Source organism: Phyllobates terribilis, unplaced genomic scaffold (genome assembly GCF_046119375.1).
Source record: "Phyllobates terribilis strain yellow unplaced genomic scaffold, ASM4611937v1 Scaffold_2__4_contigs__length_985480577, whole genome shotgun sequence".
Lineage (NCBI taxonomy): Eukaryota > Metazoa > Chordata > Amphibia > Anura > Dendrobatidae > Phyllobates > Phyllobates terribilis.
This window is the reverse complement of record NW_027362762.1, coordinates 366,196,539-366,268,627: the sequence shown is the minus strand read 5'-3', so window position 1 is coordinate 366,268,627 and position 72,089 is coordinate 366,196,539.

Genomic DNA, 72,089 nt, shown 5'->3' with positions numbered 1-72,089 from the left:
CACAGATATAGGCATGTCATGCCCTTCTAAAATCCAAAAAGTGAGAAGCCGACACGACCAGTCCGCTCCTGCCCGTGCCACCTCCGTGTCGCCGGGTTTGTGCCAGAGCCGCGGTGAACCCTGATGGCCAGCCCCCCTCTCCCAATACTGGTGCCTGTCCGCTGGTGGGTCGAGCGAGCCCCCCTGTGGTGGAGGCAGCTCTAAGCTTTTTAATTTAATTTGTCTCTCTAATTTGAATGAATACACTTTAAATCCATTTACAAGGATCTATTGGAGGGCAAGTCTCATGCCAGCAGCCGCGTAATTCCAGCTCCAGTAGCGTCCACTAAAGCTGCTGCAGTTAAAAAGCTTTTATAAGGATCGAGCTCGGCTGTCCACCGCAAGGCATCCTACTGCCAGTCCCAGCCCCTATGCCTTGGGGTGCCTCCTGATGCTCTTCACTGAGTTTCCCATGGTCCCGAAGCATTTCCTTTGAAAAAATTAAGTGTCTAAACTACAGGTGGTGTAGCTTGCTTAACAGCCGGAATAATCCGCTGACTAGCAGACACTGCTACTAGGCACAAAGTATTTCCTGGGCTAGATGCAGTTAAAAATTTGTAATTAGATACTCTCGTTGGATGCTGAGAAAGCATTCCATAGAGTCTCCTGGCACGCCATATATGATTCTCTTAAAAAGCTTGGGGTAGGGGTCTAGGGGACCCTTTTATAGCCAAAATCACGGCCCTGTATCGCAATACGTCACCTAGGCTGAAGATAAATGGAACTGTAGCACCCTGAGGGCTCGGTTGCTACAGACGTATTGCACCTCACCCAGAGGTGTGATATCTCACTCTCAGGTAAGGATGGAGTGTGGATCAGGACCCGACACCTGCATGCATTACACCACATTGCCGTGGGGCAGGGCGACCAATATGCCCCTGAGATGGGCACGACAGTCCCTGTCCCTGGCTGGAGTGGGGGGAGGGAACACTGAGGAAGGGGAACCCTGTAGTGCAGGAGCAGGGAGGAAGTAGTTCCTGGGTGCATTGAGAAGGGAGTTTAAAAGGTGGGCACCATCTTAGTTCAGTGCAGAGAAGTCTGAGCAGAAGTGGCAGGGAGCAGGGGCTCTGCATGAGCTCTGCTCCGGAGGCGGGCCTAGTAACAGAGGCCCAGGCCTGGAAGAGGGAGAAGGAAGGAAGAGGAGCGGAGAAGGCTCCAGGAACGAGGAATGAAGGGATCCCAGGGGTGCGGACGGGCGAGTCGCCACCGCACGCCCGAATCCACCTGCGTGGAGGGGTCAGGCCAAAGAGGGAGACCGGTCCCCGAACTAGTGGAGGCAGGAAACGACCCTCAGCTAGAAACCGGAGGCTCTGACATTTTGTGTGGCGCAGCCCCTCGCTACACCCGCTAGGAAGGCACCACATAGGGTCAGGGAAACTGGCGCCAAGTTTACCAAGAGGAGGCCCGAGGCAGCCGGACAGAAGTGTTGGTAAGAAAGGCCAGACAAAGGACACACAAAGGGGGTCCTGTGAAGTGCTCCAAAGTTATCTGGGAGTTGTCTGAGCCCCTCACCTGGTGAGCACAGTACGACGTGGGCAGCCGTTACCTGCAGACGTGGTCTAGATAATAAGAACTGTGAGTAAAGGCCCTGGACTGCATCACTGACTCCGTGTCGTTACTGCTGCTGCCCTGCACCATCACCCCCATCCTCCGCATACACTGCCCTGAGGCTATACTCCTCCCGTGGGGAGTTATGCTATGCTCTGCTGCACCCACAACACCAGCCTCAGCGGTCTGCCCTGTAGCGGCGGTTCACTCTGACCGCAATCCACGGGTGGCGTAGTCGGACATTTAAACATCAAAACCACATAAATAGTTCCGCCACTGGTTTGACCGCCCTGAGCCACGGAACCGGGTCGCCGCCACGAAGACTACAACCACCAGCATCCACCAAAAAGGGTCCGGCTCCGGGTGTCCAAAGGCCCAGGGGGTGCGTCAGAACATTTTCATCACCTTTCACAATCACCAATGGGACAAGGCAGGGATGTCCTCTGTCCCCTCTCTTATATATCCTAGTGACGGAGCACCTGCTCTCATCAATTCGCCATAACCCCAATATTAGGTGGATTGAGGTGGGAGGCACCGAGTACAAGTGCTCTCTATTTGCTGATGATGTCCTAGTATATATCACTCAATCACATATATCCATCCATGCTGTTATGGCTGAAATAGATCACTTTGTTACATGGTAAAATTTTAAAATCAATGCAGCGAAGTCTGAGGCCCTCGATGTCTCCCTCCCCAATTCCATATAGGATTCCATCCAGTCCAACTTTCCCTTTGCCTGGCCCTCACAGGGTATCAAATACTTAGGAATTCCTATTCATAGAGACCTCTCCCATCTATGTTATCTTAATTTTGGGCCCTTTATTGAACAATTCCATACAGACCACGGTTGGCAAGTTAGAACTGTAAGATTCACTACGTGAACCGCTGGTGTTTTGTGGAAAAGCACATGTACACCGCGTTCCAAATTATTATGCAAAAAGTGTTTAGGAGTGATAAGGGAAGAATTTGTTTGTTTGTCAGTTAAACTCATTGATGGTGATGTGTGTCAGGGCTCTTTATATCACTGTAAGCAATTGCAGACACCTGTGCTAATTAGTTTGGCAGGTGTGTCCAATGAAAGGCAAGACTACTTAAGAAGGCTCTCTCACATTATTAAGCAGCCTACATTTTCTGCCAAAATGGGAAAGAAAAAGGATGTGTCGGCTGCTGAGAAGCAACAAATTGTGGAGTGTTTAGGTCAAGGCATGACTACAATCAACATTGTGCGATGATCAGGATGAAGTGTCTTGGCAATCAAGAAGTATGTAGCTGATTCACAGTACACACGTGTGCGTGCTGATAAGGGCAAATTGAGGACTCTTTCCTACAGGCAATTACGTCAGGTTGAAAGAGCAGCGGCAAAAAAGCCTTGTCATAGCAGCAGACAAGTTTTTGAAGCTGCTTGTGCCTCCAACGTCCCCCGAACAACAAGATGCAGGGTCCTTCAGAGGTTTGCAGCTGTGCATACGCCATCCTGTCGACCTCCTCTATCCACTTCACACAAGCAGAAACGGCTCCAGTGGGCCAAACATTACATGAAGACTGATTTCAAAACTGTTTTGTTCACGGATGAGTGCCGTGCAGCGCTCGATGGTCCAGATGGATGGAGTGGAGGATGGCTGGTTGATGGACACCCCACGCAAACACGGCTACAGCGCCAACAAGGAGGAGGTGGAGTAATGTTTTGGGCTGGAATCATGGGGAGAGAGATTGTCGGCCCCTTTAGGATCCCTGAAGGCGCTAAAGATGAACTCCATAATATATGTGGATTTTCTCAAACAGCACTTCCTGCCATGGTTCAAGAAGAAGAACCGTGTATTTCACAGCAAGATCATTTTTCTGCATGATAATGCACCATCTCATGCTGCACATAAAACATCTGCATCTCTGGCTGATATGGGCATAAAAGGGGACAAACTTATGGTGTGACCCCCATGCTCCCCTGACCTCTACCCCATTCAGAACCTTTGGAGCATCATTAAAAGGAGTGTCTATGATGGCAGGAGGCAGTTCACATCTAAGCAACAGCTCTGGGAGGGTATTCTGTCCTCATGCAAAACAATTGAAGCAGAAACCATCCAAAACCTGACAAATTCAATGGACGAGAGAGTTCAGAAGCTCCTTTCGAACAAGGGGTCCTATGTGAAAATGTAACATCACCTAGAATAAAGTTTTGAGTTGAAAACTGTTTGATTTCAGTTTCTAACAACCTGCTAATGCTTATAATTTCAAAAATGACCATTTTTTTGGTCTTTATTAAAATGAAAAGGTTGATCGAAAAGTTTGGGGGATCTAAGAGTGTGGCAACCCAGTAGTCATGATTACTTCGAATTCTGACAATATGAGGGTCATGCTGCAGGTAGTGCAGCAAGAAGGCACTTATGTGTCTTGCGCATCTCGGAGCCCCAAAATTATTTTCCGGGCTAGATGCAGCTAAAAATTATTTTTAATTTTAAATCTGGTGGAGCTTATTATAGATGGCCTAATAGGATCAGTGCTGCACACTGCTACAAAGCCCAAATTATTTTCCAGTCAAGATACAGATAAACATGATTAGTAATTTGAAAACTTAAAACGTTTGGTAGGGTGATTTTAACCAATCATCAAGCTTTTACTCTCCCCAGGATGACACAGGGGTAGAAAAGTCGTTTCGGATCCATGATTTGTTCATCTTTATGAACGTGAGTCTGTCTACATTATCAGTGGAGAGCCACGTGCGCTTATCTGTCAGCACACCACCAGCAGCGCTGAACACACGTTCAGACAGAACGCTGGCTGCGGGGCATGACAAGATCTCCAAGGCGTAAGTGGCTAGCTCCGGCCATTTATCCAGATTGGAAGCCCAAAAAGAGCAAGGGTCCAGTGACACAGTCGTGGCTTCAATGTTTACTTGGAGATACTCCTGTACCATCGTCTCTAGGCGTTGACTATGTGTCAGACTTCTTGTCTCCAGTGGCCTTGCAAAGGATGGGCTAACAAAGTGGTGAAATGATTCCGCAAAATTGATGTTACCAGCAGATACTGTGGTTCTGTTACGGTTTGAGTGCTGAACACTTGACGGTCCCACGGTTGGCAAGTTGGAACTGTGAGATTCACTACGTGCACCACTGGTATTTTGTGGAAAAGCACATGTAAGATTCTGCAACAGTCTCTGCTGATACTCCTGCATGCGTGCATCCCTTTCTATGGCAGGAATAATTTCTGAAAATTTACTTTTGTACCGGGGATCTAACAGTGTGGCAACCCAGTAGTCAGGATTATTTCTAATTCTCACAATTCGAGGGTCATGTTGCAGGTAGTGCAGCAAGAAGGCACTCATGTGTGTTGCGCATCCAGGAGCACCAAGTCCCTGTTGTGTTGGTGGCGAGGTAACAATCATGCTTCCTTCCTCTGTCCTCTCCCCCCAACCTCGCACAACAGAAATGTGATCAAGGTCTCCCTCATCTGATGAGTCTTCCATCAGTTCGTTCTCCACTTCTTCCTGGGCTCCTGCACCTTCCTCACTAGTTTGGCTGCTACCATGCGCCCTGATAAAACCATCTCCCCCACCCTCACATGCCTGCCGCCTTGGTGCTGCCGACCTTCTGGACCTTGCAGATGTTAGCCCTTCCGCATACAACTCCTCCTCCTCTACTTCCTCCACCTCCTCTTGTGCCACCACCTGACTCCGAATTCTGTTTAACATGTGCTCCAGCATGTAAATCACCGGAATAGTCATGCTGATAATGGCATCGTCAGCACTAAACATCTTCGTCGCCATTTCAAAACTGTGCAGAAGGGTGCATAGGTCCCTGATCTGAGACCACTCCTCCAGCGTGATTTGCCCCACCTCTGAATCTCGTTGGCCCAGGCTATACGTCAGAACGTATTGCACCAGGGCTTGTCGGTGCTGCCACAGTCGCTGCAACATGTGCAGAGTTGAATTCCACCGGGTAGGCACATCGCATTTTAGCCGGTGAAGTGGCAGACCCAACGACTTCTGTAGAGATGTAAGTCGCTGAGCTGCGGGATGCGAACGGCGGATGTGAGCACACAGCGACCGTGCCCTCTGCAGAAGGCCATCTAGTCTGGGATAGTGGGCTAAAAATTGCTGGACAACCAGGTTCAACACGTGAGCCATACAAGGCACGTGTGTGACATTGCCCAGGCGAAGGGCCGCACCCAGGTTTGCAGCATTGTCGCACACGGCCTTCCCTGGTTTCAGGTCCAGTGGAGACAACCATTCATGAAATTGGTTCTCCAGAGCTGACCACAACTCCTCAGCTGTGTGACTCACATTTCCCAGACATTTCAATGTAAAAACCGCCTGATGACGTTGAGCCCCACTGCCAGCATAGTAAGGAGGTGTGCAGGATCCCTTCTGCGCAGTTAGAAAGTTTGTGGCATGACCAGACAGGCTTTGGGTGCAGGTGGAAGACCGAGAGGAGGTTGAGGAGGCAGAAGCAGTGGAGGAACTTTGACATAAAGAGGATTGACGCACAACTCGTGGGGACGGCAAGACTTGGACATCAGCCCCTTGTCCTACTGTCACCATAGTTACCCAGTGCCCAGTCAGCGACATGTAACGCCCCTGTCCATGCCTACTCGTCCAAGTGTCTGTGGTGAAATGCACCCTGTCACACACAGAGTTTCTCAAAGAAGCGGTGATGTTGTGTGCGACATGCTGGTGGAGCGCAGGCACACCTTTCTTTGAGAAGTAGTGCCGACTGGGCATCTGGTACTGGGGCACTGCGACGGACATAAGGTCTCGAAAATCCTCTGTGTCCACCAGGCGGAAAGGCAGCATTTCTGTAGCCAAGAGCTTGCAGATGGTGAAATTCAACCTCTTAGCTTTCTCATGGCTAGGAGGAAATGGTCTCTTACTTGTCCACATCTGAGGGACCGAGGGCTGGCTATTGTGCTTAGACGGGGTTGATAAGGGTGTCCCCGGCAAACTGCCGGTCTGTGAGGAAGATGCAGGCAGACATGTTAGGTTGCCTTGATCCAAAGGTGGTGCTATCGATGTCGGACAGCGCTCAACACCAGCTGGTGTTACCACCTCCAAAGAAAATGACGACCTGCCAATCACGCTGGCTGTTGCGGGTAAAGAGGTGGCAGGTCTGCGCCCCAAAACAGGTGTGACTGCTGTCCCCCCAATCACAGAGGATGAAGAGGCCGCGGATGCACAAGATATGGCAGACGGTGGTTGGCCCGGCCGGCTAGGCCGCATTGTAGCACACTGAGCTTCCCACTGCAACTTATGCTTCATGTCCATGTGCCGGTTCATGCATGAAGTACTCAAACTATGTATTTTTTGGCCTCTACTTAGCTTTTGCTGACAAATGTTACAGATAACACAAGTTGGGTCATCTTTATCGATCTGAAAAAATGCCCAGGCTATGCAAGGCTTAGCACCCATGCGACCTGAAGAGCCACCACGACTTGTGGTGAGAGGCAGAGTTGTGTTTGAGGATGCAGTTGTTGACGTGCTTCCAGTACTACGTCTCTGTCCAGGAAGGCGCAACCTGACCTCGTCGTCACTAGCATCTTCCTCCACCTCCTCTGCTGACCTCATCTCTTGGCTGACTGTGGGTTGACAGTAAGTGGGATCTCCGACCTCATCATCATCACCCTGTGCGTTATCACACCCGTCGTCCTCAGAGCCAACCTGTTCCTGCCCTGACAAAAAACTAAAGTTGTCGCTCCAATCAGGTATTTGAGTCTTATCATCGTCTTCCTCATTGTCTCCACCAACAGGAGTTACAGTTTGGGAATGAGGGTCTACATTATGGTCAGAACCTTCTGCGTCTGGTCCTGGATCCGACTCATAAAGATTCTGGGCATCAGTGCAGATCATTTCCTCGTCTGGATTCACAGAAGCGCTGGAGTCGACCTCTGATTCCCAGGCTATAGTATGAGTAAACAGCTCTGCAGACTCAACCATCTGTTCTACCTCATACTCAGACGGGCAGCTGGAGATTTGGGAGCTGTGAGGAAGCAAGTGCGATTTGGGTGACACCTTTGAGGACTGGAGTATTTGTGATGTTGAAGTTGATGTGGAGGAGAGCCCACTTAAAGGAGCACTTGATATCCGTTGAAGCACCTGCTGTTTTTGTGCCTCATCTGGAATTTGTAGCGATTGGCGTGGCCTTAAGAAAGGGATCTTATCACATTGTCCGCTAAAAGAAGTAGACATTTTAGTTTGGCTGGAAGATGGTCTTTCTTCTGCAGATGTTACTGTTGCTTTAACACCTACCCCACGGACACAACCTTTTTTCCCCTTCCCAACACGCCTATTCCCCTTTCCACCAGCAGCAGGCCTTTTTCCACTCATTTTGGTGGTTAACTAATTCACAACTCTGGAGTTGTTTGCACAAAAAAACAATGGATGGTAACCGAGCAGAGCTGAGTGGCCAAACTGTGGTATTAGGCCAAAACTATTGGCTGGGTTAGATGCAGAAAAAAATTATTTTGAATTTGCAACCTGATGGAGGTCAGTATAGATGGACTAATAGAGAAAGTCCGACACACTACTAGAAGGCCAAATATTTTTTCAGAGGTAGATGCAGAAAAAAATATATTCAGTTTGCAACCTGATGGGGGTCAGTATAGATGGATTAATAGAACAAGACCCACACACAGCTAGAAGCCCAATATTTTTTCAGAGGTAGATGCAGAAAAAAATATATTCAGTTTGCAACCTGATGGAGGTCAGTATAGATGGACTAATAGAACAAGTCCCACACACTGCTAGAAGCCCAAATATTTTTTCAGAGGTACTGTAGATGCAGATAAAAATTAGTTTTAATTTGCAACCTGATGGAGGTCAGTATAGATGGACTAATAGAACAAGTCCCACACACTGCTAGAAGCCCAAATATTTTTTCAGAGGTACTGTAGATGCAGATAAAAATTAGTTTTAATTTGCAACCTGATGGAGGTCAGTATAGATGGACTAATAGAGAAAGTCCGACACACTACTAGAAGGCCAAATATTTTTTCAGAGGTAGATGCAGAAAAAAATATATTCAGTTTGCAACCTGATGGAGGTCAGTATAGATGGACTAATACAACAAGTCCCGCACACAGCTAGAAGCCCAAATATTTTTTCAGAGGTACTGTAGATGCAGATAAAAATTATTTTTAATTTGCAACCTGATGGAGGTCAGTATAGATGGACTAATAGAGAAAGTCCGACACACTACTAGAAGGCCAAATATTTTTTCAGAGGTAGATGCAGAAAAAAATATATTCAGTTTGCAACCTGATGGAGGTCAGTATAGATGGACTAATACAACAAGTCCCACACACAGCTAGAAGCCCAAATATTTTTTCAGAGGTACTGTAGATGCAGATAAAAATTAGTTTTAATTTGCAACCTGATGGAGGTCAGTATAGATGGACTAATAGAGAAAGTCCGACACACTACTAGAAGGCCAAATATTTTTTCAGAGCTAGATGCAGAAAAAAATTATATTCAGTTTGCAACCTGATGGAGGTCAGTATAGATGGATTAATAGAACAAGACCCACACACAGCTAGAAGCCCAATATTTTTTCAGAGGTAGATGCAGAAAAAAATATATTCAGTTTGCAACCTGATGGAGGTCAGTATAGATGGACTAATAGAACAAGTCCCACACACTGCTAGAAGCCCAAATATTTTTTCAGAGGTACTGTAGATGCAGATAAAAATTGGTTTTAATTTGCAACCTGATGGAGGTCAGTATAGATGGACTAATAGAATGATGCTATGCCCAAAAGATTTTACTTCACTAGGTGCAGTAAAAAAATTGGTATTCTATACACAGGTGGTATATCTTGCAACACAGATAGGCTACTCCACTGACTAACACACTCTGCAATAGGCCAAAAAGGATTAGCTTTGCTAGATTCAGCCAAATGCTGTGAAAAAAACTTGCACAGCACTGGCACAGACCTGCCTGGCAAAAACTGATAGGAACTCATGTTAACTAGTCCTGAAAAGGACTGCAATTACAATTAGTCTTTACTCCCACAACCGATCTATTTAAGAGCACAGACCTCCCTGATAAAAGTCGTAGGAAATGCTGTAACCTAGTCCTTAAAAGGACTGCAGTCACAACTATTCCCTATTCCCAAGCTATCTGTATATTTGTGCGAAAATTGGCTTGAAATTAACAAGGTATAGCGCACACAGCAACAGCGGTGCCGTCTAACACGCAGCTGCAGCAGTGAGAAAATGGTGGCGACGGGGAAAATGGCTTGGTCTTATAGGGCAAGGACATGTGACATACACTGCCAATGACACATGCCCTTGCTTGTGTGAAAAAAAGCACTTCGCTCCGTGTGTGCGCTGCTGATAGGCTGACAGATTGCACCTCCCCACTGTAAATGCGGGAAAGAGAAAAAAAAATGGAGATCTTCATTGTTCCTGCAGAGATCCATCCCCTGCCCCTCCCCCCACCCCGCTGTACACTCAAACTGCGTATTAACATTAATTTTCATCATTACTGAGAAAAAATCCAGTTATGATTTTGGTACACGAACAGTTATCGAACATAACCTCGAACAGCCGAATTTTTCTCAAATTGTTCGTGTTCGCCGAACGGCTCGAACACCACCCAAAACAGCTCGAATTTGAGATTGGCGAACAGTTCGAGTAGAACAACGCTCATCTCTAGTCTTAAATATTCAGAAAAGGCTGGCAAAAGAGATCTTTAATCCACACATGTGAAGCTCATTATTCTTGGTGCCTGAACTACTTCTTAATACTTTAGGTGGACCAAACAGAATTCTTGTGGTTTGAGGGGTTGAATAATAAATGACACTCTGAATTAACTTTTAACGTTTTAAAAAAAAAAAAAAAATTTGCTGCAGTGCATTTCCCACTTCCAGGCTGATCTACAGTACAAATGTCACAATGCCAAGTTAATTCCGCATGTGTCAACCAGCTAAATCTGCAGGGGGTTGAATACTACTTGTAGGCACTGTATATTGCCTGCTTGCAGAGTTAGCCATGCATCTTTAAAACATTTGCACATTTTTTAAGGCAGAAAAGAATTCTTCAGGGACAAAAAAACTGAGGTACCAGCATTGTGCTCACACTGTATATTCACAATATGTACAAATATGTAAGCCTGGAATAAATATTTTAAATATATAACTAGCTGCTTTTATCTGTAACTTATAGCTATATTCTAATTTTTTGTTACATGTTATAAGAATATATTATAGGTTTACATTTTATTGATATAGGCAGAGAGGCAGATATTTGTAATCCTTATCCTTTTAATCCTGGAGAAAAATATTTTCTAAATTTGATAAAGGTTTCTGTGGAATATTTTCTTACAGTGGTAATAGTCTGCTGCACACAATCTTCAAGCCAATCCAGGAAATTATCCAGAACCACAGATGAGACATTTTCCTTTTTCAACGTTTATGAGCACAAAGAAGAAATTCTCTTTGGTCTTCGGGCTATTTTTCTTCACAAGCAGCAAATAAGGCATTTGCAGACTTTTTCTCTTCTCTTTTAAGAACAAAACATTCTGTGATATATTTACAAAACATAATATGCTACAGATTTAGCTGTGACAAAGGCATAGCCCACTTTTGCCTTATGCATAGACCAACACTCGCACAAAGCGAATGGAAACAAATATCAAATATAAAAATTGAGCTTTTTAACTTTTCCATTGTTTAGAAAACTTTGCCAATGTTGATACCTTTATTTATAACCTTTTTCATGAAACCTCTTATTTTAAACCATTTTTACAAATAAAAGGTATAACAATAGAGAATTAATTCTCTAATCAGCTTAAACCTGGAGAAGTATTTTGGTGGATTTTACACACTGCAGCCAGCTAAAAGCATTGTAATCTTTAAATGAATAGTAAAGTACAAATGTTCTAAAAACTAGAAGAAAAGCCTGCATGGTTCTTATTTCTACTTGCTTAATAAAATGTCATTAATCTGCATGTATTGGTCATTATTTTTTCCTTTTTTTTGACTGTTCTCTTAATGCTTTTGAGGTAATTTCAGTGAGAAACCATGGTAAGAACTGGATTACAGGTGCATTGATTTCTGAAGCAGAATGCTGATATAAATGTGGGAAATGACAAAGACATTGAGTCACAATTTATATTTTTATTTTATGTCATAATGTCTGTGGATCATCATTTATATGCCGTTGTAAGATAAGACCAGGTTTCTAGGGCCAATGAATTGTATGAGATAAGAAAAAATAATTTATTTATAAACAGTGCCATGCTTGTCCATGGGACTCCCTTTAACAATTGAGAATCTTCTATTGAAAAACATAGGGGGACATTTACTTGGTGACTGATGTTTTATCACTGCTGCTAATCAAAGGCACACTGAAGTAAAATACAACAAGGTTTTGAGGCATATTTAATCTTCCAGTGCACCAGAAAAGTAATATACATCACCTATGAGCTGGTATAAATTTTCACCATAATTTAAACCAATTTCTTTAGTAATATTATAGTAAATATGTTGATCTGCTGCCAGAAGCCAAGTGCCTCAACTCTAAACCCCTGTCCATTTTCTAATAAAATGTCTAGAGTACTGTAAAAAGTTACATATTTTGCAGTGAAATAGATGTGTGGCATTTTTTTTTACTTTTTATTATGTCTGGTATGCCGACATTATTATTGCTTGTAATGAATTTCAGAGTTAGATGCAGTAACTTACATTTATCAACTTTACATCATTTCAGAATCAAGATGAGCTTTACGTTACCCTCTGAGCAACTGTCATGTAATGTTTAAAGGGCTCCCTCTGATGAGCCATCTTTTTAGAACTGATGTGAAATACTCTCATGACTCCCAATGCCAAAGTCATTAATAACAGATACCAATAAAGTACATCTCCAACTGTTGACCAAGCCAAATTTTACAATTCTAATCACTGTCACTTTTTAAGTTAATTACTCTGGAACGGTTCAACGGATCCCACTGATTCCGAGACTGTTTTTTTCGTGACATATTGTACTTTATGATAGTGGTAAAATTTCTTTGAAATGACTTGCGTTTATTTGTGAAAAAATGGAAATTTGACAAAAATAGTTAATAAATAACATTTCCCACAGGTCTACTTTGCATCAGCACAATTTTGGAACCAAAATTTTTTTTGTTTGGAAGTTATAAGGGTTAAAAGTAGAGATGAGCGGTGTTCGACTAGAACTGTTCGCCAATCTCAAATTCGAGCTGTTTTGGGCGGTGTTTGAGTTGTTCGACGAACCCGAACGATTTGCAAAAAATTCGGCTGTTCGAGGTTATGTTCGATAACTGTTCGTGCACCAAAAGCGTGTCCTGCATGCCTGGCGCTATTTAGAGCACCAATCATGCAGGGATTGTCTGCCACTCACTGTAATGCCACAGCCATGGTGGTTGTGGCATTACAGTGATTGCCCAAATCGATGGAAACATTGCTCACAGTGAAACATGAAAAGCCGGCAATTCAGCAGCGGCATACACCGGTACCCGACAATTTAGAACAGAAAGAATAGAGCTTCACACATAGATTAGATAGAAACATGTCAGTCACATATATATGAAGTACAGTGACAGTGTTGCTTACTGTACTTGTCATTTAGTGTAAAGGATTTATTAAAAAAAATATTAGTGTTTTCATGCACCGTCTCATTAAAAAAGCCGGCCGGCAATTCAGCAGCGGTACCCGACAATTTAGAATAGAAGGAATAGAGAATCACACATAGATTTGATAGATAGAAACATGTCAGTCACATATATATGAAGTACAGTGACAGTGTTGATTACTGTACTTGTCATTTAGTGTTAAAATAAAGGATTTAGTTAAAAAAAAATTGGTGTGGAGTTCCCCGTAATTTTTGTCTCTAGCGGAGGTTAAGCAGACGGCTGGGGCAGATGTTTGAAGCCTGGGAAGGGGGTAATACCCACGGAGCTTCCCAGGCTACTGATATCATCCCCCAGCTAAATACCTAGCCTTTACTAGCTATTAAAATGGGGGACCCCCCAAAAAATGACGTGTGGTCCCCCTATTTTAATAGCTAGCAAAGGCTAGGCAGACAGCTGGGGGCTGATATTAATAGCCCAGGAAGGGTGCCATGAATATTGGCCCCCTCCCAGGCTAAAAACACCTGCCGTCAGACGCCCCAGAAATGGCGCATCCATAGGATGCGCCAATTCTGGCACTTAGCCTCGCTCTTCCCACTGCCCTGTAGCGGTGGCAGTGGGGTAATAGGGCTGGGGTTGATGTCAGCTTATAATGCCAGCTGACATCAAGCCCAGGTTAGTAATGGAGAGGCGTCTATAAGACACCCCAATTACTAACCCCACAGTCAAAGTTAAAAAGAAACACAAACACCAAGAATAAAGTCCTTTAATTGAAATAAAGACAGACATCCAGCCTGTCTCAGTGTCTGCGGGATGACAGGCTGGATGGCAGCGTTCTGCTGCAGTCCAGCCTGTCATCTCGATGTAGCAGAGCTGGAGCTGTCCTGGGAACCATCGAAAGGTAAGGATGATGTTGCTTTATTATTTTTCTTTTATTGCAGGAGATCGTTGGCTTTAGCTGGAATGGGCGTGATGGTAAGTATGGTTTAATTTAGAACAATAAAGAATTGTGTGTTTATTTCAATTAAATGACTTTATTCTGGGTGTTTGTGTTTTTTTTAACTTTGACTATGGGGTTAGCAATGGGGGTGTCTTATAGACGCCTCTCCATTACTAACCTGGGCTTGATGTCAGCTGGCATTATAAGCTGACATCAACCCCAACCCTATTACCCCACTGCCACTGCTACAGGGCAGTGGGAAGAGCGAGGCTAAGTGCCAGAATTATCGCATCCTATGGATGCGCCATTTCAGGAACGGCTGACGGCTGGTGTTTCTAGCCTGGGAGGGGGCCAATATTCATGGCACCCTTCCTGGGCTATTAATATCAGCCCCCAGCTGTCTGCCTAGCCTTTGCTAGCTATTAAAATAGGGGGGACCCCACGTCATTTTTTTGGGGGGTCCCCCATTTTAATAGCTAGTAAAGGCTAGGTATTCAGCTGGGGCTGATATTAGTAGCCTGGGAAGCTCCATGGGTATTACCCCCTTCCCAGGCTTCAAACATCTGCCCCAGCCGTCTGCTTAACCTCCGCTAGAGCCTAAAATTATGGGGAACCCCACGCCAATTTTTTTTTTAACAAATCCTTTATTTTAACCCTAAATGACAAGTACAGTAAGCAACACTGTCATTGTACTTATTATATATGTGACTGACATGTTTCTATCTATCTAATCTATGTGTGAAGCTCTATTCTTTCTGTTCTAAATTGTTGGGTACCGCTGCTGAATTGCCGGCCGGCTTTTTTAAAGAGACGGTGCATGAAAACACTAATATTTTTTTTAATAAATCCTTTACACTAAATGACAAGTACAGTAACCAACACTGTCACTGTACTTCTTATATATGTGACTGACATGTTTCTATCTATCTAATCTATGTGTGATGCTCTATTCCTTCTTGTCTAAATTGTCGGGTACCGGTGTATGCCGCTGCTGAATTGCCGGCCTGCTTTTTTAAAGAGAGCGTCTTCTGAGCAGTTTGTCAGCTTTTGGACACCTTTGAAGGTGTTATCTATGTGTTTCTATTTGTTTTTGTTTGCCTGCCATTGGTTTTAACGGTGTTCGATGGTGTTCTAAGGTGTTCGACGAACAGTTCGACGAACAGTTCCTCGAACATCCCGGTGTTCGAGGAACCGAACCGAACCCGAACACTACGGGGGTGGCTCAACACTAGTTAAAAGTTGATCAGAGATTTCTAATTTTTTCAACAAAATTTACCCTGCATTCCTCAAGGTGCTCAAAACCACATTCAATAAGTTTATTAACCCTTCACGTGCTTCACAGGTACTGAAGAAATGTGGAAGGAAAAAGTGAATATTTAACTTTTTTTCACACAAATTTTACTTCAGGCAGGGCCGGCATCAGCACCCGGCGCACCCGGGCAAATGCCGGGGCCCTGAGCAGGCAGAGGGGCCCACTGGCGGTCACGCACCCCGCTGGGCTATGGGCGGAGGAGATTGGTGTCAGCGCCCGCCCTTCTCCGCTGCTTGCTCAGGGCCCCGGCAGCTGAATACTTACCTCTCCCCATGCCTCCGCAGATCAGCTGTCTTCCTGCTCTGCGCTCCCTGTGACGTCTCAGGGAGCACTGAGCGGGAAGACGCCAACAACGCTGGAGTTCGGACCCGAGCAATCGGGCAGCGGGCAGCAGGTAGCAGGTGAGGAGAAGGGAGGTGAGTATTTGATTTTTTTTTTAATGTATGGAGGCATGGGGCTTATAAAGAGAAGGGGGGGTGGCATCCTCCATGGAGCATTATAAAGAGAGGGGGTGACATCCTGCATGGGGCATTATAAAGAGAGGGGAGGACATCCTGCATGGGGCATTATAAAGAGAGGGGGGGACATCCTGCATGGGGCATTATAAAGAGGGGGGGTGACATCCTGCATGGGGCACTATAAGGTGGGGAACAGCCTGCATGGGGCATTATAAAGGGGGGGCAGCCTGCATAGTGCATTATGTGGGGGGGGACAGCCTGCATGGAGCATTATAAGGGGGGGACAGCCTATATGGGGCATTATGTGGGGGGTAACAGCCTGCATGCAGCATTATATGGGGGCCAGTATCCTGTATGAAGCGTTATAAGGGGACCGGTATCCTGTATGGAGCATTATATGGGGGCCAGTATCCTGTATGGAGTTTTATAAGGGGACCAGTATCCTGTATGGAGCGTTATATGGGGGCCAATATCCTGTATGGAGCTTTATAAGGGGACCAGTATCCAGTATGGAGCATTATATGGGGGCCAGTATTCTGTATTGAGCCTTATATGGGGGCCAGTATTCCGTATGGAGCCTTATATGGAGGCCAGTATTCCGTATGGGGCCTTATATTGGGGCCAGTATTCCGTATGGGGCCTTATATGGGGGCCAGTATTCCGTATGGAGCCTTTTATGGGGGCCAGTATTCCGTATGGAGCCTTATATGGGGCCAGAATTCCGTATGGAGCCTTATATGGGGGCCAGTATTCCTTATGGAGCCTTATATGGGGGCCAGTATTCCGTATGGAGCCTTATATGGGGGCCAGTATTCCGTATGGAGCCTTATATGGGGGCCAGTATTCCGTATGGGGCCTTATATGGGGGCCAGTATTCCGTATGGGGCCTTATATGGGGGCCAGTATTCCGTATGGGGCCTTATATGGGGGCCAGTATTCCGTATGGGGCCTTATATGGGGGCCAGTATTCCATATGGAGCCTTATATGGGGGCCAGTATTCCGTATGGAGCCATATATGGGGGCCAGTATTCCGCATGGAGCCTTATATGGGGGTCAGTGTTCCGCATGGAGCCTTATATGGGGGCCAGTATTCCGTATGGGGCCTTATATGGGGGCCAGTATTCCGTATGAAGCGTTATATGGGGGCCAGTATTCCGTATGGAGCAATTCACCGGTTTCTGAGCTATTGTGGAATTTACAATAGATATCACTCATGTAATGTAAGAAGTGAAATCTTTGCATTGTACTATATATACTGTATATATATATATATATATATATATATATATATATATATTTTCTCCGCCGTATCTCTGCATCATGAATCGTGGTATGTGTTAAAGGGGCCCACTGAGACTCTTTCGCCCGGGGCCCAGAAAAACCTGGAGCCGGCCCTGACTTCTGGCCCCAAATCTTTAATTTTCTGAAGGGTAACAAGACAAAAGGGGCCACAAAATTTGATGTGCAATTTCTCCTGAGTAAGCTGATACCCCATATGTGCGGGAAAACCACTGTATGGGCGCGCGGCAGGGTTCGGAAGGGAAGGAGTGCCATTTGACTTTTTAAATGTGAAATCTGCTTGAATTATTAGAAGATGCCATGTTACATAGTTTGAAAAGCCGAATAAAGACTTGCGTCCATCAAGTTCGACCTGTAAGTTCTGTAGTTGCTAAAGTTGATCCAGAGGAGGGCAAAAACCCCAAATGATTTAGCCAATCTTCACCTGAGGAAAAATTCCCTCCCGACTCTGAAACCAGCAGTCAGAATAAATCCCTGTATCAACCTACTATTTTATTCTATTTTTAAGTATATGCAGAAATCTGCCTGGTATCTAGAAAAGCATCCAGTCCCCGCTTGAACTGGTGTAGTGAATCCGACATTACCGTCTCCTCACTCAGTGAATTCCATATTCTCACTGCTCTTACCGTAAAGAACCCCTTCCTATGCTGGTGCTGAAACCTTTTCTCTTCCAGTCTTAGTGAGTGCCCTCTTGTTACCGTAATATCCCTCCTTTTGAACAAATCCCGGGCAAGGTCTCTATACTGTCCCCTAACATATTTGTACACATTTATTATGTCCCCCCTCAACCTTCTCTTTTCCAGGCTGAATAGTCCTAGTTTTGCCAACCTCTCTGGGTATTGCAGTCCCTCCATTCCCTTTATTAATTTTGTTGCCCTCCTTTGTACCTTTTCAAGCTCATTTATATCCTTTCTATATATTGGGGCCCATAACTGAGCACAGTATTCCAAGTGTGGTCTGACCAGTGCTTTGTACAGTGGAAGAACAATGTTCTCATCCTTTGCAGCTATACCTCTTCTGATACATCCCATTACCCTGTTTGCCCTTACAGCAGCGGCCTGACTTTGGGCACTCCAATTTAGTTTGCTATCAATCAAGATGCCCAAGTCCTTCTCCATCTCTGAATTCCCCAATGATTTCCCATTCAGTGAGTACTGGTGACTTCCATTTTTCCTTCCCATATGTATGACCTTACATTTCTCCTCGTTAAACCTCATTTGCCATTTAATGCTCCACCTACCCAGCTTATCCAAATCCCTCTGAAGGTCTTCACTATCCTCTTTTGTATTAATTGTTTTACATAACTTTGTGTCATCTGCAAATATTGATATTTTACTATTTATCCCGTTGACTATGTCGTTAATAAAGATATTAAATAACATTGGGCCTAGTACAGACCCCTGTGGTACCCCACTAGTGACGCTTACCCAATCTGAGTATATTCCATTTATAACCACCCTCTGCCTTCTATCCTTTAGCCAGTTAGCTACCCACTTGCAGACATTTTCCCCCAGCCCCATCATTCTCATTTTGTATACCAACCTATTATGTGGCACGCTATCGAACGCTTTTGAGAAGTCGAGATACACGACATCCACTGGTTCCCCCTGATCTACTCGAGAGCTAACCTCCTCGTAGAAGTCAATCAGGTTTGTTTGGCAGGAGCGATTCCTCATGAATCCATGTTGGTTCGGGGTTAATAGATTATTAGCGTCAAGATGCTCCATGATTGCCTCATTAATAAAGCCTTCAAAAATTTTGCCCACAACGGACGTCAGACTCACCGGCCGATAGTTTCCGGCGTCACTTTTTGCTCCCTTTTTGAATATTGGCACTACATTCGCCTGTCGCCAATCAAGTGATACAGACCCAGTCTCAACAGAGTCCTTAAATATAAGATATAACGGTCTGTCTATCACATTACTTAGTTCCCTTAGTACCCGTGGGTGTATGCCATCAGGTCCTGGTGATTTGTTTATTTTAATGTTACTGAGGCGTTTCTGTACCCCAGCTTGGGTTAGATTTGTCATACTTAGTGGAGGATTAAGCTTGTCACTTCTCATTTCGCCTGTTAGTTCTTTTTCCTTTGTGAAAGTTGACGAAAAAAATTTATTTAATAGATTAGCTTTATCCTCATCTTTCTCTATGATTTTGCCATCACTTTTTATCGGTCCAATATTATTCGATTTAATCCTTTTACTATTTATATACGTAAAGAACAGTTTGGGATTTGATCTACTTTCCCTAGCAATACGTCTCTCTGTTTCCTCCTTTGCTATTTTTATTTGTTTTTTGCAGGTTCTCGTTTTTTCCTTGTAACACATTAGTGCCTCCTTGCTGTTTTCCTGTTTTAATCTCTTGAATGCCTCTTTTTTGCTATTTAACGCCCCTTTTACGTTCTTATTCAACCATATTGGTTTCCTCTTATTTCTGGCCCTTTTATTCCCATACGGTATATACCTCTCGCACTGAGTATTCAGAATTCTTTTGAAGGTTTCCCATTTACTATTCGTATTTCCTTGATTAAGAACTTTGTCCCAGTCTATAAGTTGAAGGTTTTCTTTCAGCTGATCAAACTTCGCCCTCCTAAAGTTTAATGTTTTAGTTGTTCCCTTATTGATAACCCTACTGAAGGGCATTTTGAAATTGATAATATTATGATCGCTATTACCTAGGTGCCCCCCTATCTGTACCTCAGTTATTCTATCAGGCCTATTAGTCAATATTAAGTCCAACACTGCCTTCCCTCTCGTTGGTTCCTGCACTAGTTGGGAGAGATAATTATCCTTGATATTTGTCGAGAACCTTTTTCCTTTCTGCGATCTACAGGTTTCTGTTTCCCAGTCAATATCCGGGTAGTTGAAGTCCCCCATTACAATCACCTCATTATGTTTTGCTACTTTGTCTATTTGTCCTAATAGCAGTTTCTCATTCTCCTCTGTTATATTGGGTGGCTTATAGCAGACCCCCAGTAATATTTTATTATTATTTTTTGCCCCCTCTATCTCTACCCACATGGACTCGACCCCCTCTTCTCCCTCTCCTATATCTTCCCTTAGTCTGGGCTTTAGACGTGACTTTACATATAAGCAGACTCCTCCGCCCTTCCCCTGTTTCCGGTCCCTTCTAAATAAACTATAATCTGTTAAATTTACCGCCCAGTCGTAGCTATCGTCTAGCCAAGTCTCTGTTATACCTACGATGTCATACCTCTCCTCCGATATAAGCGCCCGCAGCTCATCCGCCTTATTGGTCAGGCTTCTTGCGTTGGTCAGCATGCAAGATAAAACTTTGGGGTTATTTAGCATCCTATTCTTCTCTAACGATCTAACTGTACTATCCCCACCCCCCTCTCCACCCTCATTATATTCACTTCTCCCCTTCCCCCTTGCTTGCCTCACATCCCACCTATTTCCTTGGTTTCCCCCCCGTCTCTAGTTTAAAAACTCCTCCAACCTATTAGCCATCTTCTTCCCCAGCACCGCTGCACCCTCCCCATTGAGGTGCAGCCCGTCCCTACGGTAGAGCCTGTAGCCGACAGCGAAGTCGGCCCAGTTCTCCATGAACCCAAACCCTTCTGCCTTGCACCAACTCTTTAGCCACTTATTCACCTCCCTAACCTCCCGTTGGCGCTCCTGTGTGGCTCGCGGGATTGGTAGTATTTCTGAGAAAACTACCTTGGAGGTCCTTGCCCTAAGCTTCCTACCTAGATCCCTGAAATCATTTTTAAGGACCCTCCATCTACCACTCACTTTGTCATTGGTGCCAATGTGGACCATGACCGCTGGGTCTTCGCCAGCCCCACCCAGTAACCTGTCAACCCGATCCGCGATGTGCCGGACTCGAGCGCCAGGGAGGCAGCACACCGTTCGGCGATCCCGGTCTTTGTGACAGATTGCCCTGTCTGTCCCCCTAATAATAGAGTCACCCACTACCAGGACCTGTCTAGCCTGCCCTACACTTCCCCCCTCCCCCTCATTACTGGAGCATACACTCCCCCGGCGGTCAGAGGATCTGTCGTGCTCCAATAATGCCGGTTCTGAACCAGCCTTCCTATACTTCTTCCCTCTATCCCTTCTAACCGTTACCCAGCTCCCTGCCTGTTCAGCCTGCGCTTCCCCACTAAGCTCCACCCCCAGTGTTGACCCATTGAGTGTCTGCTCGGTGAGCAGCAAACTCCGTTCCATGTTGTCGATGCTCCTCAGTACCGCTATCTGAGCACTTAGATCCAGGATTTGGGCTTCCAAGTGCACGATATGCTCACATCTCTCGCAGCAGTATGGATCCCTGAGCGGTAGCTCAGGGAATGCATACATTGCGCAAGATGTACACTGCACGGCTCCGGCCAACATGGACGTCATTCTAAATATGGGGATACAGTCAGTATATATGTACAAGTACAAAACACAATTATTTATATATAGGTGTATGGACGGGGATCAATTAGGGATGTGCAAGTGTATCGATTAGATATCGGCGCGGGATCAGTTAAGTATGGACGGGGGATCAATTAAGTATCAATTAAGTATGGACGGGGGATCAGCTGAGTGGGTCAGGTGGATTAATTAAGTGTGGACGGTGTGTCAATTAACTATGGACTGGGATCAATAAGTATGGACTGGGGAAATAATTAATTGTGGACTAGGGATTCAATCAATTAATTATGGACAGGGGGTTTAATTAAATAGGATGGGGGGTAAAGCAAAAAAATAGGTATGGACGGTGGGTCAATTAACTAAGGACTGGGGATCAATAAGTATCAATAATATCAATAAATATGGACTGGGGAAATAATTAATTGTGGTCTGGGGAATCAATCAATTAATTATGGACAGGGGTTAATTAAATATGGTGGGGGATAAGGCAAATAGATAGGGACTGGGGATGAGTAAAAGTGGACAAGGGGAATCTATTAAATAGGACAATGGGGATCAATCAATTATGGGCTGGGGGGGTCAATCATTTAAATGTGGTCAGGGGGATCACTTTAATATGGACGGGGGGTGGTTGGGGATCAATTAAATGAGGACGGGGGGGTCAATTTAATGTGGTCAGAGGGATCAGTTAAATATGGACGGGGGTGTTCAGGGGAATCAATTTAAATATGGACGGGGGGGTAATCAATTAAATATGGACTAGGGAATACAATACAATTACAATACAGATACAAATACAATACAGTACAGTACACACTTGGGTTCAGTAGGGCCGCTTATCGCGGCCTCCTGCCCCTCACTCACCTCCTCTAGGGACGCTGCACGCTATCACAGCGCGCTTGTCCCTCCGGTCGCCTCTTACCGGACCTCCTGATCACCTCCTGGTAACCACCACCTGGCACCCTCCGCTGGCCGGCACTGCACGCTGCCACAGCGCTCTCTTGCGCTCGTCCCTCCGGTCGCCTCCTACTGGTCCTCCCGGTCCGCTCGGTCACCTCCGCCTGGCTCTCCTCCCTTCCAATGTTGCGTTTGGGGAGCACCTGATGTGCCTAAACAGTGGAACCCCCCCCACAAGTGACACCATTTTGGAAACTAGACCCCTCAGGGAACTTATCTAGATGTGTGGGGAGCACCATGAACCCCAAGGTGCCTCACAGAACTTTATAACATTGAGCCGCAAAAATAAAATTTTCACAATTTTCCCACAAAAATGTTTTTCAGCCCCTAATTTAGCATTTTCATAAGGGTAACAGGAGAGATTGCACAATAAAATTTGTTGTGACATTTCTCCTGAGTAAGCCGATACACCATATGTGGGTGAAAACCACTGTTTGGGCGCATGGCAGTGTTCAAAAGGGAAGGGGCACCATTTCACTTTTTTAATGTAAAATTTGCTTGAATAATTAACGGATGCCATGTCACGTTTTGAGAGACCCTGATGCGCCTAAACAGTGGAAACCCCCCACAAGTGACCCCATTTTGGAAACTACACCGCTCAAGGATTTTATCACGGGGTATAGTGAACATTTTAAACCCAGCGGTACGACACAGAATTTGATAATATTAGGTAATCATATTGAATAAGTTGTCACTAGTCTTGAGCGCAGGTGCTCGCTACTTGAGTTTGCATCGGGTGCTCGGGTATGCACCCAGTATCGCAGGTGCTCGAGTGACATGCTCGAGTCCCCGCCCCACATGTTTCTCAGATATTTGACACCCCAAAAAAATATGGGGATCGCTCGTGTATGGCAGGCAATCCCTGCATCTTTTTTTTGGCTGTATAACAACCGCGAAACATGCGGGGCAAGGACGCGAGCATCTCATTCGAGCACCTGCAATACTGGGTGCATACCTGAGCACCCGATACAAACTCATGTAGCGAGCACTTGCGCTCAACACTAGTCACCATATTGTCATCATATTTTTTTCTTTACTTTTGAAAAAATCCCACCCCTAGCACAACCCTAGCCCTAATCCTAACCGTAACCTTAACCCTAACCCTAACCCTGGGTTAACCCTAACACTAACCCTGGACTAACCCTAACCTTGGGCTAACCCTAACACTAACCCTAACCCTGAGCTAACCCTAACCCTAACCTTGTGCTAACCCTAACCCTAACCCTGGGCTAACCCTAACCCTAACCCTAATCCTTGGCTAACCCTGACCCTGGGCTAACCCTAACCCTAACCCTAACCCAGGGCTAATCCTAATCCTAACCAAAAATATCTATTTTTTATTTTATATTTTTTGTTTATTTTAGGGGGGGGTACAACAGGGGGTTTGATTTTTTTTTTTATTTTGATCACTGTGATATGGTTTATCACAGTGATCAAAATTAACCAATAGGGAAAATTCCCTGTTATTGCTGGGCAGATCTCGGCGGGCGCACTGCCCTTGCGCCCGGAGTTTTTTTTTTTAAAGGAAGATGCCGGGGAGCCGGGGAACCATCAGCGGGACATCTGGGGAATGTACAGGTACCGGGGGCTTAATTTCTCCCTCCTCTGACATGTATATGTCACGGCGCTGAGGAATAAGTACCTTTAACTGCAGCCGTGAAAATACTTTACGGCGGTCGTTAAGGGGTTAAAGTGAACCAGACACCTGATACATGCTGACAAACTCATTGGCAGCATGTATGATACACTAGCTGTTTGATCTCAGCCAGGTGTGTTTGACTCTGAAGTGCTGCATGTGTAGGTAGAAACCTGTCACTCCAGGTGAGCAGACGGGGAGAATTAACCGGGGACACGCCTGTCTGACTTGCCTCCTATGCGGCTCAGTCCTCGATGGCTTTTAAAAGTATGTTTTCAATGTTCAACAGATCTTTTATGACTACTAACCAATATGTACAATATATATATATATATATATATATATATATTTGTATATATATATATATATATATATATATATATATATATATATATAATATATATGCTGTATATATATATAATTAAACACAGACTGAAGAGGGCCCCTGTGCAAAAGCAATTTACGGTATGAACCCTTTCCCATCCAATAGCTCATCATAATACACAATTCCACCTGCTTTGGAGGTGGAGTTGCCCCCCTTACCTCTTGGTGCATCAATGCTATATCCATTCCTCATATTTAGTATATGCAGTATGTGTATATGCAGTACATGTATATCAACATACTTCTAAAAATGTTTAAAGAGTTACTGCACTTTCAAGTAACTTTTCAGAATAAGTTATGCATGAGGAGTGGGCGTGATGACGTCTGTACATGGCGCCTGCTGTGCTGAGATATGCGGGCGCTTCAGAACACTCGCTTCAGATACCAGAACAGAGGGGGAATGAGGAAGAGAGGTGAGTATTGTAATTTTTTTTTAATCAATTATTAAATTGTGGTTACCATACTACTGTAAAGAGGACCATGGGGAGTGCATTATACTGCATGGACTATGGAGGACTATGAGTAGTGATGGGCGAATTTGCTAGACGAATGTTCTAAAGTTTCAAATTCGACACGAATATGGCACATTCGGATTCGTAATCGGAAAGGCGAGCAAAATTTCTTAAAATTGAAAATTGTTCGACAAATAAGCACGGGAACGCGAATACGGGGCAGCCACAGCATTATGAACAGTTTTGGTAGTAAAGTACAAGTTTATGTTGAGTGGGGAGACATAGTAGCTGAGTGTGGTTGCTGTGGAAAGCTCAGAACAGGTCAGATCAGCGGCACGCTTTTTTTTTTTTCCGGTAGGCTGTAACTTCAAGTCAGGAAAGCGCGGCCAGCCAATGAGAAGGCAGGAAGCATCCACACTGTCCAGACAAAAGGGCTTGTGCAATTGGATGCTGAAATCACATGTCCTCTCCATATAAAAACTGGCCATGTTCCCTCAGCGTCGTGCTATCCATGTAACTGTTGGGGAGACAGACGCAGCTCAGTGTACTCCTGTGTAATGATAGATATTTGCTAGCTAGATGGGCGCTGGTGTGGAAGTCAGATAGTGTAGATAATTCCTGGCCTGTGTACCTGTGCAATCGATGGTGCCGCACATTTTTTGTTTTCTTGCGCAAGTACTGAGATTCATACAGAAATAGAGGGCCCATGCCATACAACAGTGTTGTGCACCACTTGTATTGAGCTCCAACCATGAGCATACCGTCAATACATTCTTGCAATTGCTAATGTGATCAAGCAAGCGCAGCCCACCTTTTCATTTTGTGGAGTTAAAATTCTCTATGCAGAGTCTGCAGAGCTTCTGATCACAGAGCACAAAAAACGTTTTTTTTTCTGTTGCTGTGATAGTGCAAGCTGTGTTAGCCCTGTTTTTCACTTTTTGGCTGGGTGAAATGCAGCTGTTCGCACAGTAAAACAAATCTATTTTTTTTGGTTGGCAGGCAGAGTCCACAAAAGTTTTTTTAGTGTCGCAAACGTGATCCAGTCTGCTAAAAGCCAGATGCTATTTTAGTGGCGTTGAACTTCACCTGGTTTCAGAGTAAAAAAATGCATTTTTTCTCTTGCTAGGCACAGTCCAAAAAATATTTTTTCGTGTGACAAACATGATAGACTGTGCTATAAGCCAGTTACTACGTCAGTGGTGGTCAAATTCAGCTGTACGTTCAGTCAAGCAAATACTGTATATATTTTTTGCTGGCAGGCAGAGTCCACAAAAGTTTTTTTTAGTGTGGCAAAGGTGATCCAGTCTGCTTAAAGCCCAATACTATTTTAGTGGCGTTGGACTTCACCTGGTTTCAGAGTAAAAAAATATTTTTTTTCTCTTGCTAGGCACAGTTCAAAGAATAGTTTTTTGTGTGACAAACGTGATACACTGTGCTATAAGCCAGCTGCTACGTCAGTGGCGGTCAAATTCAGCGGTACGCAGAGCTTATGCAAAGTAACAAAAAAATATATTTTTTCCTCTGAGTAACGTGATACAGCAGGCTAGATCTGAGTTTAAAATATTTTGGAGCATATATTCTATGTCATACTGGGCTCATCCACAGTAAAAAAAAATTCTTCTGTTCCTAATGTGATACAGCAGGGGACATCTCAGTATGAAATAGTTTGGATAATATTTCCTATTTTATACAGGCCTCATCCACACTAAAAAATACTTTCTTCTGTTCCTAACGTTATATAGCAGTGGATATCTCAGTTTGAAATTGTTCATATCATATCTTTTATGATGTACAGGCCTCATCCACAGTAAAAATATACTTTCCTCTGTTACTAACGTGATAGAACAGAGGAAATCTCAGTTTGAAATTGTTTGGAGAATATCTCATATGTTTTAAAGGCCTCATCCACACTAAAAAATGTCTTTAGTCTGTTAGTAACATTATATGGCAGGCCATATCTTACCTTGTCATTTAGTGTCGCTGAAATTCAGGTGTGTGCAGAGCTGTTGCAGAGGAAAAAAACACATTTCTGTTAATTTAACAACATGCTCCTACCACAGTATCTGAGCAACATGAGTGGGAAAAAGAGAGGTCATGGTGGAAGGGGGAATAGGTTTGGTGTTCAAGGTATACAGTGGTGGCCAAAAGTATTGGCACCCCTGCAATTCTGTCAGATAATACTCAGTTTCTTCCTGAAAATGATTGCAATCACAAATTCTTTGGTATTATTATCTTCATTTAATTTGCTTGCAAGGAAAAAACACAAAAGAGAATGAAGCAAAAATCAAATCATTGATCATTTCACACAAAACTCCAAAAATGGGCCAGACAAAAGTATTGGCACCCTCAGCCTAATACTTGGTTGCACAACCTTTAGCCGAAATAACTGCGAACAACCGCTTCCGGTAACCATTAATGAGTTTCTTACAATGCTCTGCTGGAATTGTAGACCATTCTTCTTTGGCAAACTGCTCCAGGTCCCTGATATTTGAAGGGTGCTTTCTCCAAACTGCCATTTTGAGATCACTCCACGGGTGTTCTATGGGATTCAGGTCTGGACTCATTACTGGCCACCTTAAAAGTCTCCAGTGCTTTCTCTCAAACCATTTTATAGTGCTTTTGGAAGTGTGTCTTGGGTCATTGTCCTGCTGGAAGACCCATGACCTCTGAGGGAGACCCAGCTTTCTCACACTGGGCCCTACATTATGCTGCAAAATTTGTTGGTAGTCTTCAGACTTCATAATGCCATGCACACGGTCAAGCAGGCCAGTGCCAGAGGCAGCAAAGCCACCCCAAAACATCAGGGAACCTCCACCATGTTTGACTGTAGGGACCGTGTTCTTTTCTTTGAATGCATCTTTTTTTTTCCTGTACACTCTATGTTGATGCTTTTTGCCAAAAAGCTCTACTTTTGTCTCATCTGACCAGAGAACATTCTTCCAAAATGTTTTAGGCTTTTTCAGGTAAGTTTTGGCAAACTCCAGCCTGGCTTTTTTACGTCTTGGGGTAAGAAGTAGGGTCTTCCTGGGTATCCTACCATACAGTCCCTTTTCATTCAGACGCCGACGGATAGTACGGGTTGACACTGTTGTACCCTCGGACTGCAGGGCAGCTTGAACTTGTTTAGATGTTAGTCGAGGTTCATTATCCACCATCCGCACAATCTTGCGTTGAAATCTCTCGCCAATTTTTCTTTTCCGTCCACATCTAGGGAGGTTAGCCACAGTGCCATGGGCTTTAAACTTCTTGATGACACTGCGCACGGAAGACACAGGAACATTCAGGTCTTTGGAGATGGACTTGTAGCCTTGAGATTGCTCATGCTTCCTCACAATTTGGTTTCTCAAGTCCTCAGACAGTTCTTTGGTCTTCTTTCTTTTCTCCATGCTCAATGTGGTACACACAAGGACACAGGACAGAGGTTGAGTCAACTTTAATCCATGTTAGCTGGCTGCAAGTGTGATTTAGTTATTGCCAACACCTGTTAGGTGCCACAGGTAAGTTACAGGTGCTGTTAATTACACGAATTAGAGAAGCATCACATGATTTTTCAAACAGTTCCAATGCATTTGTCCACCCCCTTTTTTAGGTTTGGTGTGGAATTATATCCAATTTGGCTTTAGGACAATTCTTTTTTTGTCTTTTCATTGAAGACAAATTAAATGAAGATAATAATACCAAAGAATTTGTGATTGCAATCATTTTCAGGAAGAAACTGAGTATTATCTGACAGAATTGCAGCGGTGCAAATACTTTTGGCCACCACTGTATGTGTGGTACGTGGTAATGTTAGAGAAAGCAATAGTGAACCAACACAAACAGGTCATATCCAAAGACAAATGACAACTTCTGTTACTGGATGGCCTACTCCACTCCCTTTCTTTTTCAGACGCACAGCGATATGCCTTGTTGAAAAGGGCAAGGCCTCTCCTTTTCTTCCTCCACCTCAACATCACATGCAGTATAGTCCACAGAGGTGGCACCCCAAAGCTTCCCTCCTCATCATAACAGTCCAACTGCCCAACTGACTGTAGCAAACCACAGATGGGCGCGTCTGTAGAACTGTTTACCCATTCTATACCATGGGCATCAGAAGTGTACTCCAAACAGTCACAGAGTCAAGAGGAGGGAAACATCTGCACCGATGCCCAAATTTTTTGTTAGTTTGGATTCGGGGTAGGACGAAATAGGGTCCAAGCAGGTTCCTGACCCTCATCACCAGACATTAACTACCAGGGAGGGAGGTGATCCCGATGAGACTCAGATACCTGAGGCTGATGCGGACTGTACTGTGCTGTCAGGGCAATAAGAGGAGAAGGGTCACTGTGAGGGTGAGGAATGGGATAACACATAGGATGATGACGAGGTTGAAGATCCTACTTGGTGTGAACCCAGAGTCACGCAGCCGAGTAGCTCATCTGATGAGGTGGAGGAGGAAGATGAGGAGGTTACATTTCGCCGTACGGCACAGACATGGAGTGATGCAAAGACGAGGAGCACTGCATCCTTAGCCACAACTGTGGCTGTGGCTAGCAGCGGTCACGGGTCTGCAGCTCGCAGGGGCAGCAAGGGTTTCCTAGCATGTGCCTTTTTTGTCAGCGAAGAGTATGAGCCAACTCATGTTATCTGCAAACTTTGAGATAAAAAACTCAGTAGACGCAAAAACTGCAATAATTTGACTCCTACATGCATGAACGTTCACATGCTCAAACAACATGCGTTATGCTGGGAATCTCACTGCACTGAAATGCGGACCAACGCACCTCAACAACCATCAGCTGCCCCATCAAACGCATCCGCTGCTTCTTCCTCCTCCTCTGTTACTGTGCCAAGTATTGTCACGCAGGTCTCCCATCGCAGAAACTCCAGTTCTTTACCCGCTCTAGTCAGGCTGAGTGACAGCCCATCAGCTGTAATGGAAGAGGACACGCCTGCTGTGTTTGTTTCACCGAGCATACCGCATGTTTCTCAATCCACCGTAACATCTGCACCTCACTCACGCTCCACCAGTTTTTCCGGTTCACCATACTTCACCCTCTCTCAGCACCACAGCCAACCCTCAGTCTCGCAGTTGTGGTCACGTAAATGATTGGTTCATCCTACACATGACAAAGCTAAGAGGTTAACCCCTTAAGCCCCGCGGGTGGTTTGCACGTTAATGACCGGGCCAATTTTTACAATTCTGACCACTGTCACTTTATGAGGTAATTACTCTGGAACGCTTCAACGGATCCCCCTGATTCTGAGAATGTTTTTTCGTGACATATTGTACTTCATGATTGTGGAAAAATTTCTTCGATATCACTTGCGTTTATTTGTGAAAAAAATGGAAATTTGGCGAAAATTTTGAAAATTTTGCAATTTTCAGAATTTGAATTTTTAAGCCCTGAAATCAGAGCGATATATCACACAAAAGAGTTAATAAATAACATTTCCCACATGTCTACTTTACATCAGCACAATTTTGGAACCAAAATTTTTTTTTGTTAGGGAGCTATAAGGGTTAAAAGTTGACCAGCGATTTCTCATTTTTCCAACAAAATTTACAAAACCATTTTTTTAGGGACCACATCACATTTGAAGTCACTTTGAGAGGTCTGTATGACAGAAAATACCCAAAAGTGACACCATTCTAAAAACTGCACCCCTCAAGGTGCTCAAAACCACATTCAAGAACTTTATTAACCCTTCAGGTGCTTCACAGTAATTTTTTGAATGTGGAAGAAAAAAATGAACATTTAACTTTTTTCACAAAAATGTTACTTTAGACCCAATTTTTTTTTTTTCACAGGGGTAACAAGAAAAAATGGACCCCAAAATTTGTTGTGCAATTTCCCATGGGCACGCAGATACCCAATATTTGGGGAAAAAACACTGTTTAGGCGCACGGCAGGGCTCGGAAGGGAAGGAGCGCCATTTGACTTTTTGATTGTAAAATTTGCTTGAATAATTAGCGGACGCCATGTTGTGTTTGGAGAGCCCATGTGTGCCCAAACTTTGGAGCTCCCCGACAAGTGACCCCATTTTGGAAACTAGACCCCCCAAGGCACCTTTCTAGATGCATAGTGAGCACTTGGAACCCCCAGGTGCTTCACAAATTGATTCGTAACAATGAAAAAGTGAAAAAAAAAAACACTTTTTCATTTTTATGAATCAATTTGTGAAGCACCTGAGGGTTCCAAGTGCTCACAATGCATCTAGATAGGTGCCTTGGGGGGTCTAGTTTCCAAAATGGGGTCACTTGTGTGGGAGCTCCAATGTTTGGGCACACAACGGCTCTCCAAACGCAACATGGTGTCGCTAACAATTTGAGCCAATTTTGCGTTAAATTTGTTAGCGGACACCATGTTGCATTTAGAGAGCCGCTGTGTGCCCAAATATTGGAGCTACCCCACAAGTGACCCCATTTTGGAAACTAAACCACCCAAGGCACCTATCTAGATTCATAGTGAGCACTTGGATCCCCAGGTGCTTCACAAATTGATTCATAAAAATGAAAAAGTGTTTTTTTTTTCACTTTTTCATTTTTACGAATCAATTTGTGAAGCACCTGGGGGTTCCAAGTGCTCACTATGCATCTAGATAGGTGCCTTTGGTGGTCTAGTTTCCAAAATGGGGTCACTTGTGGGGGAGCTCTAATATTTGGGCACACAGCGGCTCTCTAAATGCAACATGGTGTCCGCTAACAAATTTAACGCAAAAATTGGCTCAAATTGTTAGCGACACCATGTTGCGTTTGGAGAGCCGCTGTGTGCCCAAACATTGGAGCTCCCCCACAAGTGACCCCATTTTGGAAACTAGACCCCCCAAGGCACCTATCTAGATGCATCGTGAGCACTTGGAACCCCCAGGTGCTTCACAAATTGATTCGTAACAATGAAAAAGTGAAAAAAAAAACACTTTTTCATTTTTATGAATCAATTTGTGAAGCACCTGGGGGTTCCAACTGCTCACTATGCATCTAGATAGGTGCCTTGGGGGGTCTAGTTTCCAAAATGGGGTCACTTGTGGGGGAGCTCCAATGTTTGGGCACACAGGGACTCTCTAAATGCAACATGGTATCCGCTAACAAATTGAATGGAAAATCGGCTCAAATTATTAGCGGACACCACATTGCGTTTGGAGAGCCCCTCTGTGCCCAAACTTTGGAGCTCCCCCACAAGTGACCCCATTTTGGAAACTAGACCCCGAAATCTAGACCGCGAAGCATATGGGGCAGAGACTCGAGCATGTCACTCAAATACCCACGATACTCAATGCATACCAGAGCACCCGATGCAAACTCAAGTAGCGAGCACTTGCTCTCAACACTAGTCGCCATATCGTCATCTTTTTTTCTTACTTTTGAAAAAAATCCCAACCCCAGCCCTAACCCTAGCACAACCCTAGCCCCAGCACAACCCTAGCCCCAGCACAACCCTAGCCCCAGCACAACCCTAGCCCCAGCACAACCCTAGCCCCAAACCCAGCCCTAACCCTAGCCCAATCCTAACCAAAGAGTTTATTTTTGACGCCGTTCCTTGTGCGGTATAAGTGATTAGACGACTTTATTCTTCGGGTCAGTGTGATTACAGCAATGCCAGAATCATATGGGGTTTTTATGACTGACAGCTGTCACACACTAAAAGACGCATTTTTTGTAAAATCTAATTTTTGCATCGCCATATTTTGAGAGCTATAATTTTTCAAGATTTTGGCAGACAGTCATGTGATGGCTCGTTTTTTGCGGGATGACTTGACGTTGTTATTGGTGCCATTTTCAGGCACGTGACATTTTTTGATCGCTTTCTATTCCGATTTTTGGGAGGCAGAATAAACAAAAACCAACAATTCAGGAATTGTTTTTTTTTTTTTTTTTTATTCTGTTCCGCGTGTGGTAAAATTGATGAGGTAGCTTTATTCTTCGGGTCAGTACCTTTACAGTGGTACCACATTTGTATCATTTTTCTATGTTTTGGCGCTTATACACAATAAAAGCTATATAAAGAAAAAAATATTTTTTAGTATCGCTTTATTCTGAGAGCTATAACTTTTTTATTTTTCGGCTGATGGAGCTGTATGGTGGCTTGTTTTTTGCGGGACAAGATGACGTTTTCAGCGGTATCATTTTTATTTATATGCGTCATTTTAATCACGTGTTATTCCACTTTTTGTTTGGCGGTATGGTGATAAAGCATTGTTTTTTGCTTTGTTTTTTTTTTTTTTTTTTTACCGTGTTCACTGAAGGGGTTAACTAGTGAGACAATTTTATAGGTCAGGTTGTTCCGGACGCGGCGATACCAAATATGTGTACTTTTATTGTATTTTTTTAATTTTTTTTATAATAATATTTATTGATGGGTACATTATATTTTTACTTTTGGTGTATTATTTTTTTTATTTTTTTTATAATATTTTTGCACATTTTTTTTTTTTTTTTTTCCACTTTCACACAGTTTATACACTTTATTACTTTGTCCCACTCTGGGACTTTCACTTTTTTTTTTCTGATCGCCTGCATGGCACAGAAATGGAGCACCATCCCTATGCCATGAAGGCTGTCAGAAGTGCACAGTGTGAAGATTGCTTGGAGATGCACTGCGCATGTCCAAGCAATCTTCCTGCTCTCTGGTGACCCGGATGTTGTCATGACGACATCGGGTCGTCATGGCAACACCCGGGAAGCCTTTGCAGACTGCGCTGGAAGCCGGAAGAGGAGGTGAGTATCGCCGATCACCTCCCCTTGCCCCCGCAATGCCGCGATCGACTTCGATCGACTTCGATCGCAGCATCGCGGGAGTTAATGTGCTGGGAGCGGTGCAGGACTGCTCCCTGCACATAGTACCGGGTGTCAGCTGTGACAATCAGCTGACACCCGGCGGCGATCGCGCCCGCACAGCCTGTGTGCGCGCGCGATCGCCATGACGTACTCATACGGGTCTGGGTATTAAGTCCCAGGGCACAGACGCGTATTAGTACGTCAGATGTCAGTAAGGGGTTAAATGCCACCATCTCTAATCTGTTGGCCACGGAAATGCTGCCTTTCCACCAGGTAGATACAGATGGTTTCCAAAAGCTGATGGCCATCGCAGTCACCCAGTACGAGTTTCCCAGTCGTCATTACTTCTCTAAGAAAGCTGTGCCTGCGCTACACCAGCATGTCGCAGACAACATCACCCATTTCTTGTCTAAATTTACGTGTGCCAGGGTGCATTTCACCACAGACACCTGGACGAGTAAGCTTGGCCAAGGGCGTTACATCTCGCTGACTGGGCACTGGGTGACTCTGGTGGCTGTGGGGGCAGACAGGAAAGGGGCTGCTCCACAAATCTTGGAATCCCCAAGGCTTGCAGAAGAAACTTCTGTATTTCCCACTTCCTCCACTGCTTCTGCGTCCTCCACCTCCTCTAGGGCCTCCACCTGCATACTCAACCTCTGCCTTGACGAGACACGCGTTCCAAGGGTTCCAAGGGTGCAGAGCGAATCCACACCACCTCCATACTGCACAGTCAGGTCTCACCACAATCTGGCAGGCTTAAAATAAATATGCCTTGGAGATCGCAGTCATACAGGTGAAGAGTTGTGGGCAGCTCTCCAGGCTCAGTTTGAGAAATGACTGTCTCCGCTGAACCTAGAGCCAGGGAAGGCTGTGTGCGATAATAATATGAACCTGTTAGCGGCCCTAGGCTGAGGCAAGCTCATATACGTGCCTTACATGGCCCACGTCCTCAACTTGGTGGTACAGCATTTCTCCGCCTCTATCCTAGCCTGGGTGAGCTTCTTCACAAAGTACGAAAGCTGTGTGCTCACTTCCGTCGTTCGCATCCCCTCATGTCATTGACTTGCATCGATACAGAGGTCTTTGTCTGTGCCATTTAACAGGTTAATCTGCAATGTACTGACACGGTGGAATTCCACTCTGCACATATTGCAGCGAGTGTGGTAGCAGCAACAAGCTCTGATGCAGTTTGTCATGTTGTATAGCCTGGGCCAACGCAGTACGGATGTGGGGCATATCACGTTTATGGAGTGGGAACAGATTAAGGACCTCTGCACCCTTCTGCACGGATTTGAAATGGCTACTAAACTGGTTAGCACTGACGATGCCATCATCAGCATCACTATTCTAGTCATCTACATGCTGGAGCATACTTTGAATAACCTGAGGCAGGAGGTGGTGGTCCCAGAAGAAGAGGAGGATGCGGAAGGGATGAGAATGTCTCAAAGTTCCAGACTCTCGTCACACAGGTGGATGCCAAGTGACGGTGGATTCCTGCGATCGAGGGGATTTGGTGATACCAGGCAAACTGTTAGTGAAGGTGCAACAGCCGAGGAAGTAATGGAGGAGGAAGAGGTGATGGGCGAGCAGCTGTCAGAGGATGAAGAGGATAATCTTCCCCTTTCAGTTAAACGTGGTTGGCTGGAGGGGACGGAGGAATCAAGCATCAGTGTTACGCAGCCCATAATACAGCCTGTCTTTGGACCTCCTGGAAGAGCCCGACATATGAGTGCCTTCTTGATGCAACATGATCTGCAACAAGGGACCCGCTTATGTTGGAGTATAGAAACGAGCTTTTAAGCAATCTTAGTAGAGCTTTTCCCCAATATAGCAGTGAGGCACACAGTGTGCATCGCAGCTGTAGTCTTTCAACCTTCGGCAAGTCAGTTTGTCAACACCAAAACATTAGCAGCAGCAGCAGAGTAAGTGGCAGAAGCAATTTTTGTGAGTCCTTTCACAGATGTTTTAGACCACCTCAACACAATAGAGTAGAAGTCTGACACGTTGTGAACGGCTGGAGAGGATGGTGGAGGAGTATCTAGAGCTTAATATGAATACCATCAGGGAGGATTTGGACCCTTTTACATTTTGGGCTTTAAAAATGAATGAATGGCCTGAGCTCGCCTGTCACGCATTGGAGGTTTTATCATGCCCGGCAGCCAGCGTTCTCTCAGAACGTGTCTCAGCGCTGCTTGTGGTGTCTTGAAGGATAAGCACAGCCAGATGTCCCATGAAAGTGAAGACCGCCTAACTTTCATCAAGATGAACAAGTCATGGATCTCCAAGGACCCAATTTCAGACTGTACACAGTAAGCTTGCGCCTTCCTGGACAGAGACGTAGTACTGGAAGCACGTCAACAACTGCATCCTCAAACACAACTCTGCCTCTGACCACAAGTCGTGGTGGCTCTTCAGGTCGCATGGGTGCTAAGCCTTGCTTAGCCTAGGCATTTTTTAAGATCGATAAGGATGACCCAAAAAGTGTTATCTGTAACATTTGTCAGCTTATGCTAAGTAGGGGCCAAAAAATACATAGTTTGAGTACTTCATGCATGAACCGGCACATGGATATGAAGCATAAGTTGCAGTGGGAAGCTCACTGTGCTACAATACGGCCTAGCCAGCCGGGCAAACCACCGTCTGCCACATCTTGTGGCCTCTTCATCCTCTGTGACTGGGGGGACAGCAGTCACACCGGTTTTGGGACGCAGACCTGCCATCTCTATACCCGCAACAGCCAGCGTGATTGGCAGGTCATCATTTTCTTTGGAGGTGGAAACACCAGCTGTCCGACATCGATAGCACCACCTTTGGATCAAGGCAACCTAACATGTCCGCCTGCATCTTCCTCTCAGACCGTCAGTTTGCCGGCGACACCCTTATCAACCCCGTCTAAGCACAACAGCCAGCCCTCGGTACCTCAGATGTGGACAAGTAAAAGACCATTTCCTCCTAGCCATGAGAAAGCTAAGAGGTTGAATTTCACCATCTGCAAGCTCTTGGCTACAGAAATGCTGCCTTTCTGCCTGGTGGACACAGAGGATTTTCGAGACCTTATGTCCGTCGCAGTGCCCCAGTACCAGATGCCCAGTCGGCACTACTTCTCAAAGAAAGTTGTGCCTGCGCTCCACCAGCATGTCGCACACAACATCACAGCTTCTTTTAGAAACTCTGTGTGTGACAGGGTGCATTTCACCACAGACACTTGGATGAGTAGGCATGGACAGGGGCGTTACATGTCGCTGACTGGGCAATGGGTAACTCTGGTGACAGCAGGACAAGGGGCTGCTGTCCAAGTCTTGCCGTCCTCACGAGTTGTGCGTCAATTCTATTTATCTCGAAGTTCCTCCACTGCTTCTGCCTCCTCAACCTCCTCTCGGTCCTCCACCTGCACCCAAAGCCTGTCTGGTCATGCCACAAGCTTTCTAACTGTGCAGAAGGGATCTTGCGCACCTCCTTACTATGCTGGCAGCAGGGCTCAACGTCATCAGGCGGTTTTTACTTTGAAAAGTCAGGGAAATGTGAGTCACACAGCTGAGGAGTTGTTGTCAGCTCTGGAGAACCAGTTTCATGAATGGTTGTATCCACTGGACCTGAAACCAGGGAAGGCCGGGTGCGACAATGCTGCAAACCTAGGTGCGGCCCTTCGCCGGGGCAATGTCACACATGTGCCTTGTATGGCTCACGTGTTGAACCTGGTTGTCCAGCAATTTTTAGCCCACTATCCCGGACTAGATGGCCATCTGCAGAGGGCACGGTCGCTTTGTGCTCACTTCCGCCGTTCGCATCCCGCAACTCAGTGACTTATATCTGTACAGAAGTCGTTGGGCCTGCCACTTCACCGGCTAAAATGCGATGTGCCTACCCGGTGGAATTCAACTCTACACATGTTGCAGCGACTGTGGCAGCACCGACAAGCCCTGGTGCAATATGTTCTGACGTATAGCCTGGGCTAATGAGATCCAGAGGTGGGGCAAATCACACTGGAGGAGTGGTCTCAGATCTGGGACCTATGCACCCTTCTGCATAGTTTTGAAATGGCGACGAAGATGTTTAGTGCTGACGATGCCATTATCAGCATGACTATTCCGGTGATTTACATGCTGGAGCACATGTTAAACAGAATTCGTAGTCAGGTGGTGGCACAAGAGGAGGTGAAGGTAGTAGAGGAGGAGGAGTTGTATGCAGAAGCGCTAACATCTGCAAGGTCCAGACGGTCGGCAGCACCAAGGCGGCAGGCATGTGAGGGTGGGGGAGATGGTTTTACCAGGGCGCATGGTAGCAGCCAAACTGTTGAGGAAGGTGCAGGAGCCCAGGAAGAAGTGGAGGACGAACTGATGGAAGACTCATTAGATGAGGGAGACCTTGATCACATTTCTGTTGTGCGAGGTTGGGGGGAGAGGGCAAAGGAAAGAAGATTGATTCTTACCTCGCCACCAACACAACAGAGACTTGGTGCTCCTGGATGCGCAAGACACATGAGTGCCTTCTTGCTGCACTACCTGCAACATGAGCCTCGAATTGTGAGAATTAGAAATAATTCTGACTACTGGGTTGCCACACTGTTAGATCCCCAGTACAAAAGTAAATTTGCAGAAATTATTCCTGGCATAGAAAGGGATGCACGCATGCAGGAGTATCAGCAGAGACTGTTGCAAAATCTTACATGTGCTTTTCCACAAAACACAAGTGGTGAATTTCACAGTTCCAACTTGCCAACCGTGGGACCGTCGAGTGTTCAGCACTCAAACCGTAACAGAAACACAGTATCTGCTGGTAACATCAATTTTGCAGAATCATTTCACCACTTTTTTAGCCCATCCTTTGCAAGGCCACAGGAGACAAGAAGTCTGACACATAGTCAACTCCTAGAGACGATGATACAGGTGTATCTCCAAGTAAACATTGAAGCCCTGACTGTGTCACTGGACCCTTGCTCTTTTTGGGCTTCCAATCTGGATAAATGGCCGGAGCTCGCCACTTACGCCTTGAAGATCTTGTCATGCCCCGCAGCCAGCATTCTGTCTGAACATGTGTTCAGCGCTGCTGGTGGTGTACTGACAGATAAGCGCACGCAGCTCTCCACTGATAATGTAGACAGACTCACGTTCATAAAGATGAACAAATCATGGATCCGAAAGGACTTTTCTACCCCTGTGTCATCCTGGGGAGAGTAAAAGCTTGATGATTTGTTAAAATCACCTCACCATCCGTTTTAAGCTTTCAAATTACTAATCAGGTTTATCTGTATCTTGGCTGGAAAATAATTTGGGCCTTGTAGCAGTGTGCAGTACTGATTCTATTAGGCCATCTATACTAAACTCCACCAGATTTAAAATTACTAATCATGTTTATCTGTATCTTGGCTGGAAAATAATTTGGTCCTTGTAGCAGATTGAAGTACTGATTCTATTAGGCCATCTATACTAAGCTCCACAAGCTGCATCTAGCCCGGAAAATAATTTTGGGGCTCCTAGATGCGCAAGACACATGAGTGCCTTCTTGCTGCATTACCTGCAACATGACCCTCAGATTGTCATAATTCGAAATAATCCTGACTACTGGGTTGCCACACTCTTAGATCCCTCAAACTTTTCGATCAACCTTTTCATTTTAATAAAGAACAAAAAAATGGTCATTTTTGAAATTATAAGCATTAGCAGGTTATTAGAAACAGAAATCAAACAGTTTTCAACTCAAAACTTTATTCTAGGTGATGTTACATTTGCACATAGGACCCCTTGCTCGAAAGGAGCTTCTGAACTCTCTTGTCCATTGAATTTGTCAGGTTTTGGATGGTTTCTGCTTCAATTGTTTTGCATGAGGACAGAATACCCTCCCCGAGCTGCTGCTTAGATGTGAACTGCCTCCTGCCATCATAGACACTCCTTTTGATGATGCTCCATGGGTTCTGAATGGGGTTGAGGTCAGGGGAGCATGGGGGTCACACCATAAGTTTGTCCCCTTTTATGCCCATATCAGCCAGAGATGCAGATGTGTTATGTGCAGCATGAGATGGTGCATTATCATGCATGAAAGTGATCTTGCTGCGGAATAAACGGTTCTTCTTCTTGAACCATGGCAGGAAGTGCTGTTTGAGAAACTCCACATACATTATGGAGTTCATCTTTACCCCTTCAGGGATTCTAAAGGGGACGACAATCTCTCTCCCCATGATTCCAGCCCAAAACATTACTCCACCTCCTCCTTGTTGGCGCCGTAGCCGTGTTTGCATGGGGTGTCCATCAACCAGCCATCCTCCACTCTATCAATCTGGACGATCGAGCGTTGCACGGCACTCATCAGGGAACAAAACAGTTTTGATGTCAGTCTTCATGTATTGTTTGGCCAACTGGAGCCATTTCTGCTTGTGTACAGTGGATAGAGGAGGTCGACAGGATGGCTTACGCACAGCTGCAAACCTCTGAAGGACCCTGCATTTTGTTGTTCGGGGGACGTTGGAGGCACCAGCAGCTTCAAAAACTTGTCTGCAGCTATGACAAGGCTTTTTTGCCGCTGCTCTTTTAACCTGACGTAATTGCCTGTAGGAAAGAGTCCTCAATTTTCCCTTATCAGCACGCACACGTGTGTACTGTGAATCAGCTACATACTTCTTGATTGTGCGATGATCAGGATGAAGTGTCTTGGCAATGTTGATTGTAGTCATGCCTTGACCTAAACACTCCACAATTTGTTGCTTCTCAGCAGCCGACACATTCTTTTTCTTTCCCATTTTGGCAGAAAATGTAGGCTGCTTAATAATGTGGGACAGCCTTCTTAAGTAGTCTTGCCTTTCATTGGACACACCTGCCAAACTAATTAGCACAGGTGTCTGCAATTGCTTACAGTGATATAAAGAGCCCTGACACACATCACCATCAACGAGTTTAACTGACAAACAAACAAATTCTTCCCTTATCACTCCTAAACACTTTTTGCATAATAATTTGGAACACAGTGTACATGTGCTTTTCCACAAAACACCAGTGGTTCACGTAGTGAATCTTACAGTTCTAACTTGCCAACCGTGGTCTGCATGGAGTTGTTCAATAAAGGGCCCAAAATTAAGATAACATAGACAGGAGAGGTCTCTATGAATATGAATTCCTAAGTATTTGATACCCTGTGAGGGCAAGGCAAAGGGAAAGTTGGACTGGATGGAATCCTGTATGGATTTGGGGAGGGAGACATCGAGGGCCTCAGACTTCGCTGTATTGATTTTAAAATTTGACCATGTAACAAAGTGATCTATTTCAGCAATAACAGCAGGGATGGATATATGTGATTGAGTGATATATACTAGGACATCATCAGCAAATGCAGAGCACTTGTACTCGGTGCCTCCCACCTCAATCCACCTAATATTGGGGTTGGGGCGAATTGATGAGAGCAGGTACTCCGTCTCTAGGATGTATAGGAGAGGCGACAGAGAACATCCCTGCCTTGTCCCATTGGTGATTATGAAAGGTGATGAAAATGTTTCATTTGTCTTCAGCCTAGGTGACGTATTGCGATACAGGGCCGTGATTTTGCCTATAAAAGGGTCCCCTAGACCCCTACCCCAAGCTTTTTAAGAGAATAATATATGGCGTGCCAGGAGACTCTATGAAATGCTTTCTCAGCTTCCAATGAGAGTATCTAATTACAAATTTTTAACTGCATCTAGCCCAGGAAATACTTTGTGCCTAGTAGCAGTGTCTGCTAGTCAGCGGATAATCCCAGCTGTTAAGCAAGCTACACCACCTGTAGTTTGGACACTTAATTTTTTCAAAGGAAATGGTTAGGGCCCCCGGGACACTCAGTGAAGAGCATCGGGGAGGCACCCCAAGGCACAGGGGCTGGGACTGGCGGTAGGACGCCTTGCGGTGGACCGCCAAGCTTGATCCTTATAAAAGCTTTTTAACTGCAGCAGCTTTAGTGGACGCTACTGGAGCTAGAACTCTATTTTATTATAAATGTAAAAACACAAACTAGTACAAGTAACGAAAACAATTTCCAGCAATATAACCGATACATATACAATGTATATAAAGGGACCCCACCTGCCTGACAACCACCATACAACCACAGCCTATCCATACATACCTCAAACTTCCTCCAGACTTACACCTGATTCTGCCATAACAAAAACCAGAGATGCAGAAGCAAAATACTTATAACAAAATATAAACCACATAAACCATATGAAATAACAGACAACACTTAAATCATGAGTAACACATAATAACACATACACTACCCCAACTCTCACTATACCCCCAACCCGAACCGGCCTCTAAGTTCCGAAAAAGTCCTTCCGGACTTAGGGCAAACCCGACAGTTTTGGGCCCGGGCCAGTACAAGTTCATGCTTAACCCCCCTCAAAACCCCCATCCCACCTAACTAACCCCCAAAGTAAAAGAACAATAAGACAACAATAATAATAACAACAAGAACAATAACAAAAATACCATCCGCACCGGTTCGGTGCTTGTAAACCCTTTTCATGATACCATTCTCAAAACAAAAAGCTACGGTGAGAACTTAGCCCACCACCAGGAGGCTTGGAGCAATCCAGAACTAAGGCACCTGGAAGGAGAAACCCCTCCAGAGACGGGAGGCCCCCGATACTCCCAGACTTTCATACTCCAAGGAGCGCACCTTCACCAGGTCACCAAGGATGTTGCTACATACCTCACCCACTGGGAGGATTTTACTGCCCGTCGACACTAAACACCGTGCATTCCATGTGAAAAACTAACCACTAGGCTAACTAGAAAAAGAGTGCACTGGTCCCGTCCACCAAAGTCTCTGAACGCTCCATAGGCCCACTCAGCGTAGGAGAGGCCCGCCAGCCTAGGCCAGCCAAAGGAAGCGCTCACCCTGTTGCATACCTCTGCATTAAAGGCACACTGAAGCACGAAGTACTCCATGCTCTCAAGCGTGTCAGCTCAACTCTCACGAGGACAATTCCTATCCTCGGAGTTCCTGTACTTCAAGTTGTCCCTCACATACAGCTTACCCTGAAAGCAGCTCCAAGTCAAGTCCCAATACTTCGCGGGGATCCGTTTTTAATTTAAAAGACGCAACCCCACCTCCAGATCCCGACTTTGGCAGTCCCTGAGGGCCAGTGGCTTTTGAAAATGGGTCAATAAGATCCTCTCCTAGAGAAGTTTCCTCTTGAGAGTCCTCACCTCCCACACTCCCATACCCCACCGGCGTATTACTTTCAAAACCGGGGTAACATAAGCCGGGAGATGCCCGTGTGGTGTGCGAAGATCCTTCACACGCCCTCCTGTCTCCCAATCCTGGAAGAAGGACTGCAACCATCCCCTACAGGAGAATACCCACAGAGGAGCCCTCTCTTTCCAGAGGTTTGATACATTTAGCTTAAGAAAGGTGCAAACCAAGAACACCACGGGGTTGACCATGTTCAAACCCCCCTAGTCTCCTCGTACGGTAAGTAACCTCCCGCTTGACTAGGTTCAGCCTGTTTCCCCATAACAGTTGGAAAAACAGGCTGTAGACCTGCGTCCAGAGAGGCTCTGGCAAAATACAAACGCTGCCTAGATACATTAACAATGGGAGCAGGAAACCTTTTCACAAGCTCACCCTTTCCCTCAGGGTCAAAGACCAACCCTTCCACTGGTCCACTCTCTGGGCGGCAGTTTTAAATCTACCTTCCCAGTTTTTGGTTGGGTAATCACCCTGGTCAAATTCAACGCCTAGGATCTTGGCATACTCTTGGGGCTCTGGGAGGGTGTCTGGGAGATCAAACCTGGGATCTCCTCCCCCCAGCCAAAGACTCCCACACTTGCTCCGATTGACAATGGAACCAGAGGCCCTGGAGTAGCCCTCCGCCTCAGACATCACTGCCCGCACCTCCTCTTCCGAGGAGACAAAAACAGAGACATCATCAGCATAGGCCACTACCTTCAGGGCGGCTTCCCGTTCGCCCGCCTGGTCCATCCTCACCCCCGCTATTGGTCCACGATCCACCCTCCTTATGAAGGGATCAATCACGAACACATACAGAAGGGGACTGAGAGGACATCCCTGACGAATGCCGGAGCCCACCGCAAAGGCCTATCCAATCCAACCGTTCACAAGTGGGAAACTCTCTGCCCCTCTGTACAATGTCTTCAGCCAGTCCACGAACCTCCCTGGCAGACCATACCTCAGAAGAGCGGACCACAGGTACTCGTGATCAACCCGGTCAAAGGCTTTGGCCTGATCCAAGGACAGCAGATACCCCTTCCAGAGGCCAGCCCTACCCTGCTCCACAGCCTCCCGGACACAGAGAACAGCACTAAAAGTGCTACGGAGAGGAACACAGCAGTGCTGGGACTCCGAAAGGAGCAGTGGCGCAAACTTCACCAACCTGTTAAAGAGTACTTTAGCCAAAACCTACCTGTCCACATTGAGAAGCGCTATGGGCCTCCAATTCTCAATGTGCGATGGATCCTTTCCCTTAGAAAGAAGGATCAAAGCTGACCTCCTCATTTATCTCGGAAGAGTGCCCGAGGAGAGACACTCATTAAAAACCTGAGTCAATAAGGGGACCAAAAGGTGCTTAAAGGTCTTGTAGAACTCCGACGTTAAGCCGTCCGGACCTGGTGATTTTTTGAGCTGGAGCCCATCAATCGCCAGTCTAACTTCCTCTTCTTTGATCTCATCCACCAAGACATCGAGCGAGGGGTCTACCCCTGAATCAGGAATGGCCTCAGCCAGGAAAGCCGACGTCTCATCTCGATCCAGCTCCTTCCTCCCCAAGAGATGTGAGTAAAAGGATCTGACGACCTCCAAGATCCCTGACCTGGACCTGGTCAGGGATCCTGTACTGTCCCTCAGACCCGCCACTATCTTACTACTCACTGACATCTTGCAGTTTCTGTAAGGGTCGGGTGAGCGATACTTCCCGAAGTCCCTCTCAAAAACCAAAGATGTGTGCCTATCATACTGACATCTCTTGAGTAAGGCTTTCACCCTGGTGATGTCCTCACGGCCACCCCCAGTCAAGACAAGTTCCTTGAGTTTCCTCCTCAGGCCCCGATACAGGAGATCCCTGTTCAGGCTTCTGAGGTTAGAAAGCGGGCGGAAGAATCTCGCCACCCGATGTTTGAAGATCTCCCACCACTCTGACTTAGTGTTACCAAGGCCCAGTAGCGGTACCTGACTTTGGAAGAAATCCTCAAAGGACCGTCTTACAGCTGCTTCCTTCAGGAGTGACGAATTCAGCTTCCAAAAACCTCTTCCCATCCGAGGAGTCTCTGTAACATTCAGAGAAAACATAATCAGGCAGTGGTCGGAGAATTCAACCTCTACCACCGATAAAGGTGAAGAGACTGCTTCCTCCTTCAAATAAAACCTGTCTATTCTAGACCTACTCTGACTACCTCTGAAATAAGTGTAACCCGTGTGGTCCGTGGTGTTCCGGATGTGGACATCCACTAGGCAAGCCTCACTAACTATGCTATTCAAGGCGATGCTGTCGTAGGCCAACCGGTTTCTGGAACCTCCTCTGTCTTGGGGCCTCGAGACATTGTTGAAGTCCCCTCCAAAGACCACCTGTCGGCTACAAAACAAAAAGGGTTTAATACTCATAAAGAGACACTTTTGGTCCCACTTAGTCTGGGGACCATAGATGTTTATAAGCCGAAGCTCTTGTCCCCTTATGAACACATCCAAGATCAAGCACCTCCCCATTTCCAACTCAATAACCCATCGGCATACTACATCTGCGGTCTTGAAAAGGACCGCCACCCCGCTATGCGGCTCAGCCGCAAGAGACCAATAGGAAGGCCCGTGTACCCACTCCCTCTTAGCTTTTTTAAGGGACGTGAGATCGGCCAACCTGGTCTCCTGCAAAACAAAATGTCGGCGTCAAGCTGGCCGAGAAAATGAGAGGCCGTGAACCTAGCCGCATCAGACTTTATGCTGGCAACATTAATAGTCGCCAACGTCAATGGGGTGAGTGACACCATCATGAGTGATCAGGTTGGACAGGGACCTTCTTCCCACCCCCCTTACCCTTTACATGTGCTCCATTTTCCTCCTCAGAGGACGATATAGCACGTTTCAGGCACACTGACACATCCATACCTGCTGTTCCAGACACAACTTTAATGGGCACAACTGTTTCAGGTGCACCCTTGCCCTTGTCAGGAGGCCCTGGGTCGACCCCCCCCACCCGAGGCCCGGTTTCCCCAACCCCCGATGTTGAGGGCCTGGTGCCCCCTTTAGCCCCTACATCCTTGTCCGCAACCCCCAGCACCAGACCCCCCTCCCACCCCCCCCATCCGAAGACAAGGGAGACTCGCTTAGGGCCTGGTACTGGTTGGAGAGCTCCACCGGAGGAAGGGAGGAAGAGCCTTCCTTTGGCACCTGGGCCCGGGTGGCCTTCTCCTTCGAGTTACCCTTCTTCCTCACCCTTTTCTTCTCCCTCTTCTTTTGCTGTTGCCACTCTTCATTCCCCCCCTCATCCACACCTTCGCTGGATGAGGATAAGGGAGAGGTGGCCCCATCCTCCCTGACCATCCTCCTGACCTCTTCGTCTATCTCACTGTCCAGGACCTCAGCTGCAAGCTCCTCAGAACTAGGGACCAGAGGCAGGGACATAACCCCCTGGTCCCTCTCCACCACTCTCCTCGGACGCTGCTCTTTCCCTCCCGCCTCAGGGGGAGTTCTGCTCCTCATCGGTCCCTTACTTCCTACGCCGCTGCTACTCCCTTCACCGGCTGGTCTGGTCCTCGCCTCCTCCCTACCAGCACCTCACGGATTCAGGCCAACATTGGTATAGGAGCGCGGACAGCGACTAAACGGGAGTCCCAAGACACCACACAGGTTACACCGAATGTCCCTACAGGTTGCGGCCAGATGATCCACCCCTCCACACATCGCGCATTTCTCCACCTTGCACCCCGCACTGAAGTGAGAGGGGCTGCCGCACCTGTGGAACAACTTCGGCTGCCCCTGGTAAAAGATCAGGATTCGGTCCCTTCCCAAGAATGTTGAAGTGGGAATGTGGGCAACCGAGTAACCCGAGACCTTCAGCTTTACCATAAAGGTCCAGGACCCTGACCAGATGCCATGCCAGGTCATGATGTCCATCTCAGAAAGTGACTTGTTACTAGTGTTGAGCCACCCCCGTAGTGTTCGAGTTTGGTTCGGTTCGTCGAACACCCGTGTGTTCGCCGAACTGTTCATCGAACTGTTCGTCGAACACCTTCGAACACCGTTAAAACCAATGGCAGGCAAACAAAAACACATAGAAACACATAGAAAACACCTTCAAAGGTGTCCAAAAGCTGACAAACTGCTCAGAAGACACAACTAACACATGGAAAAGTGACAAGTACATATAGTCATGCGAAAAGAAAAGAGGTGGAGGAGTAAAAGGAGGGGGAGACACAGATATAGGCATGTCATGCCCTTCTAAGATCCAAAAAGTGAGAAGCCGACGCGTTCAGTCCGCTTCTGCCCGTGCCACCTCCGTGTCGCCGGGTTTGTGCCAGAGCCGCGGTGAACCCTGACGGCCAGCCCCCCTCTCCCAATACTGGTGCCTGTCCGCTGGTGGGTCGAGCGAGCCCCCCTGTGGTGGAGGCAGCTCTAAGCTTTTTAATTTAAATTGTCTCTCTAATTTGAATGAATACACTTTAAATCCATTTACAAGGATCTATTGGAGGGCAAGTCTCATGCCAGCAGCCGCGTAATTCCAGCTCCAGTAGCGTCCACTAAAGCTGCTGCAGTTAAAAAGCTTTTATAAGGATCGAGCTCGGCTGTCCACCGCAAGGCATCCTACTGCCAGTCCCAGCCCCTATGCCTTGGGGTGCCTCCTGATGCTCTTCACTGAGTATCCCGTGGTCCCGAAGCATTTCCTTTGAAAAAATTAAGTGTCCAAACTACAGGTGGTGTAGCTTGCTTAACAGCCGGGATAATCCGCTGACTAGCAGACACTGCTACTAGGCACAAAGTATTTCCTGGGCTAGATGCAGTTAAAAATTTGTAATTAGATACTCTCGTTGGATGCTGAGAAAGCATTCCATAGAGTCTCCTGGCACGCCATATATGATTCTCTTAAAATGCTTGGGGTAGGGGTCTAGGGGACCCTTTTATAGCCAAAATCACGGCCCTGTATCACAATACGTCACCTAGGCTGAAGATAAATGGAACTGTAGCACCCTGAGGGCTCGGTTGCTACAGACGTATTGCACCTCACCCAGAGGTGTGATATCTCACTCTGAGGTAAGGATGGAGTGTGGATCAGGACCCGACACCTGCATGCATTACACCACATTGCCGTGGGGCAGGGCGACCAATATGCCTCTGAAATGGGCACGACAGTCCCTGTCCCTGGCTGGAGTGGGGGGAGGGAACACTGAGGAAGGGGAACCCTGTAGTGCAGGAGCAGGGAGGAAGCAGTTCCTTGGTGCATTGAGAAGGGAGTATAAAAGGTGGGCACCATCTTAGTTCAGTGCAGAGAAGTCTGAGCAGAAGTGGCAGGGAGCAAGGGCTCTGCATGAGCTCTGCTCCGGAGGTGGGCCAAGTAAGAGAGGCACAGGCCTGGAAGAGGGAGAAGGAAGGAAGAGGAGTGGAGAAGGCTCCAGGAACGAGGAATGAAGGGATCCCAGGGGTGCGGATGGGCGAGTCGCCACCTCACGCCCGAATCCACCTGCGTGGAGGGGTCAGGCCAAAGGGGGAGACCGGTCCCCGAAACTAGTGGAGGCAGGAAACGACCCTCAGCTAGAAACCGGAGGCTGTGACATTTTATGTGGCGCAGCCCCTCGCTACACCCGCTAGGAAGGCACCACATAGGATCAGGGAAACTGGCGCCAAGTTTACCAAGAGGAGGCCCGAGGCAGCCGGACAGAAGGGTTGGTAAGAAAGGCCAGACAAAGGACACACAAAGGGGGTCCTGTGAAGCGCTCCAAAGTTATCTGGGAGTTGTCTGAGCCCCTCACCTGGTGAGCACAGTACGACGTGGGCAGCCGTTACCTGCAGACGTGGTCTGGATAATAAGAACTGTGAGTAAAGGCCCTGGACTGCATCACTGACTCCGTGTCGTTACTGCTGCTGCCCTGCACCATCACCCCCATCCTCCACATACACTGCCCTGAGGCTATACTCCTCCCGTGGGGAGTTATGCTATGCTCTGCTGCACCCACAACACCAGCCTCAGCGGTCTGCCCTGCAGCGGCGGTTCACTCTGACCGCAATCCACGGGTGGCGTAGTCGGACATTTAAACATCAAAACCACATAAATAGTTCTGCCACTGGTTTGACCACCCTGAGCCACGGAACCGGGTCGCCGCCACGAAGACTACAACCACCAGCATCCACCAAAAAGGGTCCGGCTCCGGGTGTCCCAAGGCCCAGGGGGTGCATCAGAACATTTTCATCACCTTTCACAATCACCAATGGGACAAGGCAGGGATGTCCTCTGTCCCCTCTCTTATACATCCTAGTGACGGAGCACCTGCTCTCATCAATTCGCCATAACCCCAATATTAGGTGGATTGAGGTGGGAGGCACCGAGTACAAGTGCTCTCTATTTGCTGATGATGTCCTAGTATATATCACTCAATCACATATATCCATCCATGCTGTTATGGCTGAAATAGATCACTTTGTTACATGGTCAAATTTTAAAATCAATGCAGCGAAGTCTGAGGCCCTCGATGTCTCCCTCCCCAAATCCATATAGGATTCCATCCAGTCCAACTTTCCCTTTGCCAGGCCCTCACAGGGTATCAAATACTTAGGAATTCCTATTCATAGAGATCTCTCCCATCTATGTTATCTTAATTTTGGGCCCTTTATTGAACAACTCCATACAGACCACGGTTGGCAAGTTAGAACTGTAAGATTCACTACGTGAACCACTGGTGTTTTGTGGAAAAGCACATGTACACTGTGTTCCAAATTATTATGCAAAAAGTGTTTAGGAGTGATAAGGGAAGAATTTGTTTGTTTGTCAGTTAAACTCATTGATGGTGATGGGTGTCAGGGCTCTTTATATCACTGTAAGCAATTGCAGACACCTGTGCTAATTAGTTTGGCAGGTGTGTCCAATGAAAGGCAAGACTACTTAAGAAGGCTGTCTCACATTATTAAGCAGCCTACATTTTCTGCCAAAATGGGAAAGAAAAAGGATGTGTCGGCTGCTGAGAAGCAACAAATTGTGGAGTGTTTAGGTCAAGGCATGACTACAATCAACATTGTGCGATGATCAGGATGAAGTGTCTTGGCAATCAAGAAGTATGTAGCTGATTCACAGTACACACGTGTACGTGCTGATAAGGGCCAATTGAGGACTCTTTCCTACAGGCAATTACGTCAGGTTAAAAGAGCAGCGGCAAAAAAGCCTTGTCATAGCAGCAGACAAGATTTTGAAGCTGCTGGTGCCTCCAACGTCCACCGAACAACAAGATGCAGGGTCCTTCAGAGGTTTGCAGCTGTGCATACGCCATCCTGTCGACCTCCTCTATCCTCTTCACACAAGCAGAAACGGCTCCAGTGGGCCAAACATTACTTGAAGACTGATTTCAAAACTGTTTTGTTCACGGATGAGTGCCGTGCAGCGCTCGATGGTCCAGATGGATGGAGTGGAGGATGGCTGGTTGATGGACACCCCACGCAAACACGGCTACAGCGCCAACAAGGAGGAGGTGGAGTAATGTTTTGGGCTGGAATCATGGGGAGAGAGATTGTCAGCCCCTTTAGGATCCCTGAAGGCGCTAAAGATGAACTCCATATTGTATGTGGATTTTCTCAAACAGCACTTCCTGCCATGGTTCAAGAAGAAGAACCGTGTATTTCACAGCAAGATCATTTTTTTGCATGATAATGCACCATCTCATGCTGCACATAAAACATCTGCATCTCTGGCTGATATGGGCATAAAAGGGGACAAACTTATGGTGTGGCCCCCATGCTCCCCTGACCTCTACCCCATGCAGAACCTCTGGAGCATCATCAAAAGGAGTGTCTATGATGGCGGGAGGCAGTTCACATCTAAGCAACAGCTCTGGGAGGGTATTCTGTCCTCATGCAAAACAATTGAAGCAGAAACCATCCAAAACCTGACAAATTCAATGGACGAGAGAGTTCAGAAGCTCCTTTCGAACAAGGGGTCCTATGTGAAAATGTAACATCACCTAGAATAAAGTTTTGAGTTGAAAACTGTTTGATTTCAGTTTCTAATAACCTGCTAATGCTTATAATTTCAAAAATGACATTTTTTTGGTCTTTATTAAAATGAAAAGGTTGATCGAAAAGTTTGAGGGATCTAAGAGTGTGGCAACCCAGTAGTCATGATTACTTCGAATTCTGACAATATGAGGGTCATGTTGCAGGTAGTGCAGCAAGAAGGCACTTATGTGTCTTGCGCATCTCGGAGCCCCAAAATTATTTTCCGGGCTAGATGCAGCTAAATATTATTATTAATTTTAAATCTGGTGGAGCTTAGTATAGATGGCCTAATAGGATCAGTGCTGCACACTGCTACAAAGCCCAAATTATTTTCCAGTCAAGATACAGATAAACATGATTAGTAATTTTAAATCTGGTGGAGCTTATTATAGATGGCCTAATAGAATCAGTGCTGCACACTGCTACAAAGCCCAAATTATTTTCCAGCCAAGATACAGATAAACATGATTAGTAATTTGAAAGCTTAAAACGGTTGGTAGGGTGATTTTAGCCAATCATCAAGCTTTTACTCTCCTCAGGATGACACAGGGGTAGAAAAGTCGTTTCGGATCCATGATTTGTTCATCTTTATGAACGTGAGTCTGTCTACATTATCAGTGGAGAGCCGCGTGCGCTTATCTGTCAGCACACCACTAGCAGCGCTGAACACATGTTCAGACAGAATGCTGGCTGCGGGGCATGACAAGATCTCCAAGGCGTAAGTGGCTAGCTCCGGCCATTTATCCAGATTGGAAGCCCAAAAAGAGCAAGGGTCCAGTGACACAGTCATGGCTTCAATGTTTACTTGGAGATACTCCTGTACCATCGTCTCTAGGCGTTGACTATGTGTCAGACTTCTTGTCTCCTGTGGCCTTGCAAAGGATGGGCTAAAAAAGCGGTGAAATGATTCCGCACAAAATTGATGTTACCAGCAGATACTGTGGTTCTGTTACAGTTTGAGTGCTGAACACTTGACGGTCCCACGGTTGGCAAGTTGGAACTGTGAGATTCACTACGTGCACCACTGGTGTTTTGTGGAAAAGCACATGTAAGATTCTGCAACAGTCTCTGCTGATACTCCTGCATGCGTGCATCCCTTTCTATGGCAGGAATAATTTCTGCAAATTTGCTTTTGTACCGGGGATCTAACAGTGTGGCAACCCAGTAGTCAGGATTATTTCTAATTCTCACAATTCGAGGGTCATGTTGCAGGTAGTGCAGCAAGAAGGCACTCATGTGTGTTGCGCATCCAGGAGCACCAAGTCCCTGTTGTGTTGGTGGCGAGGTAACAATCATGCTTCCTTCCTCTGTCCTCTCCCCCCAACCTCGCACAACAGAAATGTGATCAAGGTCTCCCTCATCTGATGAGTCTTCCATCAGTTCGTCCTCCACTTCTTCCTGGGCTCCTGCACCTTCCTCACTAGTTTGGCTGCTACCATGCGCCCTGGTAAAACCATCTCCCCCACCCTCACATGCCTGCCGCCTTGGTGCTGCCGACCGTCTGGACCTTGCAGATGTTAGCCCTTCCGCATACAACTCCTCCTCCTCTACTTACTCCACCTCCTCTTGTGCCACCACCTGACTCCGAATTCTGTTTAACATGTGCTCCAGCATGTAAATCACCGGAATAGTAATGCTGATAATGGCATCGTCAGCACTAAACATCTTCGTCGCCATTTCAAAGCTGTGCAGAAGGGTGCATAGGTCCCTGATCTGAGACCACTCCTCCAGCGTGATTTGCCCCACCTCTGGATCTCGTTGGCCCAGGCTATACGTCAGAACGTATTGCACCAGGGCTTGTCGGTGCTGCCACAGTCGCTGCAACATGTGCAGAGTTGAATTCCACCGGGTAGGCACATCGCATTTTAGCCGGTGAAGTGGCAGGCCCAACGACTTCTGTAGAGATGTAAGTCGCTGAGATGCGGGATGCGAATGGCGGAAGTGAGCACACAGCAACCGTGCCCTCTGCAGAAGGCCATCTAGTCTGGGATAGTGGGCCAAAAATTGCTGGACAACCAGGTTCAACACGTGAGCCATACAAGGCACGTGTGTGACATTGCCCCGGCGAAGGGCCGCACCCAGGTTTGCAGCATTGTCGCACACGGCCTTCCCTGGTTTCAGGTCCAGTGGAGACAACCATTCATGAAATTGGTTCTCCAGAGCTGACCACAACTCCTCATCTGTGTGACTCACATTTCCCAGACATTTCAAAGTAAAAACCGCCTGATGATGTTGAGCCCTACTGCCAGCATAGTAAGGAGGTGTGCAGGATCCCTTCTGCGCAGTTGGAAAGCTTGTGGCATGACCAGACAGGCTTCGGGTGCAGGTGGAAGAACGAGAGGAGGTTGAGGAGGCAGAAGCAGTGGAGGAACTTTGACATAAAGAGGATTGACGCACAACTCGTGGGGACGGCAAGACTTGGACAGCAGCCCCTTGTCCTGCTGTCACCATAGTTACCCAGTGCCCAGTCAGCGACATGTAGCGCCCCTGTCCATGCCTACTCGACCAAGTGTCTGTGGTGAAATGCACCCTGTCACACACAGAGTTTCTCAAAGAAGCGGTGATTTTGTGTGCGACATGCTGGTGGAGCGCTGGCACACCTTTCTTTGAGAAGTAGTGCCGACTGGGCATCTGGTACTGGGGCACTGCGACGGACATAAGGTCTCGAAAATCCTCTGTGTCCACCAGGTGGAAAGGCAGCATTTCTGTAGCCAAGAGCTTGCAGATGGTGAAATTCAACCTCTTAGCTTTCTCATGGCTAGGAGGAAATGGTCTTTTACTTGTCCACATCTGAGGGACCGAGGGCTGGCTATTGTGCTTAGACGGGGTTGATAATGGTGTCCCCGGCAAAATGCCGGTCTGTGAGGAAGATGCAGGCGGACATGTTATGTTGCCTTGATCCAAAGGTGGTGCTATCGATGTCGGACAGCGCTCAACACCAGCTGGTGTTACCACCTCCAAAGAAAATGATGACCTGCCAATCACGCTGGCTGTTGCGGGTAAAGAGGTGGCAGGTCTGCGCCCCAAAACAGGTGTGACTGCTGTCCCCCCAGTCACAGAGGATGAAGAGGCCGCGGATGCACAAGATATGGCAAACGGTGGTTGGCCCGGCCGGCTAGGCCGCATTGTAGCACACTGAGCTTCCCACTGCAACTTATGCTTCAAGTCCATGTGCCGGTTCATGCATGAATTACTCAAACTATGTATTTTTTGGCCTCTACTTAGCTTTTGCTGACAAATGTTACAGATAACACGAGTTGGGTCATCTTTATCGATCTGAAAAAATGCCCAGGCTATGCAAGGCTTAGCACCCATGCGACCTGAAGAGCCACCACGACTTGTGGTGAGAGGCAGAGTTGTGTTTGAGGATGCAGTTGTTGACGTGCTTCCAGTACTACGTCTCTGTCCAGGAAGGTGCAACCTGACCTCGTCGTCACTAGCATCTTCCTCCACCTCCTCTGCTGACCTCATCTCTTGGCTGACTGTGGGTTGACAGTAAGTGGGATCTCCGACCTCATCATCATCACCCTGTGCGTTATCACACCCGTCGTCCTCAGAGCCAACCTGTTCCTGCCCTGACAAAAAACTAAAGTTGTCGCTCCAATCAGGTATTTGAGTCTCATCATCGTCTTCCTCATTGTCTCCACCAACAGGAGTTACAGTTTGGGAATGAGGGTCTACATTATGGTCAGAACCTTCTGCGTCTAGTCCTGGATCCGACTCATAAAGATTCTGGGCATCAGTGCAGATCATTTCCTTGTCTGGATTCACAGAAGCGCTGGAGTCGACCTCTGATTCCCAGGCTATAGTATGAGTAAACAGCTCTGCAGACTCAACCATCTGTTCTACCTCATACTCAGACGGGCAGCTGGAGATTTGGGAGCTGTGAGGAAGCAAGTGCGATTGGGGTGACACCTTTGAGGACTGGAGTATTTGTGATGTTGAAGTTGATGTGGAGGAGAGCCCACTTAAAGGAGCACTTGATATCCGTTGAAGCACCTGCTGTTTTTGTGCCTCATCTGGAATTTGTAGCGATTGGCGTGGCCGTAAGAAAGGGATCTTATCACATTGTCCGCTAAAAGAAGTAGACATTTTAGTTTGGCTGGAAGATGGTCTTTCTTCTGCAGATGTTACTGTTGCTTTAACACCTACCCCACGGACATAACCTTTTTTCCCCTTCCCAACACGCCTATTCCCCTTTCCACCAGCAGCAGGCCTTTTTCCACTCATTTTGGTGGTTAACTAATTCACAACTCTGGAGTTGTTTGCACAAAAAAACAATGGATGGTAACCGAGCAGAGCTGAGTGGCCAAACTGTGGTATTAGGCCAAAACTATTGGCTGGGTTAGATGCAGAAAAAAATTATTTTGAATTTGCAACCTGATGGAGGTCAGTATAGATGGATTAATAGAACAAGACCCACACACAGCTAGAAGCCCAATATTTTTTCAGAGGTAGATGCAGGAAAAAAATATATTCAGTTTGCAACCTGATGGAGGTCAGTATAGATGGACTAATACAACAAGTCCCACACACAGCTAGAAGCCCAAATATTTTTTCAGAGGTACTGTAGATGCAGATAAAAATTAGTTTTAATTTGCAACCTGATGGAGGTCAGTATAGATGGACTAATAGAGAAAGTCCGACACACTACTAGAAGGCCAAATATTTTTTCAGAGCTAGATGAAGAAAAAAATTATATTCAGTTTGCAACCTGATGGAGGTCAGTATAGATGGATTAATAGAACAAGACCCACACACAGCTAGAAGCCAAAATATTTTTTCAGAGGTAGATGCAGAAAAAAATTGTATTCAGTTTGCAACCTGATGGAGGTCAGTATAGATGGACTAATAGAACAAGTCCTACACACAGCTAGAAGCCCAAATATTTTTTCAGAGGTAGATGCAGAAAAAAAATATATTCAGTTTGCAACCTGATGGAGGTCAGTATAGATGGACTAATAGAGAAAGTCCCACACACTGCTAGATGGCCAAATATTTTTTCAGAGCTAGATGCAGACAAAAAATTATTTTTAATTTGCAACCTGATGGAGGTCAGTATAGATGGACTAATAGAGAAAGTCCCACACACTGCTAGAAGGACAAACATTTTTTCAGAGCTAGATGCAGATAAAAATTATTTTTAATTTGCAACCTGATGGAGGTCAGTATAGATGGACTAATAGAGAAAGTCCAACACACTGCTAGAAGGCCAAATATTTTTTCAGAGCTAGATGCAGAAAAAAATTATATTCAGTTTGCAACCTGATGGAGGTCTGTATAGATGGATTAATAGAACAAGTCCCACACACAGCTAGAAGCCCAAATATTTTTTCAGAGGTAGATGCAGAAAAAAATTATATTCAGTTTGCAACCTGATGGAGGTCTGTATAGATGGATTAATAGAACAAGTCCCACACACAGCTAGAAGCCCAATATTTTTTCAGAGGTAGATGCAGAAAAAAAATATATTCAGTTTGCAACCTGATGGAGGTCAGTATAGATGGACTAATAGAGAAAGTCCCACACACTGCTAGAAGGCCAAATATTTTTTCAGAGCTAGATGCAGACAAAAAATTATTTTTAATTTGCAACCTGATGGAGGTCAGTATAGATGGACTAATAGAGAAAGTCCCACACACTGCTAGAAGGCCAAATATTTTTTCAGAGCTAGATGCAGATATAAATTATTTTTAATTTGCAACCTGATGGAGGTCAGTATAGATGGACTAATAGAGAAAGTCCCACACACTGCTAGAAGGCCAAATATTTTTTCAGAGCTAGATGCAGATATAAATTATTTTTAATTTGCAACCTGATGGAGGTCAGTATAGATGGACTAATAGAGAAATTCCCACACACTGCTAGAAGCCCAAATATTTTTTCAGAGGTAGATGCAGAAAAAAATTATATTCAGTTTGCAACCTGATGGAGGTCTGTATAGATGGATTAATAGAACAAGTCCCACACACAGCTAGAAGCCCAATATTTATTCAGAGGTAGATGCAGAAAAAGAATATATATTCAGTTTGCAACCTGATGGAGGTCAGTATAGATGGACTAATAGAGAAAGTCCCACACACTGCTAGAAGGCCAAATATTTTTTCAGAGCTAGATGCAGACAAAAAATTATTTTTAATTTGCAACCTGATGGAGGTCAGTATAGATGGACTAATAGAGAAAGTCCCACACACTGCTAGAAGGCCAAATATTTTTTCAGAGCTAGATGCAGATATAAATTATTTTTAATTTGCAACCTGATGGAGGTCAGTATAGATGGACTAATAGAGAAAGTCCCACACACTGCTAGAAGGCCAAATATTTTTTCAGAGCTAGATGCAGAAAAAAATTATATTCAGTTTGCAACCTGATGGAGGTCAGTATAGATGGACTAATAGAACAAGTCCCACACACAGCTAGAAGCCCAAATATTTTTTCAGAGGTAGATGCAGAAAAAAATTATATTCAGTTTGCAACCTGATGGAGGTCTGTATAGATGGATTAATAGAACAAGTCCCACACACAGCTAGAAGCCCAATATTTTTTCAGAGGTAGATGCAGAAAAAGAATATATATTCAGTTTGCAACCTGATGGAGGTCAGTATAGATGGACTAATAGAGAAAGTCCCACACACTCCTAGAAGGCCAAATATTTTTTCAGAGCTAGATGCAGACAAAAAATTATTTTGAATTTGCAGCGTTATGGAGGTCAGTATAGATGGACTAATAGAACAAGTCCCACACACTGCTAGAAGCCCAAATATTTTTTCAGAGCTAGATGCAGAAAAAAATTATATTCAATTTGCAACCTGATGGAGGTCAGTATAGATGGACTAATAGAATGATGCTATGCCCAAAAGATTTTACTTCACTAGGTGCAGTAAAAAAATTGGTATTCTATACACAGGTGGTATATCTTGCAACACAGATAGGCTACTCCTCTGACTAACACACTCTGAAATAGGCCAAAAAGGATTAGCTTTGCTAGATTCAGCCAAATGCTGTGAAAAAAACTTGCACAGCACTGGCACAGACCTGCCTGGCAAAAACTGATAGGAACTGATGTAACCTAGTCCTGAAAAGGACTGCAATTACAATTAGTCTTTACTCCCACAATCTATCTATTTAAGAGCACAGACCTGCCTGATAAAAGTCGTAGGAAATGCTGTAACCTAGTCCTTAAAAGGACTGCAATCACAACTATTCCCTACTCCCAAGCTATCTGTAGATTTGTGCGAAAATTGGCTTGAAATTAACAAGGTATAGCGCACACAGCAACAGCGGTGCCGTCTAACACGCAGCTGCAGCAGTGAGAAAATGGTGGCGACGGGGAAAATGGCTTGGTCTTATAGGGCAAGGACATGTGACATACACTGCCAATGACACATGCCCTTGCTTGTGTGAAAAAAAGCACTTCGCTCCTTGTGTGCGCTGCTGATAGGCTGACAGATTGCACCTCCCCACTGTAAATGCGGGAAAGAGAAAAAAAAATGGAGATCTTCTTTATTCCTGCAGAGATCCATCGCCTGCCCCTCCCCCCACCCCGCTGTACACTCAAACTGCGTATTAACATTAATTTTCATCATTACTGAGAAAAAATTCAGTTATGATTTTGGTGCACGAACAGTTATCGAACATAACCTCGAACAGCCGAATTTTTCTCAAATCGTTCGTGTTCGCCGAACGGCTCGAACACCGCCCAAAACAGCTCGAATTTGAGATTGGCGAACAGTTCGAGTCGAACAACGCTCATCTCTACTTGTTACTGGTGAGCACGGTCACTTTCTTCACTGAGTTTTGGCGAGAGATAGCCTGGACTATAAACCCTCGCCATTCAGGGCAAATCTGAGCCAGCTCATACTGAGACCAGAAGAGCTCTAGGCCCTCCGATCTCACAAAGCTGACGTTGAAAAGGTGGCACCATAGGGATGAATCAGGGCATAGATGTCATCAGCCCTGAAGCCCATTCCCAGGAAAAGCTTCACCACCTTGTCCCTAGAGGGGCACGCTTCATTGCCTTCCCACCGGAGACGGACCACATTCCTACGGACACCACCCTGCCCTGCTGTCGGCAGAGACCACGTAATGTTCTCTGCCCCTATCTCTCGGAAGGCGGGCAGACCATGTCGGTCTATCCAGAAAAATAAATCTACCTCCCTACCCTCCACTGTAATGGACTGCTCTCCCCTCTTCAGGGCGTCCAGGAGACCCCATTGCAAGTAACCCTGCCCAGTGTCCCCTGACAAGGACCCTCCACTACCCGCGGCAGCGGCCGCCGCAAAGGTGCGGACATGTGAACCGCCCCCTAACGAGGCCGCCAACGAACCGGGATTCCTTGGCCTCACACTTGGCCCCTCATTCACACCCACACTCCGCCTCACAGCCTCACCTACCGCCCCTACACCACTACCATCACCACCAGCCGTACAACTCACAACTTCCATACCTGCATCCCCACCTACATCCTCACCTCCTTCATGTACCCCATTCATCCCGACCTCATACACCTCATCCATGCCAGCCAGAACAGGTGGGGTACTAACCGCTTTACGCAAGGTCCCGGCATCACTGGGGGGGGGTTTCAGAACACTCACCACATCCGCAGCATTGTCCTTACTCCCCTTCTCCCCCTCTGCCACCTTGGACCCTCCAATATTCATGCACTGGGTATCACAGGGGCCGGGATTTTGGGCGCTGGGTTTTACCAACCTCACAGGTGCAGACACCCCAGCTGGTTTACCCCCGGCAGCCTTGTCCCCAGCATGTGGCCCCTCAACCCTCTGGCCAGATGTGGAAGCAGTGGCTCTCTCCTCCCCCACCATCCTGCGGACCTCAGCCAAGATCTCTGAAAAAGCTGCTCCGGCTCCACTGCCACAACCCCCAACTCCCTCTGCCCGAGACCCAGAGGCCATGGGAGACAGAGACGGGAACTCCACCACACTGAATATGTCTGGTGTCACCGCCAGCGATGACCCTTTGCCATCCCTACTGTCCTCCATAGGGATCGCCACACCATCACCACTCGCCTTAAATTTGCCTTTACTCTCCCCACCGGACCTGCGCTGAGGACCAACTACATGATCTGGGCGCCCTTGACCGGCGGGGGTTACACAGGAGACAGCAGCAGCATCAGTATCATCATTAAACACGTAACGCATACTCACCGTCTCCTGTGCCTTCTTCTTGCGCCCCTTCTTCTCCTTTCCGGGTCCCGGATCTTCGTCCCCGAAAAAAAATGCTGGAGGTTCACCCGGGACTCCAGCAACCGGATGGCCGCCATGAGCCCCCCGGACCCCAAAGACGCCTCCATGTCCTCCTCCTCTGATGTGCTGGAGGCAGGCAGCACCACCTGCTCAGGACGCAGACCGGAAGATTTAGGAGGCTCCCCAGTAATGCTGGCAGGCTGCTCGACCGGGGTTACTGCCACCTCCTTGTACACTGTTCCTGGATCCGCCTCTGTCTTCCCTGCTGTTTTTCCTGCTGTCTTCCCTGCTGCCTCCCTCCCACCCGCAGGTTTCTTCTGGGAAACTCCAGGTGCTGTGGTGGGCAGGACGAGGGGCGGGGCACCGGCGCAAGCTTGCTGAGCCTTGTAGTACTATAAGCATTGCTAGCTGCTTTTACTTTCATGTCCCTCCTGCCTCCCTCCTTCCCTCCGCCCACAGACTGTACAGAGGCAGTGACAAGAGCTGCGGTGGGCGGGACTAGAGGCAGACCGGCAGACCGGGAACTGCTGGGCTCTGCAGTTCCACTCGCGGCTCTCATGGTGGCCGTGCTGAGCACTGAGGTGGGCGGGGCAAGGGGCGGGCCGACAGACCGGGGACCGCTGGGCTCTGCAGTTCCATGTGTGTCTCTCATGGTGGCTGTGCCGAGCGCCGAGGTGGATGGGGCTTGGGACGGGCCGGCAGACTGGGGGCCGCTGGGCTCGGTAGTTCCATGTGTGCCTCTCATGGTGGCCGCGCCGAGGGCCGAGGTGAGTGGGGCAAGGGGCGGGCCGTCAGACCGGGTGCCGCTGGGCTCTGCAGTTCCACATGTGTCTCTCATGGTGGCCACGCCGAGTGCCGAGGTGGGCGGGGCTAGGGGCATGCCGGCAGACCAGGTGCCGCTGGACTCTGCAGTTCCACGTGTGTCTCTCATGGTGGCCATGCCGAGCGCCGAGGTGGGCGGGGCTAGGGGCGTGCCGGCAGACGAGGTGCCGCTGGACTCTGAAGTTCCACGTGTGTCTCTCATGGTAGGCATGCCGAGCGCCGAGGTGGGCGGGGCTAGGGCGGGCCGGCAGACTGGGTGCTGCTGGGCTCTTCAGTTCCACGTGTGTCTCTCATGGTGGCCACGCCGAGCGCCAAGGTGGGCGGGGCAAGGGGCTGGTCTCCGGACCGGGGACCGCTGGGCTCTGCAGTTCTTCCTGCGGCTCTCACAGCCGCCACGCTGAGCTCTGAGGTTGGCGGGGCAAGGGGTGAAGCCCCGGATCGCGATACCCCGGTCTTTGTGCCCGCACCCACACTAACCTCTGCTCTCACTAACAGCGCGCCTCTTCCTCCACCCCCCACCTTCTCCTCCTTCATGGCAGGTGTAACCCCTGGGGCAGCACCCAGCGTTGTGGGGGGCGGGACAGGGGGCGGGGCTCCAGACAAATGTTCCTTTCCAGGCTCCTGGCTCTCATGCATAGTCCTGGGAGTGCCTTCACTGGCCGGCAGGCCCCCTTCATACGCCCCCCTTCTTTGCTGCGTGGTTAACCCCACCTGGCCCGAGAACCGCCGATCATTAGAGAATTTCTCCAGAAAGGGACCTGCAGCCTTCTCTATTTCCGCCTGCCTCTGCTCCACCTCGGCAATCCTATCCTTGACCCTCTGGATTAGCGTGGCGATAGCCGGGCGCTTCCTCTGGGCTGCGGCATTATATAGCACCTTGGCCTGCCGCAACTCCAGCAGGAGTTTTGCCAGTGCCAGCTTCCCCTTTTTGTGGCACCGCAACATCTCCACCACCCGCTGGGAGAATGCCTCCGCCGACTCGTCCGGGCCCCTCTCGGCCGATGGGGCACTCCCCTTGCTTCCCTTGGGCTTGCCAGTCACCTTGTTAGCCGATGCCGGCATGCTCACCGCAGCCGCTTCACGCTGGGACAGCCTCCCAGACCTCCTCACATAGTCCTCCGATGGATCCATATTCAGTCCTCCGACCCCACCCGGCCCAGACCGGGAGGGCCGGAGCCCGGGGCTGCCCCCCGACACCTCTGCCTCGGTCCTGGGATAACGAAGAGGAAAGGGTCGGGCTTAGAAAAAAAAAAGTCCTAGTTGGAGCTTCCCAGGAGCTCCTCCACACAGCTCTCACTCAGCTAGGAACACAGGCCACACCTCCTCCACTTCCTGCTAACGTGGCTGCTGGCATGAGACTTGCCCTTCAATAGATCCTTGTAAAAGGATTTAAAGTGTACTCATTCCAATTAGAGAGATAATTTAAATTAAAAAGATAAGACCTGCCTCAACCGCAGGGGGCTCGCTCGACCCACCAGCGGACAGGCACCAGTATTGGGAGAGGGGGGCTGGCCGTCAGGGTCCACCGCGGCTCTGGCACAAACCAGGCGACACGTAGGTCGCACGGGCAGGAACGAACTGGCCGTGTCGGCTTCGCACTTTTTTGGTTTTAGAAGGGCATGACATGCCTATATCTGTGTCTCCCCCTCCTTTTACTCCTCCACCTCTTTTCTTTTCGCATGACTATATGTACTTGTCACTTTTCCATGTTTTAGTTGTGTCTTCTGAGCAGTTTGTCAGCTTTTGGACACCTTTGAAGTGTTTTCTATGTGTTTTCTATGTGTTTCTATGTGTTTTTGTTTGCCTGCCATTGGTTTTAACGGTGTTCGAAGGTGTTCGACGAACAGTTCGGCGAACAGTTCGGCGAACATACGGGTGTTCGCCGAACCGAACCGAACTCGAACACTACGGGGGTGGCTCAACACTATTCTGGACGTAAAGAAAGATCTTTGTATGTGGCTAAGCATCACCGAGAAGTGTGAGCTGATCTTGGACAGGCTGCCATTGCTTATGCAAGAAGATGCATTAGAGGACTTCCTTGGAGAAAAGACAGCTGGAGTAGATATGGTTTCCCAAGTCCTTTCACCGAGATAAAGAATATGGCTGTGGAAAATTACAACTCTAACCGACAAGCTGTGGACTGGCTCCGTACCGTCCCTGGCCACATTCACTTGTCCACGTGTTTGTGGTTAGGCAGTCCTTGCCAGACAGTACACTGGAGGGGGGGGGCACGGGTAATATTCTGGGTCCGTGCTCGTGGAAGCTGGGGACGACACCGGGAGAAATAGTGGCGCCTGGGGACCAAGTATGGAGACCTGGGCGCCGCCGTCGCCATGAGGTTGTGAAAAGCTGCCACCTGCACGAGCCTAAAAGGCAACATTTCAAGTACAAGCAGCTGCCCAGAAATGTGTCAGTTTACTATTGCGGCCTATGGAAGTGTGGGTGGCTGGCTGCAAACTTGCGCTTGCATTCTAAGTAACAGAAAACTAAGGAGATGGTTGGCCTCATCATCATCACAACCTGCAAGGTTTGCGCTATGAACTCTCCTGATGGAGAAGCCAGGGCCCACCGGCGGATTCTCCGTTTCTCTGGTGGGTACGTCTAGCCTTGCCGAGAAGCAGCCCTAGCTAAGAAAAGTCTGTAGGAAGGTTCCCAGACACTTTGTGGCAGATTTTTCACTGTGGACTGGCTCCGTACCATCCCTGGCCACATTCACTTGTCCACGTGTTTGTGGTTACCTAGTCCTTCCAGTAAGCGCACTGGGGAGGGCACGGGTAATGTTCTGGGACACAGGCTCTTCTCCATCTACCTTCAGCCTGGGACAGCTCATTGTCTCACGGCTTTCAGTATCACCTCTATGCTGATAACACACAGATCTACCTCTCTGGACCTGATATCACCTCCTTACTAACCAGAATCCCACAATGTGTGTCCTGTATTTCATCTTCTACATTTGTAAAACTTAACATGGATAAGACCGACTGCATCATCTTTCCATCATCTCATTCATTCCCCCCCAACTGACCTATCCATCAAAGTGAATGGCTGCCCACTCTCCCCAGTCCCGCAAGCTTGACTCTGATCTGTCCTTCAAACGTCAGATCCAAGCCCTTTCCGCTTGCTGCTGACTCCAACTCCAAAGTATCTCAGGGATCCGCACATTCCTCAACCATACATCTAGAAAAACATCAGTGCATGCCCTCATCATCTCCTGCCTCTTTTACTACAAGCTCCTGCTCTGTGGCCCCCCTTCTACCACTCTCGCACCCCTCCAATCTATCCTAAAGCATGCTGGCCGATTAATCCACCTGTCACCCCGCTATTCCCAGGTTTCTCCCCTCTGTCAATCTCTGCGTGGGCTTACTGTTGCCCAGACACTCCAGTTGAAAAGCCTAACTTTGGCATACCAAGCCATCGAAAACCTGTTTCCTCCATACATGTGTGACCTAGTCTCCCTGTACTAGTTACCTGCACGCAATCTCACATCCATCCAAGATCTCCTTCTCTACTTCCCTTGTATCTCTTCTTGTCACAATCACATACAAGATTTGTCCGGTGCATCTCCGCTACTGTGTAACTCTGTACCCCAACAAATCAGACTGTCGCCTACTGTGGAAAACTTAAAAAGGAAGCTGAAGACCCACTTCTTGTGACAAGCGTACAATCTACTGTAATCCTCTCTCCAGCATACCACTGCACGACTAGCTGTACCCTGACCTACTGTATCCTCCCCCATCCCTTGCAGATTGTTTTTGAGCCCTCGCAGGCAGGGTCCTCCCTCCTTTTGTACCAGTCAGTGACGCCTTTTGACATGTAAAGCGTCACGGAATAAATGTGGCTGTCATAGTAATAATAATTATAGTACTTGTACTCTGGGTCAATTGATGGCACTTCCCTGGTGTCTACACCTAATTTGATGTGTTTTACAGCTTTTGGACCCATTTGTAGGTGTTGTATATGCATTTTTTTGATCCCCCCTTGATCCTATGGGATTCGGAAATGTTCGTCGAATATTCGACGAATAAATTTGGCGAATGTCTATTTGTTTGTCAAACTTTCCTGAACCAAACATTGAAATGTTCGCTCATTCCTAACTATGAGGAGTGCAGTATAGTATATGGAGGGCTATGGGGAGTGCAGTATAATAAATGGAGGACTAAGGGGAGTGCAGTATAGTGTATGTAGGACTATGTGGAACGCATTATACTTTATGGAGGACTATGGGTAGTGCTTATACTATATGGATGACTATGGGGAGTGCATTATACTATTTGGAGGACTATGGGGAGTGCAATATACTATAATATGGAGGACTATGGTGTGCAGTATATTATATGGAGGAATATGGGGTGAAGTATACAATATGGAGGACTATGGGGTCCATTGTATTATATGGAGGACTATGAGGGAGCTATTATAATATTTGGAGGGCTATGAGGGGCCATTATAACATTTGGAGGGCTATGTCAGTTCCATTATAATATTTGGAGGGCTATGTGGGAGCCATTATATTATTTGGAGGGCTATGTGGGGGCCATTATAATATTTTTGAGGGCTATGTGGGAGTCTTTATACTTTATGGAGGGCATGTGGGGGCCATTATATATCACTCCTCGTGCCCTTACCAACAAATTTCCTGGCATTGTACACTTAACGACCGACACGTGGACAGGGACGCTACATTTCCCTGTTGGCACACTGGGTGAACATTATGGAGGCTGGGGCCGAGTCCTACCCTGGCACGGCACATCTGCTTCCGACGCCGAGGATTGCTGGCCCTACTTCTCTCAGGGTCTCCTCCACCTCCTATATCAGCTCCTGCACCCCCTCCTGCTCCTCGTCATCCTCCATCTCCGATGTGCTATCTCAAAGCATGTCGTCCACATCAGCTGGAAGCTCTGCTGCATTGCCTCGGCAAAACAGCAACAGGCTCTGCTGTAGCTAATTTGTCTAGGAGACAAACTGAACACTGCAGCAGAGTTACTTAAAGGAATAACAGATGAGACAGATCTGTGGCTTTTGCCGCTGAACCTCCAACAAGGCATGGTCATGTGTGATAATGGGCGCAACCTGGTAATGGCTAGGAAGCTTGACAAGCTCACACATGTACCATGCTTGGCACACGTTCTCAACTTGGTAATTCAGCAGTTTCTGAAAACATACTCAGGTTTGCCAGAGCTTCTGGTCAAGGTATGCCACGTCACCACCCATTTCCGCAAGTCGTCTACAGCTGCCACCGACTGGGCAGTGCTGCAGCAGCACATGAAAGTGCCAGCTCACCGATTGGTGCGCGATGTCACCACATGAAGGAACTCCACACTGTACATGCGGGCAATGCTTTGTGAGCAGCAAAGGCCAGTTGAGCAATACCAGCTCCAACATGCCCATCGATATTCTAGTCAGCCTCCGCACATAACAACTGAAAAGTGGGCATGGATGTCTGACATTTCTGTCATTCTCCAAAACTTTGAGAACCCCACAAAGGTGATGAGCGGCGATGACTCAATAGTTAGCGCAACAATCCCACTTCTGTGCCTACTTAAACAGTTGCTGCTCACAATTAAACATGAAGCTATGCATTAGGACCAGGTGGAAATTGAGGAAGAGATGAGACAGGGAGATATTGGCACATATGGCCGACTTTATGTACTGTAAATCTGCATTTCCCGTGACCTTCGAGTTATATTTATCTTAGCCAAAAAAGAGTACTGGTTTTTCACCCTGCTAGACCCATGCTATAAGGAGAACTTAGCATATTTCCTTCCTGAGGCAGAGAGGCCTTGTAAAATGATGCTATACCAGAAGGCCATTGTGGAAAATATGTTGAAAAAATTCCCATCAGACAATGCTAGCAGCTTGGGGCAAGCTTTCTTGCCCAACCAAGGAGGAAAGGAGAGGAATACACACATCAGAGGCAGGGGTACACTGTCAAACGCCTTGGCCAATTTCATGACACCATCCTAGCATCCAGGGCCCGATGACCGGGTATTTTTGACAAGAAGGGAAAAGTTTTTAATGATGGTCAAGCAATACCTGGCTGACCAAACCAGCATACTCCCTAATTTCTCTGTGACCTTCAACTATTGGATTTCAAAGCTGGACACCTGGCATGAAAAGTTCCTCTATTGCTTGGAGGTATTGTGCTGTCCTGCCGCTAGCATCTTGTCTGAACGGGTTTTTAGTGCCTCCGGGGGGTCATAACAGACAGGTGTTTTCGCCTGTCAACAGAGAATGCTGACAGGCTCACTCTGATAAAAATGAACAAAGCCTGGATTAGACCCCACTTTTTCACACCACCAGATGACAGCAGCACATAAAGTGTTTTTAATGTTCAATATGTGAATAAGGCACTCCAGTTGGTGCTTCAATGGTATATAGATGACCCTCCTTACAATTTATTCCTGGCTTTGCATTTTGTGCAAAGCCTTTTATGAGTGTAGAAGTACATCATCTACACGTTATTATTTTTTATGAGATACTCCACTTGGTGCCTTCAAGGGTGTATGGATGACCCTTCTTTTAACTTTTTTTCTGGCTTTGCACTATGTGCAAAGCCTTTTTGAGTGTGGGAGTACCACAACTACACTTTGTTAATTTTTTTATGAGACATTACAGTTGATGCCTTCAAGAGTGTATGGATGACTCTACTTGTCAGGCTTTGCACTGTATGCAGAGCTTTTATGAGTGTAGTAGTACCACAACTAAACTTTGTTCACAATATTTGAATGAGTCACTCCAGTTGGTGCCTTCGAAGGTGTATGGATGACCCTGCTTGTAATTTTTGGCAGGCTTTGCACTTAGTGCATCACCTTATGAGTCTACGAGTACAGCTACATGACAATTTGAACAGAATGTGTATGAGGCCCTTCTTTATGTCTAATACACAGTATCTCAGTCCCTCTTCCATCAATTTTTTTGGCAGTCCTTGATAAATTACACTGAAATTTCACATTTTTTTATAAAAATTTCAATTTTGGTTTACTAAAATTATTTTTTTAAAATCCTTTTTAAATTTTGCCTTATGTAAAAGTCATTATTATTTTTTTCTGTCAGCCCCAATTTCTCGTTGATTTTGAATGTTTTATTGTCAGTCCTTTAAGTGGAGTAAAAGTGTGACACCATTGTTCTCAGCAGCAATCTGGGAGTCAGAGATGCATCCAGTGTTCTTCCCCATCCTGTTCTTACATTCAGCACTTTTTCTATCCATTTCAACATTTTCACTGCCCCTCCAGACCTTCTTGTAGGGTCTGCCGGAAAAATGGCAGGATTTCCCGTTGACTCCCATTTCCAGTAATGAGCATCCAAGCATTTTAGTGCTCGCTCAACCCTAATCAGCCATAATTTCATATTAGGAATCTCAGAAATTCAGATAATTCTTGGGAAAAAATAGAAGCATCCTTCTCTTTTCTTTGCTTAGGGTGCCACCAAGTGGTCTATTTCTGTATTTATTGTATGTACGCTGAATTTTTCTTTAGCAGACTGTTGAGTAAAAAACTTTTTCTGTATATATAATTTTATATACAGGGAAGGAAAAATATATATATATATTTGTGACGTTAGTGATAAGAAGGACTTTTGATAGGATTGTACTACCAATGTGGCAGGATTTCAATACAAAAAAATTATATTGGCTTTAATAAAAAGAAATAAAAATCATGAATAGTGTTGAGCGATACCTTCCGATATCAGGAAATATCGTATCGGATTGGATCGGACGATACTCAAAAAGTATCGGATAAAGCCGATTCCGATACCGGAAACCAATGCAAGTCAATGGGACACTAATATCGGAATGAAAATAAACCCTTTCTTTCCTTGTAGGTTAATTCTACATGAAGTAAAACAACTAAGAATAATGTAGAATGTATTACATGAAAAGCCGGCAATTCATCAGCGGCATACACCGGTACCCGACAATTTACAACAGAAAGAATAGAGGTTCACACATAGATTAGATAGATAGAAACATGTCAGTCACATATATATGAAGTACAGTGACAGTGTTGCTTACTGTACTTGTCATTTAGTGTAAAGGATTTATTTAAAAAAATAATAGTGTTTTCATGCACCGTCTCTTTAAAAAAGCCGGCCGGCAATTCAGCAGCGGTACCCGACAATTTATAACAGACAGAATAGAGCTTCACACATAGATGAGATAGATAGAAACATGTCAGTCACATATATAAGAAGCACAGTGACAGTGTTGCTTACTGTACTTGTCATTTAGTGTAAAGGATTTATTTAAAAAAATAATAGTGTTTTCATGCACCGTCTCTTTAAGAAAGCAAGCCAGCAATTCAGCATCTGTAGCCGACAATTTAGAATAGAAGGAATAGAGAATCATACATAGATTAGATAGATAGAAACATGTCAGTCACATATATATGAAGTACAGTGACAGTGTTGATTACTGTACTTGTCATTTAGTGTTAAAATAAAGGATTTATTTAAAAAAAAAAAATTGGCGTGGGATCCCCCATAATTTTAGTCTCTAGCGGAGGTTAAGCAGACAGCTGGGGCAGATGTTTGAAGCTTGGGAAGGGGGTAATAACCACGGAGCTTCCCAGGCTACTAATATCAGCCCCCAGCTGAATACCTAGCCTTTACTAGCTATTAAAATGGGGGACCCCCCAAAAAAATGACGTGGGGTCCCCCCTATTTTAATAGCTAGCAAAGGCTAGGCAGACAGCTGGGGGCTGATATTAATAGCCCAGGAAGGGTGCCATGAATATTGGCCCCCTCCCAGGCTAGAAACACCAGCCGTCATCCGCCCCAGAAATGGCGCATCCATAGGATGCGCCAATTCTGGCACTTAGCCTCGCTCTTCCTACTGCCCTGTAGCGGTGGCAGTGGGGTAATAGGGCTGGGGTTGATGTCAGCTTATAATGCCAGCTGACATCAAGCCCAGGTTAGTAATGGAGAGGCGTCTATAAGACACCCCCATTACTAACCCCATAGTGAAAGTTAAAAAAAAACACAAACACCCAGAATAAAGTCCTTTAATTGAAATAAACACACAATTCTTTATTGTTCTAAATTAAACCATACTTACCATCACGCCCATTCCAGCTGAAGCCAACGATCTCCTGCTATAAAAGTAAAATAATGAAGCAACCTCATCCTTACCTTTCCATGGTTCCCACGACAGCTTCAGCTCTGCTACATCGAGATGACAGGCTGGACCGCAGCAGAACGCTGCCATCCAGCCTGTCATCCCGCAGACACTGAGAAGCGCAGGCATGCTTGCGCTCCTCAGTGTCTCTCTGTGACGGCATCCAGATGAGCCGAGGTCATGTCCAATGAACTCGGCTCACCTCATGCACGTCACTGACAGCGTGGGAAAATTCTCACGCTGAAGCGCTGAGTGCAGGAGAATCTTCCCACGCTGTCAGTGACGTGCATGAGGTGAGCCGAGTTCATTGGACATGACCTCACCTCATGCACGTCACTGACAGCGTGGGAAAATTCTCCTGCACTCAGCGCTTCAGCGTGAGAATTTTCCCACGCTGTCAGTGACGTGCATGAGGTGAGCTGAGTTCATTGGACATTAACTCGGCTCATCTGGATGCCGTCACAGAGAGACACTGAGGAGCACAAGCATGCCTGCGCTTCTCAGTGTCTGCGGGATGACAGGCTGGATGGCAGCGTTCTGCTGCGGTCCAGCCTGTCATCTCGATGTAGCAGAGCTGAAGCTGTCGTGGGATCCATGGGAAGGTAAGGATGAGGTTGGATTATTATTTTTCTTTTATTGCAGGAGATCGTTGGCTTCAGCTGGAATGGGCGTGATGGTAAGTATGGTTTAATTTAGAACAATAAAGAATTGTGTCTTTATTTCAATTAAAGGACTTTTTTCTGGGTGTTGTGTTTTTTTTAAATACTTTACTAGAAATTCATGGTGGTCATGTCTAATATTGACGTGACCCCATGAATTTCGGGCTTAGGGCCAGCTGATAATGCCAAGCTGGCCCTAACCCCTTTATTACCCAGTGAGCCACCGCACCAGTGCCCTGGATGAGTTGGGTACAGCGCCAGAAGATGGCGCTTCTATGAACGCGCCATTTTCCGGGGCAGCTGCGGACTGCAATTTGCAGCGGGTGGGGCCCAGAAAGCTTGGGCCTCCCTGCGCTGCGGATTCCAGCCCCCAGCTGCCTAGTTGTACCTGGCTGGACACAAAAAAAATTGACGTGGGGCTTTGCACTATATTTGTGTCTAGCCAGGTACAGCAGGCAGGAACGGGCTGCCCCCAACCACCAGCTGCCTATTTGTACCTGGCCGGACACAACAATATAGGGAAGCACTTTTTTTCTTTATTATTTCATGAATTTCATGAAATAATTTAAAAAAAAAATACGTGGGGCTTCTCCCTATTTGTGCGTCCAGCCATGTACAACTAGGCAGCTGGGGGATGGAATCTGCAGCGCAGGGAGACCCAAGCTTTCTGGCCCCCCCCCGCTGCAAATTGAAGTCCGCAGCCACCCCGGAAAATGGCGCGTTCATAGAAGCTGGATGCTGTACCTGGCTGGCATACAAAAATATGGCAAAGCCCACGTCAAAATTTTTGGGAAAAATTAATTAAAAAATAAATAATAATTTAGGGACTGCATCTTTATTAACTCCTCAAATGTCATTTAGTGTTAAAATAAAGGATTTATTTAAAAAAAAAATTGGCGTGGGATCCCCCATAATTTTAGTCTCTAGCGGAGGTTAAGCAGACGGCTGGGGCAGATGTTTGAAGCCTGGGAAGGGGGTAATACCCACGGAGCTTCCCAGACTACTAATATCAGCCCCCAGCTGAATACCTAGCCTTTACTAGCTATTAAAATGGGGGACCCCCCCAAAAAAATGACGTGGGGTCCCCCCTATTTTAATAGCTAGCAAAGGCTAGGCAGACAGCTGGGGGCTGATATTAATAGCCCAGGAAGGGTGCCATGAATATTGGCCCCCTCCCAGACTAGAAACACCAGCCGTCAGCCGCCCCAGAAATGGCGCATCCATAGGATGCGCCAATTCTGGCACTTAGCCTCGCTCTTCCACGCTGCCCTGGTGCGGTGGCAGGGGGTAATAGGGTTGGGGTTCATGTCAGCGCCAGCTGCCATGAAGCCCAGGTTAGTAATGATGGGCGTCTATAAGACACCCCCATTACTAACCTACAAAGTGTTA